The 70,214-nt window shown below is 41.3% G+C and overlaps 2 protein-coding genes across 3 annotated transcripts; one reads left to right on the top strand and one right to left on the bottom strand.

Annotated features, from left to right (window-relative positions):
• The first annotated feature begins 13,699 nt into the window (after positions 1-13,699).
• CNIH1 (cornichon family member 1) lies at positions 13,700-28,618 on the top strand. Its single transcript, XM_082618928.1, has 5 exons — positions 13,700-13,863; positions 18,842-18,910; positions 22,828-22,940; positions 24,020-24,163; positions 27,719-28,618. Exons 1-5 carry the CDS (start codon positions 13,783-13,785, stop codon positions 27,744-27,746), a joined length of 435 nt encoding a protein of 144 aa, XP_082475054.1. The 5' UTR covers positions 13,700-13,782; the 3' UTR covers positions 27,747-28,618.
• Positions 28,619-33,592: 4,974 nt separating this feature from the next.
• On the bottom strand, positions 33,593-48,755 carry CDKN3 (cyclin dependent kinase inhibitor 3). 2 transcript variants are annotated; one of them, XM_082618926.1, is made up of 8 exons: positions 48,677-48,755; positions 46,225-46,307; positions 44,874-44,929; positions 44,334-44,378; positions 41,298-41,520; positions 37,106-37,137; positions 35,308-35,411; positions 33,593-33,828 (listed from the first exon to the last, which is right to left on the bottom strand). In XM_082618926.1, exons 1-8 carry the CDS (start codon positions 48,698-48,700, stop codon positions 33,742-33,744), a joined length of 654 nt encoding a protein of 217 aa, XP_082475052.1. In that variant the 5' UTR covers positions 48,701-48,755; the 3' UTR covers positions 33,593-33,741. The 2 variants fall into 2 exon arrangements, with proteins under 2 accessions (XP_082475052.1, XP_082475053.1); XM_082618927.1 differs by lacking the exon at positions 44,334-44,378.
• Between the last annotated feature and the right edge of the window lie 21,459 nt (positions 48,756-70,214).

Here is a 70,214-nt window from a genome sequence, read left to right as displayed (position 1 = left end):
AGTGAAGTGGTATCAAATTTTTTTTTTCCATATTGGTGGCACATATTCCTTGTTGATGCTGCTGGGTATTCATTTTAATCCATCTCTAGTCATGGGATTAATCGTGAGATTCCTCCCAAGTGCTCCCAGTCAGAAGTACCTGACCCAGGGATGGTTGAAGAGGTGAGTGTCATTGAGACTGGAGTATGGCCCAGGAACTGGAAGCACCTAGCTTGACCTGCAAGACTGAATTTTCTGGTTTTCACGTCAAATGCAGAAGTTTGTTGATCCTCTTCCATAAGGGTAACAAAGCACCTTTCTGCCTGTTGCTGCAGTTCAACTGCCTGACCATGGACTCTATTAGCCTTTTCTCAATCTCACCACTTTGGCTTTTGCTCAAAACCAGTTAGACTTCCCTTTACTCATGGGTCATCTTAGTCCTTCCTGCCTCATAGACACTCTCATTATGAATTCAGATTCAGTTCCTATTACAACCTTTTTGGCCTAGGGGTGGTAGCGGCTCCTGGCTATCTTGGGCTGCAGTGTACTGCACACCCCCTTGTTAGTTTCCTTCAGCCCTGCCCACAGCACTGCAAACAGCCCAGTGCACTGCAATGTGGTGCGTGTCCAGGCTGGCACCTGCCCCAGCCTGGCCTGGCCAGGATGCGGCCCAGCTTCCAAAGGAGAGTCCTTATAACCTTGGATGTGAGAGGTGGAATCTCATTACTGTTCTACTCACCTGGGGCTCTCTCTGAGAAACAAATGGAGCTGGTCCAATAGAACTGGAGGAAAATGAGTTCTTTTAAAGTTGTAAACCTTGGACTTCCCTGGTGGTGCAGTTGTTAAGAATCGCCTGCCAATGCAGGGGACACAGGGTCGAGCCATGGTCTGGTAAGATCCCACATGCTGTGGAGCAACTAAGCCCGTGCGCCACAACTACTGAGCCTGCGAGCCACAACTACTAAAGCCCGCATGCCTAGAGCCTGTGCTCTGCAACAAGAGAAGCCACCATAATGAGAAGACCGCGCACTGCAACAAAGAGCAGCCCCGGCTCGCCGCAACTAGAGAAAGCCTGCGCGCAGCCCGCATGCAGCAACGAAGACCCAACGCAGCCAAAAATAAATTTAAAAAAAAGACATATTTTAAAATAAATAAATAAAGTTATATACTTGTTACTTAAAAAAAAAAATTAAAGGGACTTCCCTGGTGGTCCAGTGGTAAAGATTCCGCCCTCCGGTGCAGGGGACGCAGGGTCGATCCGTGGTTGGGGAACTAAGATCCCACATGCCGCGGGGCAACTAAGCCCGTGTGCCACAACCTCTGAGCTCCCAGGCCTCAACAAGAGAGGGAAAACCTGCACACCACAACTAGAGAGAAGCCCATGCGCAATAACGAATGATCCCGCATGCGTCAATGAAGATCCCAGGTGCTGCAACTAAGACCCGATGCAGCCAAAAAAAAAAAAAAAAAAAGCCAAAAAAAAATTAAAAATGTTTCTAATGACAAAAGTATATAAAGATCTTAAGAGGGTACAGTTTAAAGATTAATCACAAAAGAGCGTAAAATTCAAAGATTAACAAATGATAAAGCAGATACACATGCACTCATTATCCAGCCTAATCACCACGTGTAGAAGCCCTGAGAATGGTGCTCCGCGCTAGCCAAAAAGCACTCGCATGCACCACAACTTGCTGTGTTATATCTGCAAGTTTGCTTTTTTTTTTTTTCCTGTTTTCTGAGCCAGTGGCGTTACTAGACTCCCAACGTCGGGTTCTGTGATGTTTCAGGGTCTAATGAGGTTGGCTTAGGATGACATGAACAATAGATACAACAGCAGCCAAGCAGTGAACATACTGAACTTTTGACTGTTATTGAGTTTGAATAACTTCCCATTCTTGTTTAGGAAGAGAAGCAGGCTCCTGTGGGGAAACCAGCTTCTTTACTTCTGCTTAGACATGGTTTTGATCAACTCATTCTTGTGTTGTTTATGGTTCCAGCTTACCCTGGGATTCCTCTTACTCCTGGGTTCTGTTGACTGCTTTCTCTTTAGTGTCTCTCCACTTGTGGCCTTGCCCCCTGTTGCTGAGTGTCCTTGTATATCTCATATTCAAACTCCCAGAGACACAGGGTCTGTGTGCTACCCTTGGGGATATGGTTCTGGGAGGGCGGAGCAGCTCCCAGGCAGCAGTACCTGGCTCCTCAACTTCTCAGTCTATCCTTAGGATAAACTTCCTTAAACTCATGTCACCTGGGCATGACTCTGTTCCTTGCAACCCCAATGGGCCTGAATAACCACTCACAGATACAATTGGCAGAACATCCAGTAAAGGAATTTTTTTTTTAAGGAATTTTGCCTTAAAATTATTTATTTATTTATTTATTCATTCATTCATTTATTTATGGCTGTGTTGGCTCTTCGTTTCTGTGCGAGGGCTTTCTCTAGTTGTGGCAAGTGGGTGGGGGCCACTCTTCATCGCGGTGCGCAGGCCTCTCACTATCGCGGCCTCTCTTGTTGCGGAGCACGGGCTCCAGACGCGCAGGCTCAGTAATTGTGGCTTACGGGGCTAGTTGCTCCGCGGCATGTGGGATCCTCCCAAACCAGGGTCCGAACCCGCGTCCCCTGCATTGGCAGGCAGAATCTCAACCACTGCGCCAGCAGGGAAGCCCCAGTAAAGGAAATTTGAGAGCAGTATGTCCTATAAGGAGACTGAAACACCGGGGGTGTTCCAGTTACAACCTCAGGAAGTCACACCTAAAGAAGATCAAGCGCTCCCCGGTACTAAAAGGTGGCTACATAATTTCTTGAAATAATTACGGTGTTTTTCTCTCGTATTTCCTTCTCCCCCTACACTGTGAAGGTGGCTAGGCGGTTTAGGCTTCCATGCCTCGGGGATTTTTGCAGACAGGACAGAAAGAAGAAAGCCATTTGAAGCCAACCACTCTCCTTGCCCTTTATGAGAGCCCTAATTGCACTGAAGAGACTCTGCCAGGTGTCCCAGAAGGGGAGGGTGATGTGTGAAGGTTTTGGGGGTCCAGGAGAGAAAGAAGAGAGGATAGCTAATCAGTCTCCTAAAGTAGAAAGGGATGAGAAGGCTGTGGATCTTGCACAGCTGTGGGTAGCTAGCATCTAGGCACTGCTCTGCTCAACCAAGACAACATCCCCAAGTGGACCACACAGACCCTATCTCTCAGGGAGTTTGAATGTGAGATATACAAGGACACTTGGCAACAGATGGCAAGGCCACAAATGGAGAGACACTAGGGAGAAAGTAGTCAACAGAACGTAGGAGTGGAGATCTGTGCCCTGTTCCGTGGGCCCTGGGGAGGTGCTGACATAATAGGAAGGGTGACCCCAGGGTGCCTGTGGGGGGACCAGAGTTTCCAAACTTGGCAATGATTCTAATACCTGCCAGTTCTGCCTCTGTGACCACATACATTTCCAAGACTCTAGTGTGACACTGGGAAGGGGGATCCCCAATAATACCTGGTACACAATCTTTCACGAATTCAGTGGAAGCAGAACTGGAGTTAGAATTAAGTGTTTTAAAAACAATAAAGAACATAGCACCTTCTCTATGACCCAGCAATTTCACTAATATTTACCTAAGAGAAATGAAAATATATGGCCACAAGAAAAGACTTGTACAAGAATGTATATAGCATATTTATCTGTAATAGCTCCAGAATGGAAATAACCCAGATGTCCTTCAATGGATAAACAAATTGTGATGTATTCATATGATGGAATATTACAGAGCAATAAAAAGGAATGAACTACTAATACAGCAACAACATGGATGAATCTCAGAAACATGCTGAAAGAATCCAGACATAAGAATACATACTGTATAATTTTAATGATAAGGTGCTCTAGGTAAGACAAATCTAATCTGTAGACAAGAAAACAGATCAGTGGTGGCCTTGGGCTAGGCATTGGGAAGGGGCACAGTGGAACTTTTTTGGGGTGTTGTAAATGTGGAACGCACTGATTATGGGTGGTTACCTGAGTGTATAATTTTGTCTAAATTCATTGACTGTGCACTTAAAATGGGGATATTTTAGTTTATGTAAATCATACTTTAATAAAGTTGATTTTAAAAATGAATGAGGGACTTCCCTGGCAGTCCAGTGGTTAAGACTCCGGGCTTCCACTGCAGGGGGTGTGGGTTCGATCCCTGGTCGGTGAACTAAGATGTGGAGCAGTCACAAAAAAAATTTTTATGCAGCCGTAACCCAATGATTTAGAAATGTATGTGGTAAACAGAAAATAACACAAACAGCCATCAGCTCTGCCCCATACAGAGCAGCTGGGAGTCAGACATCACTCTGGAGGGCAGGAGCTGCCTTTCCCTAAAACCTTGGGCTGGGGAAGGACTCCTCCTTGAAGCACATGGGATGAGGGTCATGAACCCTTGAACAAACTCTGCCAACAAGAAAGAAGTGGGAGTGGCTTGAGGGGCAACCAATACTTTCTGCTATACCTCCCATTCTTCTCAGCTCCACGGCTATTCTTTCCAAGGCTTACATCTCAGACACGTGTCCAGATCTAGGTGCCACCCACAATCACTGGGGTTTTCCCCCGAATACGCAAACCTGGAACATTGGGCACTGCCGGCCTACCATTTTCTGTGCTCATTACTCAACGTAAGGGCCCAGGTCCTCCCAAAACATCATAGGTTCCTTATGGTATATGTCATCTGGATGACATGTTCCCCTCTTGTTCCATGCCTGTGGGAGACCTTGAGTTGGTTAAGGACAAATTCACAGTAGTGTTGGGACTCTCCCTTTATGTTACCACGGTGTCTTTTTTTTTTTTTTTTTTTGCGGTACACGGGCCTCTCACTGCTGCGGCCTCTCCCCTTGCGGAGCACAGGCTCCGGACGCGCAGGCTCAGCAGCCATGGCTCACGGGCCCAGCCGCTCCGCAGCATGTGGGATCTTCCCGGACCGGGGCACGAACCTGTGTCCCCTGCATCGGCAGGCGGACTCTCAACCACTGCGCCACCACGGAAGCCCTACCGCGGTGTCTTTGAGGAGCCTATTCATTCCCTCTCCACGGAGAGGGTGCGTGGTTTACCAGCCTCCTGGGCCAAAGAAAGAGGAACGTCTCCTCGGCAGGGACTGAATGTGGTGCTGAGCGGGGTGGTGAGCATCACTCCCACTTGGAAGATGGATGTGTGAAGACGACCTGCTGTCGAATGGCAGTTCTCAACAGACACCAACGGAAAGGAAAATTGAGCTCAGCTGCCAGGCGCTCGCTGGAGTTTGGCAAGGTGGTGCTGGTTCCCAGGGAAGCTTGCAGCCTGCTTGAGCTCACGTTCTCCTGACTGCTCAGCATCTCCTCTTCCCACTTCCTCAGCACTGGCTTTCTTCATTTAGTCTAAGGGGCTGGAAAGTTCTCTCAGGTGTGTATCTGAACTTTTGGGATCCAATTCTTAGACTACATGCTTTGTATCTGTGGGCTTTGTTTTCCAGCTCTCTGGTGGCTGACCTCCGCCGGTCTGGGCTGAGGGCATGGGAGTAGAGGCAAATGATGGAAAGACAACTTGAACAAAGGGAATTTGAGTGGGGGAAGAAGAGAAGGGGGGAGAGGGAGTGAGTGAGCGAGCAGAAGATTAATATTTCTTTGCAATATCATCCAGCCCCATCCATAGATGTAAGTAGAAGCAGGAACTTAATTCACCACCTGCTACAAGATGACTCCCATGGGCTAGAAAGGGTTAATGCAACTTCTTAAATATACTGAGAATTGTTTGTGCTTTCTGCTCATAATGGTCCTCCAAAATGTCAAGTAAATCCATTCTTTTCCTCGACGACTGCCTTGTCTATGGTTGGTTCATCTAATTAGCCATTTGCCCTCATTAAAGTCTGTGTATTTTCTAACTGATTATAGTTGTGTAATATTGTCTGAAGCAGTGTTGTCCAACAGAACTTTCGGCGATGATGGAAATAGTCTTTAACTACATTGTCCAATAGGGTAGCCAGAAGCCACATGAGGCTATTGAGCACTTGAAATATGGCTAGTGTAGCTGAGGAGCCAAATTTTAAATTTAATTTAATTTTAATCAATTTAAACAGCCACGCGTGACTAACGGCTCCTGTATTAGACTACACAGGTCTAAAATTTACCTGCGTCCACTGGTAAAATGTAAAGGGGGCTTCACACTGCCCCAGCCTCTGAGCGAACCAGTCAGCATTCTATCTGACGTAGAATAAACCTTGTCGGGACACCTAAAATGCTACACTTGAATGAAGTTCAAAATTTCTCTCGCCCATTTTTTCTACTTTCTCAGGTGAGTCGTCCCTTCTAGAACTGAGGGTGGGTCCTCGGGAGACAGTTCCCCTTTGTGTGATTAAGGTGCTGGACATAGTTACCAGGCAAGGGAAAGATACATTTCAAGTATTGACCTGAAATAGATTGCCAGATGTTTCTCCAGCAAAGATGGGTTTATTCCAGATCAGTAGAGAACTGCAATTCGGGATCTGCATCCACATGCAATTCCCCAAAATGGCAAGGGAGGAAGAAGAACACTTTTATAGAGGGGAAAAGGAAGTTGGGAGGACTATGGCAAACAAAGAGCCCACAGCTTTTAATTGGCTGAGTCCTTGCCAGGAAAGAGGAGGAGTCTTTCATCTTCCTTTTGGGCTCTGCTGTTATCACAGGGCGCGAGAGCTCCCTTGCTGGTCTCCCAACCTATTTAATTCAGGTTTCTGTTTATTAATTTTTTACACAAATGAAGCTGGAGAGGAGCTTGTTGCCAAAAGGTAGGACCTCGAGGTATATCGTGATGAAACATTATTTTCCAAAGTGTAGATGGGATTCATTTATAAGAAGGTGGCTGGATCTCATGGTCTGGCTTGGACAATTCCACGTCAACTCTTGTTTCCCCCGACATCAGGAAACTGCCTCTGCCCTCATTAGATCGTGAGTTCCCCTGGACAAATATTGCCCATTGCTGTAGTTTGCCATGCTTCTGTGGCCTGTAGTACTGTATATGTCTTCTTTGATGCCTTCCTTTCTCTCACCACTGCATACAGTCAACCAAGTCCTACTGAGCTTATCTCCTAAATATTATCAAATATATTCACTCCTTTCTCTCCCAGCTTCCACAGCTTTAGTCAGAGCCACAACAACTTTTGCCTGGATCATTGCTATGGGCTCCTTGCTTCCAGTCTCATGCTTCTCTTATGGGGGTCACTGCGTCCAGCTGAGCAGTTTATATACTGCAAAAGGTGGCTGGCCAAGGAGGTTAGTGGGGCTGAAGCATCGCCTGCATTCTTGTGCACGGGTACAGGAGCTCTGTTTATCTGGAGGGAGTACCTTTGTAATTTGCACAAAGGTGCCACATAATCCTCATGTCTATCCAATGTGGTAGCCACTAGCCACATGTGGCTCTTAAAATTTTTTTTTATTAAATTTATTTATTTTATTTATTTGAATTTTTGGCTGCATTGGGTCTTCGTGCTGTGTGCAGGCTTTCTCTGGTTGTGGTGAGCGGGTCTACTCTTTGTTGCGGTGCACAGGCTTCTCACTGCAGTAGCTTCTCTTGTTGAGGAGCATGGGCTCTAGGCATGCGGGCTTCAGTAGTTGTGGCAAGTGGGCTCAGTAGTTGTGGCATGCAGGCCTTAGAGCACAGGATCAGTAGTTGTGGCGCACGGGCTTAGTTGCTCCGTGGCATGTGGGATCTTCCTGGGCCAAGGCTCGAACCCGTGTCCCCTGCATTAGCAGGCAGATTCTTAATCACTGCGCCACCAGGGAAGCCCTGGCTCTTTAAATTTTAATTAATTAAAATAAGTAGAATTTAAAGTTCAATTTCTCAGTCATACTAGCCACATTGCAAGTGCTCAATAGGCACAAGTGGCTATTGGCTACTATATTGAACAGCGCTGATAAAGAAAATTTCCACCATTGCAGAAAGTTCTGTCAGACAGCACTGGATAGACTGCTTCTAAACCATTCTCTATACAGTTTGCTGGTGTGAGCGATCTTTAGCACAAAGGTAAACATGTCCCTCTCTTGCTTAAAAGCCTTCAGTGATATCCATTTCCATCAGCAGCAATCATTCAGCAGGTGGTGAGCCAATTTTGTGGGTGACAACCAACATTAAAAACAAGACAGCAGGGAAAAGCAACAAATAACATACAAGGGAATCACCATAAGGTTAACAGCTGATCTTTCAGCAGAAACTCTGCAAGCCAGAAGGGAGTGGTAGGACATATTTAAAGTTATGAAAGGGAAAAACCTACAACCAAGATTACTGTACCCAGCAAGGATCTCATTCAGATTTCATGGAGAAATTAAAACCACCAAACCAGCTTTACAACAAATGCTAAAGGAACTTCTTTAGGCAGGAAACACAAGAGAAGGAAAAGACCTACTAAAACAAACACAAAACAATTAAGAAAATGGTAATAGGAACATACACATAGATAACTACCTTAAATGTAAATGGATTAAATGCTCCAACCAAAAGACATAAACTGGCTGAATGGATACAAAAACAAGACTGTATATATGCTGTCTACAAGAGACCACTTCAGACCTAGGGACACATACAAACTGAAAGTGAGGGGATGGAAAAAGAGATTCCTTGCAAATGGAAATCAAAGAAAGCTGGAGTAGCAATTCTCATATCAGACAAAATAGACTTCAAAATAAAGACTATTACAAGAGACAAAGAAGGACAGTACATAATGATCAAAGGATCAATCCAAGAAGATATAACAATTGTAAATATTTATGCACGCAACATAGGAGAACCTCAATACATAAGGCAAATACTAACAGCCATAAGAGGGGACATCGACAGTAACACAATCATAGTAGGGGACTTTAACACCCCACTTTCACCAATGGACAGATCATCCAAAATGAATATAAATAAGGACAAATGCTTTAAATGATACATTAAACAAGATGGAGTTAATTGATATTTATAGCACATTCCATCCAAAAACAACAGAATACACTTTCTTCTCAAGTGCTCATGGAACATTCTCCAGGATAGATCATATCTTGGGTCACAAATCAAGCCTTGGTAAATTTAAGAAAATTGAAATCGTATCAAGCATCTTTTCCGACCACAACGCTATGAGACTAGATATCAATTACAGGAAAGAATCTGTAAAAAATACAGACACGTGGAGGTTAAACAATACACTACTTAATAACCAAGAGATCACTGAAGAAACCAAAGAGGAAATCAAAAAATACCTAGAAACAAATGACAATGAAAACACGATGACCTAAAACCTATGGGATGCAGCAAAAGCAGTTCTAAGAGGGAAGTTTATAGAAATACAATCCTACCTCAAGAAACAAGAAACATCTCAAATAAACAACTTAACCTTACACCTAAAGCAACTAGAGAAAGAAGAACAAAAATCCCCAAAGTTAGCGGAAGGAAAGAAATCATAAAGATCACATCAGAAATAAATGAAAAAGAAATGAAGGAAACAATAGCAAAGATCAATAAAACTAAAAGCTGGTTCTTTGAGAAGATAAACAAAATTGATAAACCATTAGCCAGACTCATCAGGAAAACAAGGGAGAAGACTCAAATCAACAGAGTTAGAAATGAAAAAGGAGAAGTAACAATAGACACTGCAGAAATACAAAGGATCATGAGAGATCACTACAAGCAACTATATGCCAATAAAATGGATAACCTGGAAGAAATTGACAAATTCTTAGAAAAGCACAACTTTCCGAGGCTGAACGAGGAAGAAATAGAAATAAAAAGAGATCAATCACAAGCACTGAAATTGAAACTGTGATTAAAAGTCTTCCAACAGGGCTTCCCTGGTGGCGCAGTGGTTGAGAGTCCGCCTGCCGATGCAGGGGACACGGGTTTGTGCCCCGCTCCGGGAAGATCCCACATGCCGCGGACCGGCTGGGCCCTTGAGCCATGGCCGCTGAGCCTGCGCGTCCGGAGCCTGTGCTCCGCAACGGGAGAGGCCACAACAGTGAGAGGCCCGCGTAACGCAAAAAAAAAAAAAAAGTCTTCCAACAAACAAAAGCCCAGGACCATATGGCTTCACAGGCAAATTCTATCAAACATTTAGAGGAGAGCTAACACCTATCCTTCTCAAAATCTTCCAAAATATAGCAGAGGGAGGAACACTCCCAAACTCATTCTACGAGGCCACAATCACCCTCATACCAAAACCAGACAAAGATGTCACAAAGAAAGAAAACTACAGGCCAATATCACCGATGAACATAGATGCAAAAATCCTGAACAAAATACTAGCAAACAGAATCCAACAGCACATTAAAAGGATCATACACCATGATCAAGTGGGGTTTATCCCAGGAATGCAAGGATTCTTCAATATACACAAATCAATCAATGTGATAAACCACATTAACAAACTGAAGGAGAAAAACCATATGATCATCTCAGTAGATGCAGAAAAAGCTTTTGACAAAATTCAACACGCATTTATGATAAAAACCATCCAGAAAGTAGGCATAGAGGGAATTTACCTCAACATAATAAAGGCCATATATGACAAACCCACAGCCAACATCGTTCTCAATGGTAAAAATGGAAACCATTTCCACTAAGATCAGGAACAAGACAAGGTTGTCCACTCTCACCACTATTATTAAACATAGTTTTGAAAGTTTTAGACACAGCAATCAGAGAAGAAAAGGAAATAAAAAGAATTCAAATCAGAAAAGAAGAAGTAAAACTGTCACTGTTTGCAGATGACATGATACTATACATAGAGAATCCTAAAGATGCTACCAGAAAACTACTAGAGCTAATCAATGAATTTTGTAAAGTAGCAGGATACAAAATTAATGCACAGAAATCTCTTGCATTCCTATACACTAATGATGAAAAATCTGAAAATGAAATTAAGGAAACACTCCCATTTACCACTGCAACAAAAAGAATAAAGTACCTAGGAATAAAGCTACCTAAGGAGACAGAAGGCCTGTATGCAGAAAACTTTAAGACACTAATGAAAGAAATTAAAGATGATACAAATAGATGGAGAGATATACCATGTTCCTGGATTGGAAGAATCAATATTGTGAAAATGACTCTACTACCCAAAGCAATCTACAGATTCAATGCAATCCATATCAAACTACCAATGGCATTTTTCACAGAACTAGAACAAAAAATTTTACAATTTGTATGGAAACACAAAAGACCCCGAATAGCCAAAGCAATCTTGAGAAAGGAAAATGGACTGGAGGAATCAGGTTCCCTGACTTCAGACAATACTGCAAAGCTACAGTAATCAAGAGAGTATGATACTAGCCCCCAAACAGAAATATAGATCAATGGAACAGGATAGAAAGTCCAGAGATAAACCCATGCACATATGGTCACTTTATCTTTGATAAAGGAGGCAAATATACAATGGAGAAAAGACAGCCTCTTCAATAAGTGGTGCTGGGAAAACTGGACAGCTACATGTAAAAGAATGAAATTAGAACACTCCCTATCACCATACACAAAAATAAACTCAAAATGGATTAAAGACCTAAATGTAAGGCCAGGCACTATAAAACTCTTAGAGGAAAACATAGGCAGAACACTCTATGACCTAAATCACAGCAAGATCCTTTTTGACCCACCTCCTAGAGAAATGGAAATAAAAACAAAAATAAACAAATTGCACCGAATGAAACTTAAAAGCCTTTGCACAGCAAAGGAAACCATAAACAAGATGAAAAGACAACCCTCAGAAGGGGAGAAAATATTTGCAAATGAAGCAACTGACAAAGGATTAATCTCCAAAATTGACAAGCAGCTCATGCAGCTCAATATCAAAAAACCAAACAACCCAATCCAAAAATGGGCAGAAGACCTAAATAGACATTTCTCCAAAGAAGATATACAGATTGCCAACAAACACATGAAAGGATGCTCAACATCACTAATCATTAGAGAAATGCAAATCAAAACTACAGTGAGGTATCACCTCACACCAGTCAGAATGGCCATCACCAAAAAATCTACAAACAGTAAATGCTGGAGAGGGTGTGGAGAAAAGGGAACCCTCTTGCACTGTTGGTGGGAATGTAAATTGATACAGCCGCTATGGAGAACAGTATGGAGGTTCCTTAAGAAACTAAAAATAGAACTACCACAAGACCAGCAATCCCACTACTGGGCATATACCCTGAGAAAACCATAATTCAAAAAGAGTCATGTACCACAGTGTTCATTGCAGCTCTGTTTACAATAGCCAGGACATGGAAGCAACCTAAGTGTCCATCGACAGATGAATGGATCAATAAGAAGTGGCACATATATACAATGGACTATTACTCAGCCATAAAAAGAAATGAAATTGAGTTATTTGTATGAGGTGGATGGACCTAGAGTCTGTCATACAGAGTGAAGTAAGTCAGAAAGAGAAAAACAAATACCGTATGCTAACACATATATATAGAATCTAAAAAAAAAAAAAGTTTCTGAAGAACCTAGGGGCAAGACAGGAATAACGACACTGATGTAGAGAATGGATTTTAGGACACCCGGAGCGGGAAGGGTAAGCTGGGACCAAGTGAGAGAGTGGCATGGACATATATACACTACCAAATGTAAAACAGATAGCTAGTGGGAAGCAGCAGCATAGCACAGGGAGATCAGCTTGGTGTCACCTAGAGGGGTGGGATAGGGAGGGTCGGAGAGAGACGCAAGAGGGAGGAGATATGGGGATATATGTATATGTATAGCTGTTTCACTTTGTTATACAGCAGAAACTAACACCCCATTGTAAAGCAATTATACTTCAATAAAGATGTTAAAAAAAAACAAATAAAAACCACCTAAGAATAAAAGAAAAGAAACAAACAAAAAACCCCTCCAAAAACAAGACAGCAAAAAAGAATAGAAGGGCAAGTACTCGTGGATATTTAGTTTTATGAAATTTTTGTTTGTTATATCTGTATTTCTTTGTCTCTGTATCCAGATGTCCATGTCTCTATAATTCCACGTGTGTATGATATTCTGCTGTGTTGCAATGAAAAAGACTAATTGTGTGTGGTGAGCAAAAGAGATTGAAAAACATGGGCTTATGGGATATGAAGTCTGAGCTCCTTAAGCAGGCATATAAGGCCCTCTGTGATCTAAACCCTTGATGACCCCTAACTCTCAGCACTGTCTTGTCCACGAATTTAGAACTGTTTAGGTGGTTTCACCTAAGACACCGAAATTTTTTTCTTTCTTTCATCTCTGTGCCTTTGCTCACGTTGAACCCTCTGCTTGGACGGCTGATCCTACCGTCTCTTTGCCTGGACAACTTCTACTCATGTAAGCCTCAGTTTAAGAAACATCTATTCCAGGAATCCTTCCCTGAACGCTGCAGGGTGGGCTTGGCGCCCTGCTCTGACCTTTCATAACATGCTGCAGATGTCCGTTAACAGGGTAATAATGCTGTAATGATTTATTTAAGTATTCATTTCCGGCACTATACTAACTTCTTTCCGTGCTAGCACTATTTTACTCACCTTTGTATCTCAAAGGAGAAGTACAGTACCTGGAACATACTGGCACTCAGTCAATGAATATTTGTTCAAAGAATAAAGGAGCGAAGTAGGCAAAATAAATTAATCCTCTATGCAGACAATACAAGTGCATGGCGGACTCCGGCCACCGGAGGGCTCCTTGCACCGGGGCTGGTGCGCAGGCGTGCTGGGAGGGTTGGCGCCCCTGCGGCGGCAGCGGCGGCGGTGTGGGTTGTGGTCGCGGGAAGTGAATGGTTTTACCCAGAGGGCCCTGCGCCGCCTTTCTCCGCTGGCGGCGGCGCTGCTCCCTGCTCCTCCTCCCCGGCCATGGCGTTCACGTTCGCGGCCTTCTGCTACATGCTGGCGCTGCTGCTCACCGCCGCACTCATCTTCTTCGCCATTTGGCATGTGAGTAGCCGGGGCCGGGGAAAGAAGGGCGAGGTGGCGGCGCAGCCTCTTTTCGCCCCGGGCCCGTGGTCGGGGCGGCCACGGCCCTCGGAGGTCCGCACGCCCGGGAATGGGGCCAGGCCGGGGCGGTGCCGGCCGCGCGGCCAGGGTCCTGCGCGCCCTCGGTCCGCGAACCGGGGGCTGCAGGTCCAGGAGGAGCCGAGGCGTCCGGCGGCTGGCTGGCTGCGCCCGCTGTGTCCCGACGCAGGCCGCGCCCGCCGCTACTCCTCCCTCGCCGGGTGGGGCGGCCGCGGTCCTAGCGGGCCCTGAGGGACAGCGCTTCGCTGGCCGGCGCCGCATCCCCGCGTTCTCTCGTCCCTCGGGAGGATGTCAAGGGCGCAGAGGGGCGTGCTACGTGCTCAGCCGGAATGAAGTTTGCCGAAATATTATTATTTAATGCAGATTGCCTTTGTTTTCTGGTGTCCACAGGAGTGTGGCCCAAATGAGGTAGTTATAACCCACTTTAGATAAATTTCCAGCTCTACTTTTCACGCACTTGTTGGGTGCTCTTCAAGTAGAATCACCCCCCGGCATTGTCTCCTGGTGAACTTTGATGCCGGTTGAATTGATTACTTTGTTGACCGTTATCTCCGAACTTTCCCCCTAAATCATACTTTGACCGACAGGTTTCTCGAGAGACTTCCTAGCCACCTCTGTGTTCGGAGTAGCTGATTTAGTAGAGGTAGTTTTAATTTGATTTTGAAAATGCTCAGAAACCTTACGCTTCTCTAGGGTAATTTTTTTTTTTCTTTCTCTTTTACTCACATCATGTTGCAGGACAGAAGCACATCCTTACTGGTCCCTGTAAGGAACAAGTTAAGTTCCCTGTGAAATACAAGAGATTTTTAAGGATTCCTGTTTCTCTAACACAAAATTAGAAGCAGCCTTTTGGACATCAGCATTCATTAAAAATGTATCTTATTTTTGCTCTGCCCTCCATATTCTAGTACCTTCTGGGATATTGGTCTTAGTTTGAATGATTGGGCATGTTCACTCTCATGTAAATTTTCAGTCAGGTTTCATCATGCCCATAGCAGGGATTTGTTATGGAACATACAGGGGCAGAGTGATTTACGTGGTGGCAGTGTCTTGTGCAAAAAAAAAAAAAAAAATTCTCAAATCCATTCCCTTTTGCTAAGGAGTGTAATTACATTTGTAATTATTTGAAACCCAACTGCTTGTGTAGTGGGGGAATGCTTATGTAGGCTGCTCCCTCAAAATGCTTTGTCAGTAGGAACCCATAACTTGAAGAGCATTTTGGGCTCTTCTTTGGTGGAATAAAGACAATAAGTAAAGATAATTTGGGATGCAAACTAGCTCTGCCTTAGTAAACCTCTGATGAAACTGAAATGTGTGGTTCCCTGCCGTTTGTAGATGAGGAGTTAATCACTTCCTGCTTGATGGGCACTCTGTTTTCTGAGCTGATGAGGATTCTTAGAAGAGAGCTGTGGATGGCTTACATTCTGAACTAGATTGTGTTTTGCTAAGAAAACCTGAACTGCACTTTAAAGAAAAAAATGGGTAATTTAAATGAATATGTGTTTGGGTAATTTAAATGAATATGTGTTTGGGTGAAGTAGGTGATTTTAAGTCCTGTTACAGAATTAAAAATTTGTTTGTACTCCACAGATTAGTGGAGACCTTATATCCTTAGGGATTTCTAGTAGTTCAGAGGATTGTGCATTCTTTGGGAAAAAATAGAAAATTCTAAATAAAGATATAGTTTTAGTTTTTCTGTTAACTATGTAACCTTCAGTTTCTTTTCTTTTTTTAAAACTTTTTATATTTTTAATTTTTAAATAATTTATTTTTGGCTGCATTGGGTCTTCGTTGCTGCACGCGGGCTTTCTCTAGTTGCAGCGAGCAGGGGCTACTCTCCGTTGCGGTGTGCGGGCTTCTCATTGCGGTGGCTTCTCTTGTTGCAGAGCATGGGTTCTAGGCACGCGGGCTCAGTAGCCATGGAGCACAGGCTTAGTTGCTCCGCAGCATGTGGGATCTTCCCAGACCAGGGCTTGAACCTGTGTCCCCTGCATTAGGCAGGTGGATTCTTAACCACTGCGCCACCAGGGAGGTCCCCAGTTTATTTTCTTAGGTCATTTTAAGTATCTGTCAGAAGACTCATCTGGAAATTTCAAGTATAAATTCAGAAAATCCAGTTTATGTTAATTGTTGTATGGAGGATTTTTTTTTATGCTGATGGTTACATCTCTCAGTTTAGTCCTAATTCATGTGATTCATGCTTTTTGGAGAATAGAGTTGGGAGCATAGATTTGTTTGAAAGCTAAAAATGCAGAAGTCATTCTCCAAAGATGTGCATTGAATTTGAAGGTATCCTGAATTGTGTAGTTTGCTATCTTTAGGGATTGTTTTGTTTTTGCACTCTTTTGGAAAACTTTGTGAACGTCCTTGTCCAGACCCACAGTCACAGAAGATTTGAAAACCACTAGTTTAAGAATCTTTTCAGAAGAGTTTTGACAACTCTAGCTTATAGCACTCAAACAGAAACCCATTCAGCAACATACGCATTAAAAGATCCTTTGAAATCACCTGAAGAAACTGTCCAGTGGGAAAAAAGTTAAAGCACAAGTTTCATACTCTGCTAGTAAGTTGGATCTTGTTATAGGGAAGTAATTGTATTTGCGATCACAGTCAGTCCTTGTCTTAAACGTTATTACTAAAATGCATTGGGAATATATCACAGCTAATGTCAGGTAATTGACTAATTATATCCATAAATAATCAGAAATTAGATTAATAATCAGAAATAAATAATCAGAAATTAGTATCTCCTATTTGTACATTTATATTTTTAACATTTATATGTGTTAGGGGTCATTAGCAAAGGAAAATGCCTTTTGGTGAGTTCTGTACTTTTTTTTAAGCATAGGACTATTTTTTCCTTTTTCCCCCCTTTCATTCAGTAAATATATTTTTTTAATATTTATTTGGCTGCGGCAGGTCTTAGTTGCGGCAGGCGGGATCTTCGTTTCGGCATGCGGGGTCTTTCGTTGAAGCGTGCGGGCTCAGTAGTTGTGGCACATGGGCTCTAGAGCATGCAGGCTGAGTAGTTGAAGCCCGGGGCATGTGGGATCTTAGTTCGCTGACCAGGGATCGAACCCGCATTCCCTGCATTGGAAGGCAGATTACTAGGAAGGCCTAATAAAAATTTTAATGAAAGTAGAAATAGAAGGAAAGTAATTAAACATTAAAATGTAAGTTCTGTGAGAGCAAAGATTTTTGCTGTGTTCACTGCTATGTCGCAGGGCTTAAAATAGTGCCTGGCACCTATATAAGTGTTCAATCAATATTTACTGAATGAGACTACCCCGGTGGTCTAGCGGATTCCAGGAAGGGCAGATTAAATTCTTTGTCCCCTGGGTGACTGGTGGCAGCAACTAAAATAGCTCCCCCATAAACTTGGGGCCTTTGGCTTCTTATTTTCACACAAAGTGATGTGTCACCCCTATTTGATTTTTAGTGCATTTTGACTTTGAAGTTCTGTGTTCAGTGACCTTAAATGTTAAAGCCACATTTCTTCTCAGAGTGCAGACAGAAACATTCTTGATTCTTGCTGTTTTTTTTAACGGTATGATATAAAATTTTTATTTATTTACTTATATTAAAGGATAGTTGATTTACTCTTGCCATGCATTTTATTTGTTTATTATTTATTGGCCACGCCACACGGCATGTGGGATCTTAGTTCCCCGACCAGGGATGGGACCTGTGTCCCCTGCAGTGGAAGCATGGAGTCTTAACCCCTGGACCGCCAGGGAAGTCCTTGCAATGCATTTTAAGTGGATGAGATCTTTCTCCCCTTATCATACTTATAACTGTTTCACTCATCACACCATGAGAAGCTGGCCTTACCTGGGCTTTACCCTTCTTCAGTCTTTAGTTTGGTGACCGAATGAAAGGACCTGCATGTGGTAGGAATACACAGAGGACACGAAAGGAGGTCAGATTGATCATGTTTGCAGTGCCCTTAAACAGGCCTGCTCTTGCCTGTGTGGTGCCTTAAGGTGAATTAGAATAAGATGCCTCTTGAGGCACAGGATTAGAAAAGTCCTCCCTCCTGAATAGCCCCTGTTGCAGAGCCCATGCCAGGGTGCTTGGCAGCAGAAGCGTGCGTGGCATTGTGCCCCCACCTGGCCTTTTGTTCTGTGCAGAAACTGCAGTACTGTCTGTGGTGGTCCTGGCTGTGGAGTTTAATATTCTCTTAGTGTTCCTCTATTCTGAGGCTATTTCTTGAATTTCCAAATCGAAGCAGGACTGTGAAATGTATGTGCTTAGGTACAAATGGGAACAAATTGAAGCATACAAGTCCATTTCTAGTGTCCCGCTGAACACTGTGACAAGGGAGGGACGTGCACAGATGATTAAAAACACTTCACCCTGAGGGGCACACAGTCTAGTGGGGGGACACAAACCTGAACTTAAATCCTCTCCTCCAGTATGAGAAATGCCAGCCTGATAGTGTTATAAAGCCTTGTGCTATGTGGAGATTAGACAGGCGTGCAATTATTTCTGCCCAAGGGAGTTAGGGAGACCTACAGGGAGGAGTTGACATAGGAAGAATGTTTGTTTAGGATAAAGAGGAGCTTCCATAAATAGTCATGGCTGGGGGAGAGACTATTTCAAGCAGAGAAAATAACTTTAGTGGAGGCATTGAAAAAACTGAAAATTGAAGGTATTTATCACAGTGATATCAGATCATTTTAATGATAACAATATACAAGTGTTTTCAATTCTTTGAATGTGATTCTAGTTATTTATTAATTACCATATATTGAGCTTACTGTAAACTGGTACATATAAAGTTGCTACACTTCTGCTTTTGTCCTATTAACTTACTTTATTCAGTTATTGTTTGATGGGGCAGGTTTATTGCTGCTTTTTATTAAAGTGAGAGATCTTAACTATTTTGTTTTTATTTTAGATTATAGCATTTGATGAGCTGAAGACTGATTACAAGAATCCTATAGACCAGTGTAATACCCTGAATCCTGTAAGTTATAATATAGGCTATTTCTTTAGATTTTTAAACGGTTTTTGCTTTTAACTTGATATAATTTGAAAATGGCCAATATTCTCAGTAGCATGATAAATTTGTACTTTTTGAAGTAGGCAGAATTTAAAAAAATATTCTTTTTCCTATCCTGCTTGACTATTCTATTATTAATCTGCTGGTGATCTTGTCAGCTGTCATACTAACATTCTTCCAATCTGCTTTTTACATTGTCGGCCAAAGACAGTTGAAAAGGTCAAAAAGATTAAAAGAGTCAAAATTGCATTAAAGGTGTGTACTGCTTTTCAGTTTAATGTTTTAATGCTACGTCCATTTCATGGGGAGGGTTAGGGCGTTTGTATTTGTAAACTGTTCTGTTCAGTGTGCTTGTTCATATGCCTGTTGAGGTTTATGATTTCATGAAATTTCATATTTTATGCAAATGTTTGCTTGCTGGCCCAGTCAAGTAGGGAAAGCTGTTAAATGCTCGTGCATTTAAAAAAATGTTATAGCCATAGGCACTTCGATATTAAATTATTAGGTGCAGTGTTTGAAAGTTGGTTAACATGAAATGACTTTAATAGGTGAGGTTGTTCTTTTGTGGTAACTTACTCCGAGGTAGTCTGTAGGTGGAGTCTTTAGTACCGTATCTATTTTTATCTTTGGTTTTGTCTACTCTGGAATTTATTTATTCTTTCAGCAGCTGTTTATTCAGAGCCTTTTAGGTGGATAGCTCTGTTCTTAGGCTCTGGAATCTTGCAGTAAGGCTTACCTTTGGATTCATGCTGTCAGAATTTTGTGGATAACAATTTGTATACAAATGTCTACATAGTTATTTCTAGTATCTATCCACTCTAAGTTTCTAAAGCAGACCTGTCTTCCACTAAGTTCTGAGCTCTTCTGGATTTAGTTGTAATGTGGCCCCATTGTGCTTAGGGGTTTTATATGTATATTTGACTTCATTTAATTTACAGGAAGATTCTCCTTTAGCCTGTAGGTTTGATTTTTGCCTAACTGGTCAGAAACTGAAAGGATTTTTGTCGAAAAGCAGTGAGTGTGTCTTCAAGAAATAGAATGTAATAATTCATCTTTAAACATTACTTAATGAAGATGAAAACATGTATAGACTTTAGCTGTGTAAAACTGTAAAGCACTAGCATGCTAGAGGGATTTTATCTGGAAAGGGTCTATAAAGTTGGTTTGCTACTTTTATCATTGTTTCCTAGATAAATAGCCATGATGGAATAGATTCCTGGTTTGTCTTTAAAGAACTGCTACAGTAAGACTTGATGTAGGTACAATTAAAAGTATTAACTTGCTGTTTCTCTACTCTTATGAAGCAAAATATGAGATGAATCTGCTTTTTCACTGGAAAGTAATGATGTTCATTGTAAAACATCTTAACTTACTGTTTAAACTAATTGTTACCAAGAAATTAACAAACTGAAATTTCTCCTTTTGATGGCTGTTTATTAATAGTATTCTATCTTCTTTGGCTTTTCATTACTTCAAATAACCAAATGATGATGAAGATGATAATAGCTGAAATCAGATGAGGGCTTTACCTGGGTTTTTTCATTCAGTTTTCATGACAATCCTAAGAGGTGAGTATATTATACTCATCAATAGGAGAGTAAACTGAGGCTTAGTGATGTTCAGGCACTTTGCCCAGGGTCACACAGCTAACGTAGAGTCAGAATTCAAACCCAGACTGCCTGATTTTTTAGGTTTAGATTCTTGTATTTTCCTAATTTACTATAACTTAAGAGGGACTAATTTCATTTTAAAATATAGAGTGTGATTTTTGGCTTTTTTTTAATGCAAAGAAATTGTCACTTTGTGCTTGGCACATCCTAACGCTACAGTGGATTGGAAGGAAGTTTCTACACCAGCACAAGTTGTGTTTTGGATAGGGTGCCGATAATTGGCTTAATAGCAGTGCATCTGACAGTTTTCCCTATTGAAAAGTTGTTTTGACAATTCTGCCAAAGTATGGGGGAAGACAAATACCACTGTATTTAAAAATGTGAACCTTAACTACAGAATATTATGATTTGCATGTTTAAGTACTATCATTTCAGCCATATTTGCATGCGGTGTTTATGGATACTAGTTTTTGTGTAAATGTGGGTTCCTAAATGGAATCATTTTGTGCCACTAATGGGGAAATTTCGTCATTAAAGAATGATTGAAGAGGACTGGTCTTCATGAGAGATGCATAGTAAAAGTATCTGGACTGTTTTGAGGAGAAGGGAGGGAGTGTGGCATTTGTTTCATATTAAAACTGGTAGAGTTGCAGATTATCTTTATTATCACTCTTATTAAAGAATATTGTTTAAGAGCAGTAGGGATCATGCTTTCAAAATCATTTTCTCCCCATACCCTAGTCTGGAAAACTTGGATGATGATTTGTATTGTTAGATCACTTGGTTTTAGAGGGCCAAAATAGGCTCATTATATTTTAAAGAAAAATCTTTAATTTAAACTAGTATTATAAACAGTAGCTTTAGTGGAACTCCTAATGAAATGTATTATATATTTTTCTTGGTTTGTCCTGGTTGTAGTCTTTGTGTTCCAAAGATTTTCCTATGGATATTTTCTTGCAGATGTTTAACTTTGATCTTAATTAAATGCTGGCTTAATGGTCCATGTTATTTACATGTTTATATACATGTGCAGAGTTTATCTTGTTATTATATTACTTAAATTTGTAGAAAATATCTGGTTAGTGGTATAGATTAATTGGTTTTACTGGAATTTTATTTAAAATAGTATTAATTAAAAACTTTGCTTTACAGCTTTGAATGGGAAAAGTAATTTGGGAGTGCTAGAAAATGGACTTGAATAAGTAATATATTATTTCTACAGCTATAGTTTCCCCTCAGGAAAGATCTGATGGGACAGTGCAGCACATTTGAGAAACTGGCTTTGAAGCTGTGACTTGTAGGAAGCTCTTTGGCTGAAACTTGAAATGAAAGGTTTTGGTATTTATATTTAACAGAGTCATTAGGCTGAAATCTGTAGGATGAGAAAGATAATTTAAAGTAAAGCATGAACTCTTGGTCATTTTACAAAAAGCATTTTGCTTGAACTAATTTTTCCTCACTTAATACTACCTGCTATCAAAAGATGCATTTTGTTTTTGAGTTCTGAGCTCCTACTGGTCTGCTGTGTTTGTAGCCCTTCATTGGAGAAAGCAGGCTGAAAGAAATAGGAAGGCCTTGTAGGAATGGGAGCTCAGGAACCGGGAGAATTCCAATTTCATGGTTCAGATCTTAGTCTTTTCCCTCCTGCATTGCAGAAAGCACATCGTTTGCATCTGTGCATATTAATGTTCTTTCCCCCCGACTGTGCTGAGATTATTGGCTGTTGGCTTTCCATTGAAAAATTACTTTTGTGGTAATGTGATGTGGTTTGCTAAATATTGTATATGTAACATCCCTGGTTTCTGTTTAAAGGCTTAAAAACAGTAATGTGTAAACTTCTAAAGGGGAGTTTTGTTTTTGTGGATTTTTTTATATCATGTTGCATGTGATCAGATATTTCATTTTTGTATTTTCATCATTTTTGAATGGTGGAAAGAAAAAATATTCTGAGTGATTAGCAAATAACTGTGTTTGAACAATCTGGGTGGTAACTTTGTATAATTTAACCTGTTGCTCTAAGAGTTTGGGTTTTAAATTTTAAGTTATATCTTATTCTTTTAGTGCAAGCTATATCCTCTGGTCAGTTGGCATATAATCCTGCTTTTGTTCAAAAGCTTAATATGGAAATAAAACTCAGTAGCATCTTTCATTTCTGATTCTAGGAAAACAGTGATTTTTCATTAGTGAAACTTAGTTGCCACCTGCTTTCCAAATTAGCAGTTGATTTAATGCCAAGGCATTTTTGATAACTGGCTTGTGTTTTTCTTCCAGCTTGTCCTTCCAGAGTACCTCATCCATGCTTTCTTCTGTGTCATGTTTCTTTGTGCAGCAGAGTGGCTTACACTGGGTCTCAATATGCCCCTCTTGGCATATCATATTTGGAGGTAATATTTAGATACACTTCTAATACTTTTCCTAATTAAATTTTAATTATACTGTGGTTGATATGGTTATCTTACATGCTGGTCACCTAAACGAAATTAGTTGGCATTTATTTTTAAAACCACATGGATGCACAAATAACTGTGTTAATACCTCTTATGGAGCTTATGTTATTATTCTTTAAAGGGTTTTTTTTAAAGTGAGGTATAACTTACATACGATAATGTGTGAACGTCTAACGTGTACAGCTCAATGGATTTTTACATATGGATACACTTGTGAAACTACCGCCCAGATCAAGATATACAGCACTTCCAGCCCTCAGAAGAGTCCCTTGTGTCCCATTCCAATCAGTTAGCCCTGTACTTTCATAGGAGAACCAGTGATCTCTTGCAGCTTAGATTAGTTTTGTCCATCTTTGAACTTCATATAAATCAAATTGTACAGTGTGTCTAACTTCTTTCTCCATGTTTACTTTATGACTTTAAATTGGTTATTTATAAAAGATTCATATTTCATAACTTCTAAATGTTATATCTGATCTGTATAGCATTAGAGTGTTTTGATTTAGATAGGCATGTCAAAATCTCATTGCCCTTGATTTTAGGAAATACATACAGAAGAAGTATTTAAGAGTAAAGTGGTTTCACATCTGTAACTGGCTCTAAAATGGCTCAGAAAAAAATGTGCGTGTATTTAGAGAGAGAACAGAAAAGAGAAGGACAAAGCTGTGTGGTAAATGTGAACATTTGGAATATCTTGGTGAAGTGTTCTTTATGTTAAAATAAAAAGTTGAAAGAAAAAATTGTATTTCCTTTTTACAGTTATTCTTAATTTTCTTGGATTTCTCAAAGTGTAGAGGAGACCAGATATGACTTGTTTAACCACCTTGTTCTCTGTAGGGGCTCCAGTTTTAAAATTAAGATGATAAAAGGAAAGAACTCCACCTAGAACTAAAAGTATGCTTCCCAATGTGGACCACCTCTCATTGTAACAAATATTATTTGAGAAGAAGAATGCTCCCTTCCATCCTGAAGGTTAGCTTCCATTCCGAGTGGCTAATCAACTGTGTTTATTACAGGTATATGAGTAGACCAGTGATGAGTGGACCAGGACTCTATGACCCTACAACCATCATGAATGCAGATATTCTAGCATATTGTCAGAAAGAAGGATGGTGCAAATTAGCTTTTTATCTTCTAGCATTTTTTTACTACCTATATGGGTAAGTTTAAAAAACAAAACGAAAATATGATTTCCCTTTGCTGCCAGAAACATTTGCAGGCATTATGGTATGAACACCTTAAAATCCACTTGAAGAATAACTCACGTCTTGAACGGTGGTACTGATAACAGCGCAGTGCACACCAGCAAATTCACACACATTGAATAAACTGGTACTTGTCAAGGCAGCCAGCTGATGTGCAGTCAGGGGCAGAAGGTTGGGTCAGGGGTGCTGCTTCCAAAGTCTCAGACAGGCAGTGAAGGACAGTCCTCATTCTCCATGGCAGAGCAAGAGGACATGGCTGTGTGTGTTTGCAAAAAAGTTTCTGCTTGGCTTCAGTGTCTGTCTCAAGATTATGTTTAATTTTTTCTTTATCATTCTTCATAAACTGTACACTCTACCCTTTATTTTCTGGTTTGCATGATCCGAATGGGATGAAGGAAAGAAAAGTTCTATCATATAGGATGCTGCAGTTATTTATTTATTTTATTATTTATTTATTTTTTTGGCTGCATCGGGTCTTAGTTGTGGCACACAGAATCTTCGTTACGGCACGTGGGCTTCTCTCTAGCTGTGGCGTGCGGGCTCCAAAGTGCAAGGGCTCTGTAGTTTGTGGCAAGCGGGCTCTCTATTTGAGGCACGCAGGCTTAGTAGTTGCGGCGCGTTGGGCTTAGGTGCCCCAAGGCATGTGGGATCTTAGTTCCCCTACCAGGGATTGAACCCGCATCCCCTGCATTGGAAGGCAGATTCTTAACCACTGGACCACCAGGGAAGTCCTGATGCTGCAGTTATTGATTTTCCTCCCTTTATACTGTGATGGACTCATATCATCATTCCTCTAGGTCAGGGTTTCTTGATCTTGGTACTGTGATATTTTGAGCAGGATAAATCTTTGTTGTGAGGAGCTGTCCTGTGCATTGTAGGATGTTTAGCAGCATCCCTGGCCTCTGCCCGCTAGATGCCAGTAACTTCCCCCTGCCCCAGTCATAATAACCAGAAATGTCTCTAGACGTTTGCCAGATGCCCTCTGTGGGGCAAAATCAGCCCTGGTTGAGAGGCACTGTTCTAGGTGTACTGTAGGTGGAGGAAAACGGCTGCTTATTAAAACTAGAAATGGACACGGGCGAGTGTGGAGTTACAATTTTTCTTTAAGCTTTATAAATACACTTTTCCCATTTTTTATTGATAAATACTCAACTGGAGAGGAATTTCTACCTGATTGTCAAAATATGAAGAAAATTAGTTGTATTAGATGTAATTTTGGCAGTAATTAAGTTTCTCTTCCCTCTCCTTTTTGTTACTTGAAAACTTGCTTATTTTTTGTTTACATCATACTGGTTTCCATTATGGAAAAGGGTGAAGTGCTAGACTTGAATTTATGGAAAATGTATTTTTATAATTTTAGACGTTATATTTGTGAAAAATGAGTGTCCGTTAGTACACCTAGAGACGTTCATACATGAAACAAAGATAGTGAAAAAGTTCTGAAAAGTGAAATTCCATGTGTCCTTTTAATTTCTGTTCATTTTCAGTTTTTAGTTTCTATAATAAGTGTCTGGAACAGTGCCGGCATATAGTAGGCACTTAAAACATATTTGTTGAAAGAAGGAAAATAAATGAATGCTTGAATAAATGATAAAATTGGAGATGTAGAGTTGTGGGAAAATATTCACCAGGAGATGGTGGCACTACATCATTCATTTGTTTTAAATTGTCCATCAACACACATGCACACACACACACGAGTCCAGGCGGGAGGCCCAGCCAACACAGTGCCTTGATTGAGGAGAAAGAGAAGGGCAGACACCCAGTCTGGGGGTCATATCAGCCACGAGCCCCCATAAGAGCAGCAAACTAAGTTCCAGGCCTGTCGATGGAGTAGGGTATCACCCCCACCTGAAAGGCCTTTCTGAGAAGAGCCGGGGACAGCCAGCTGTCTGCCCGAGGAGAATGGAAACAATCGCCCAGATCACGAGAGCCCACAAGTCCACTCTGTCTCCATCATCTGTCCTCAGGCCAAGCACCAAGACCATTGACCCATTGGGCCCCCTCCCAGGCTGTCTGTGAACTTCTGTGAGCCCAGCCCTTACAATGAAGCCCATTGTCTTTCTTTAAAAAGCAATAGTAGGGACTTCCCTGGCAGTCCAGTGGTTAAGCCTGCGCTTCCACTGCAGGGAGCACAGGTTTGATCCCTGGTCGGGGAACTAAGATCCCGCATGCCAGGCAACAGCACCAGAAAAAAAAAAAGCAATAGTAATGGATAAACATCATATTTAATCTGTGGTCCATCCAGACAATGGAATATTATTCAGAGATTAAAAGAAATGATCTATCGAGTCATGAAAATACATGGAGGAAACTTAAATGCATGTTGCTAAGTGAAAGAAGCCAGTCTGAAAAAGCTACAGACTGTCTGATTCCAAATATATGATATTCTGGAAAAGGCAACACTATGGAGACAGTAAAAATATCAGTGGTCACCAGGGATTAGCAGGGAGGGAGGGATGAATAGACAGAGCACAGATAATTTTTAGGGCAGTGAAACTATTCTGTATGATACTGTAAGGGTGGGTACGTTTGCCAAGCAAATATACATTTGTCACAACCTGTAGAATATACAACAGCCAGTGAACCTTAATGTAAACACTGGACTCTAGTTAATAATGATGTGTCAGTATTGGTTCAGTTGTAACAAGCATACCACACTAATGTAAGATGCCAGTAAAACGGGAAACTGTGTGTGTGTGTGTGTGTGTGTGTGTGTGTGTGTCTGTGTATCTGTGTCTGTATGTCTGTCTGTGTGCTGGGAGCGGGAGGTCCATGAGAGGTCTCTTTACTTGCAGCTCAATTTTTCTGTAAAGCTAACACTGCTCTTTTAAAAAGTCTATTAATTAAATAATGATAACAAAAAATAAATAGTCTGTCAAGTGTGCTCACCTCCTTGCTTTGTATTTCCATTTAGACACACATGCTTTTGAACCATGCCTCTCCCACCTTGCCCTTCATGTAGGATCAAATGGTTATTGCTTTTTATTTTGCTTGTTGGTCCCCTTTTCTTTTTTAAACTTTCTGCTATTGCCTAGAGCCTTTCTCTAATGGGAAAGTTCCTTGATTGATCATTCCTGTCTGTAAAATGGGGATAATGGTACCTACCCTACCTCCTAGGACCTAACAGAAGGCCTGGCATGAAGTGAGCCCTTGGAGATGCTCACTCCTATTCTTAGACATAGCTCTGGAGCAGTGTGCTGTTTGGATTGCTTCTCTAAGCTCTGATCCCCATTAAGCTTTCAGCTGTGCTGTTCTATTTGCTAAAATTGGAAAGGAAATAGGGGACAACTACAGCACATGCACTGAGCCAATCCTACCTTAGGCAAAAGTCCATAAATGCAGATTAAAATCATACTGTGAACTTGTCATTCATTGGTCTTTCCATTTTCTGTGATGGTGTGATATCATGAACTAGTTTGCTATATAAAGCAGACTCAACTTTTTGGTGCGCTTAGTTTTTATAATTAGGAATGTTTGAGTTAATAATAGCCTTTTTCTTCTTTTCAGCATGATCTATGTTTTGGTGAGCTCTTAGAACAACACTCAGAAGAACTGGTCCAGTTAAGTGCATGCAAAAAGCCACCAAACGAAGGGATTCTATCCAGCAAGATCCTGTTTCCAAGAGTAGCCTATGGAATCTGATCAGTTACTTTAAAAAATGACTCCTTATTTTTTAAATGTTTCCACATTTTTTGCTTGTGGAAAGACTGTTTTCATATGTTATACTCGGATAAAGAATTTAAATGGAATTACGTATAAATTAATATAAAATGATACCTCTGGTGTTGACAGGTTTGAACTTGCACTCCTTAAGGAACAGCCATAATCCCTTAAATGACTGCATTAATTATTGACTATCCTTAGTCCATTGGAAGCTTTTGTTTATAGAAGTTGTAGGGCTCATTTTGGTTTTATTGAAATGCCATTTAATTATAAATTAGCTGTAGATATCAGGTGCTTCTGAGGAATTGAAAATATATATCTGACCTGTGAAAACTTCATGGGTTTCCTCATCTATCATGTAGGTGATTATATATGGATGCATTAAAAAAATGAGTGGGATTTTTTTTCCCTTTGACTTGAAATATTATCCCTGTATATTGCATGAATGAGAGATTTCCCATATTTCCACCAGAGTAATATACTTGCTTTAATTCTTAAGCATAAGTGAACATGATACAAAAATATATGCTGACTTACTTGTGAAGAATGCATTTAAAGCTATTTTAAATGTGTTTTAATTTGTGAGACATTACTTATTAAGAAATTGGTTATTAGTGTTCTAATCTGGTGGTAAAGATGTTAAGAGTTTGCAAGTACTTTAGATTTTCAAAACTGAATGAGAGAGAACATTGTATAACCGTCCTGCTGTTCCTTTAGTGCAATACAATAAAACTCTGAAATTAAGACTTATTTTCAGTGCATTGTTTTAAAGATTACAATAGCTATTCTTAAACTTGCTTATTCCAAATAAAGACATATCACTGTCAATTTTTTAAAAAGATAGTAGAGTATTACATTTTTTTTAATACCATGCTTGGATCTAAAGAGGAAGATTTTTAAATGGTTAAGCACATTACCTTCTTTTGTCACTTGACAAGATTCATAAATACTGATGGCACAGCATCATCATTTTTCTTACCAATTAAAAAAAATTATTGTGAAACTTAAAATGTTTAAAATATTTTTTTTCCTTTTTGAAACAGCATGTTTTAAGGTAAAATGACTTATAAGTTTGGTTTTTTTGCTGCTGCTTGTAAGGCAGGTAAATTATAATTATGGCTTGCATGTTTCCGTAAGCATTCTTGTGCTTTATTTGGGATGAGGAAGTTAAGGCAATTGAAAATAGTTTTAAGTGGTTCAAAGTTTCTTCAAGGATCAAAGAAAGAAAACCATAGGCAGAAATTCCACATAATGATCAAGGGAGTTTATGGATGTGTTTGTGGAAGTCTTACTCTAAGTACCCCTTGAATTAGATGCTGTACTGTTGTATTCTCTACTAGTGAAAAAAATGCCTCTCCACCTTTGGGAGAGTGGCTGTTACTGTTTTGAGATTGGGTAATGGGGGTGAATATGTTGAAGAAGAGGATGTAGAACCAGAAGAGTGAGGAGAGTCCAACCATTTCATAATGAGAGACCCTTTAAAGACCTTGTCTTTTGTAGTCTGGAACACGCTTCGAGGGATTATCAGTTCATGCAGTAAATTGTTTACTGAGCCCTTGCCAGGCACTGAAGACTCATGATCTGAGTATAAGCAATAATTCAGTTTCTAATCCACCCAGTTGTACCAGCTTGCACTCATTTTTCTTTCTTGTTCACAAGAACATTTGATCATGAGAGACTTGGCCAAGTCTTCTGTACTTCACATAGGTTTCCTGGGGCAGTTACTTTTGTATTCCTGTCAAAGCATTTTCATGAGCCCTTGCTGTCTCTTAGCAAACACCACTTTCCTTTATAAGTTAATATTACTTTTAATAATGTATTCCACAATACTTCCCAGGATTAATGCAAGGTTTACTGGTTGTAATTTGTGGAAGCCACCTTCTCATGCTTCAAAAATTAGATATGTAGTCCTTAGCCGATTCCTCAGATGATTGACAATTGAGGTTCACCCATTTCAGTGGTAGATTGTTAGTTCCTAGGCATGTGATTGGGTAGCTGGATGCTCTCATAATATCTACTCATCTTTACCTTTTCCAGTGTTTTGTGCAATTAAGTCACTTACCAAGAGAAAGCAGAAACATAATATTTGCATTTGACAGTATCCCACTTGTTCTTTCCCTTGCTCTGAGTTTGCTTTGTTCCCCCCATTAATCTGGTTTGGGTGGCCCTAGCCATATTTCTATTTTTCCTGCATGCCCAGCTGAAACGTAGTTAGCCTGGGTTTATAATCCTTTCCAGCTTTAGTCAGACTGCACTCTGTGTAGCCACAGCTGTTTATTTAGGAATTCTTTTTTCCCTGGTTACAATTACTTTTGCTATTGTGTGTTTTATCTTTAAGAGCGTTCCAACTCTCTGAAACCATTAGTGTAACACACTGTGGTTTTTATCTGTATCAGCAGCTCCTTGCTGTTGGTACAGATTCTCCTGCATTAAAAATCTTATATAACAAATGTAGTCTATTTAGCAGTTATTCTACTTAGTAACAATACTATATCATGCCAACATGTCCTATTAGTGTTAAGGAGGTATGGGGTAGAAACTTACTTGAATGCCTGAATCTGAATTTTATTAATAATGTTTGATGATTTTCACAATACTTAACTGATAGTACCCACTCCCTATCCCAGGATGGAGGAGAGTTGGGTCACAGGCTGTACATAAACTGCTAATTTGTTTGAAGTTTGAATTACTTTTCATGGGAAGGGGGTAGTGATAGGAAGTGACCAGATGATCCACTTTTGAGACATACCAGGTATTACTGAAGCATTTGAGAAGCCTCATGGATTACACCATGAATTGCCAGACCTACCAGTCAAGTTTAGATACCCAGGTAATGGTCTTACACAAAGCAACAGAGTGCATGGCAGTTTGTAGTATGTGTCTTTTAAAGCCTGTTCAGTATTTTCCAGCTTGAGGACCACTTCTGTTAGTAGCTCTCATCTTCTCTGCAGATCAACAACATATTTTGAAAATATTTCAGATAATTGCATAGAAAGGAAATAAGATATAGATACACTTTGAAACTAGCAAATTATTTTCCTTGATACAACACTTCTCTTTTCCTCCAATTATATATATTTATGAACAGTGTTCATGGAATATTTTTGCCATAGTACAAAGAATGACTTCTGTGGATTTCTTCTTACACCCTGGAGGAGGGTGGGCTTTCATTTCAGGTATGGCTATAGCATAGCAGCATCAAGCCCATTAAAATAATCTATTTAAAAGTTTTCATCTAAGTTACTTATTTAAAGTGTGCATCTCTCAGTAATCAGTTGTACAGTATAATTGGAAATCAGAAGTTTTGACAGCCGAAATATTTTAAAACAACACTCTTTTCAAAGGGGAAAGATAGTAATGTCGAATAATTTAAGCTCTTTTGTTCAAACCAGTCACTGATCTGTGGTCAGACCAGCAGCTAATGAGTCTCTGGCACTAGTATTATAGCTTAGCAGATGGTTCTGAACTAATACTCTGGGGCGATGCTAAGAGAGAAGAAAATGGGGTTCTGTTTCTGGATATGTTGAATAGCTTTCTTAGAACAGTTTTACTTTGATTAAAATTAATGGTTTTAAAGCTAAATGTCTGAAAGGAGTAAACAACTCTGCTGCTTGTTCTCCTTGTTTTTGGAAAATAGTATTAACCACCTAAGGTGATCTGGGGGATTGGAGTGAAGGTTTTACCCTGCTTTAGTTTCATTAATGCACATTGTGGAAGATGTAGAGAACATCTTGACATGGAAAAGAGTAAGTTAACGTTCATTGTACAGTGGTTTCCTAAATTTCTTTGGTTATCATGTTCTTATATTCTGGAGAAGAAAAATTTCTCAAATAATAAATTGATGACTAGGTAGATCTTAAAACTACTAAGGGAAACACAGAATATAGTTAGCCATCTGTGCTCATGGTTTGTTAGATTTAAAATCTAAGTTAACCTTAATGGTGCTGTACACCATCCAAAGACCTGTACACCATGTACAGCCCTTATGTCGTCCTGCCTTCTTAGAGCTTGCTTGCTTTATTTTGCTTTTGTATATTTAATAAAAACTCTCAAATGTTTCCTTGTGTAGTTTGTGGATAACAGTTGAGTTTGTGTTGATTCTATTTCAGCAACTAACCGGCTTGTGTATGACGAGGATTCTAGCTGGTCTGTCTCCCCTCCCCCATTGTTTTGAGCGCTGTCCTGCAGATTAACCAGAGAAAATGCTTTTCCAAGAATGTTGGAATTACATGTTATTAAACTTAATTGTATAATTATATTTGAGTAGTGACATCCATGTTTGTTATGGAATAATTGATGTTTTTCCTTATACCTAGTATTAAAATAGTTTAGTCAAGCATTTTAAATGCGGAACGCTTAACAAGCACTTGCAGTGGAAATTAAGAGATGCATGCACTTTGAAAATTCAGTTGATTATTAAAGGATTTGATTAGTCCATGCCAATACTTATCTTCGTTTTCTTAAGTATTCAAGAATAAGCTATATGTTTATATTGGGAGAAAGCTAATATAAGATTTGGTAATGTCAATTTCAATGACTGTTTAAAGTTTAATGGAATATTGTGATTTTTAAACTGTATTTGGTTATAACACCAAAATCATGAGGAAGGTCAGTCTATTATTGCAGCCTGTACTTTAAAACGTAAATAAATAACTTTCTAGCTATAACTTTTGGCATTTATTACCTTGGGTAAGAAATCCCTAGGGATATGCAATTCTCCCACCTTCCTTAATAGTCTTATAAAACCTTAAGTTCTAGAAGCACTGTGTATATAAAAGTATTAAAACATTGATTTTATATTATGGTACATGCTGGCTCTCTGGTCTGAAGTTCCCAAACAGCACTAGTAATTGTTTTATTCTCTAATGAAATTAAAGTAGTCCATCAGAGCAAGAAGAGTGACAGACAGAGTAAGACTTTGGGTAATTATATGATTATTTAAAATTAAGGGTTGATGTAGTGAGATTTGCTTTGTCTTGTGTGGAAGTGCCTCTGACTGTTGGTCACCTTTGTGACTATCAGTAGCCAAGAGAGCCGTGGCACTCTGTAGCAGTGAAACCACTGAGATCTCTTAACTTTGACTCACTGTATGATCCTTGTCTACAAATGACTACTTTCAGTAGCTCAACATGGAATTTAAAGACAAAAAGACATGTTCAGTAGCATAGAGTGAAGTGAAGGAGTGAGAGAACTGGAGACTTAGTCTGTAGGTAAGTGCTTTTATAAAATAAACGTGGAGGAGGGATTAAATTCATTCTGTGTAGTTCCTAGGGTGAAAAAATGAATGCTGTAAAAACAGAGCAGCTGTCTGAACCAATTGGAAAATTCCAGCAAATGCTGGATAAACACCTGTTGGGATGATCTGGTATTGGGAGGGAGGTGACGAGATGATTCATAGGATCCCTCACAATTCTGTATGTCTATGAAGTAGAGGAAACAGTGGGAGAAATTTTCAGAGGAATAGAGGGTAAGAGTTATTTAAATAATTTTAGCATAGCTACTCATACCAATTTTCATATGTATTACTATGTCACATGCTACCCAGTAGTTACCGATAATATGAGGTAAGAGTGTGGTAAAAAATAATATATTTTTCCATATGCTTTTTTCAGCATTGCCTCCAGGTAAAATACATCAGAGCAGCTAGTGCATTTTTAAAAGGAAAATTGTATACCAGTTTTTCTATCTCCTATAAGAGATGAAAGAGACACAATGAAATTTGTCAATAAAAGCTTTAAGAATATCTGCACATATACATGTACATTCATTACATTCAGTTTGATAACAATAGTAGTTTCATTTCAATACAGATGTTGGAGAACTCAGATTTCTGCCATGGTCATACATATATGCTATTTGAAATTCTTTTATCTAGATACAGATCTTGAGAGTGAACCTCTTGATGATAGGTGTGCAGCTAGTTTGTCCCGGAACTCATGAAGATAATTGTATTGCTGAAAAAAGTAAAGATATATTGAAATACATTGTAGAAAGCTGATTACCAGAGTAGTCATACTAGTCGGAATTGGGAATCAAAAAAATACTTGATAAAAACAGTTCTACATCCTTTTGCGTAAGGAGGTATTTCTATCTTGAGGAAGTTTTATCTTTCAATAAAGCTACATATAGTGTGAAAAACTTGTTTTAAAAATCTCTAAAAATTAGGAGGTAGCATGAAATAACAGTGTTTTATAAATCTTTAAAATCCTTTCTCCCTTTACTGGCAGGAGGAAATAAGATTAAAAACACACGAAGATACTCTTTTTGCTAATGCATTTTCCCCTGGGGAGTAAGTACAGGGGAGAGGGCACTTTCTGCAGCAATTAACAGCAGCGTATTCAAGAAAATCTATTTCTTAATTTACAGAGCCTTAGTTTTCTGCTTTTGGTGATGATAAAATCCATTTGGAACAATTTACATAGTAGATAATATTAAAATAAAATCACTAATCTTAACAGATAAGGAAAATAAAATCTTCAAATAATTCATTTGGAGTTTTAATAGCTGCTCAGAGGATATTCTTCTCTGCCAATAATCTCATTTTGTATTACTGTTCAGAAATTGAAATTGCATACTGCTAACTTACATCAGCACAGAGATGGAAAAAGCACGTTTGCCCCAGAATGCTGAGGTGATAAATTGACAGCCCATATTAATGTGGGCTTCATTCTCTCTACAATTAAAGATGTAAAACATACATATACATATGTTTGACACCATGTATTTTGTTTTGTGTCCAAGAGACACTTGGGAACATGTTGAATATGAAGCATCATTTGTTAAAAACAGGTAATAAAGGGAGCTGCTTCTGTTTTCAGAACCCGCTCCTCAGACTTCGTCCTAAAGTTGAGACTGGGTAATTGGGAAAGGAAGGCAAGTTAGCTTTACAGATCTACAAATCAATAATATCCTTGGGGCTTTGCTACTGCAGTGTTTTGGTGTTAAATAGAAAGTAAATGTGAAAGATGTCACTTAGGTTATCCACAGCAAAGGGTAATTAGCATGGTTTTACATTTTTTTCTATTATAGTCATTCGTCTATCTTTGTTAAATGTTTTGGTGATACAGTAATAGGATCTTCATGAGATCTTTTTGGTCAAAAATATACCCAGGAAACTACCAAGTTTATATTAACTGCCTCATTTTTCCAGGTGAGAGGATCCATTCCCAGAACAGAATGGGCAAAAACTGAACAGTAGTGGATCCTGAAAGAGTAAACTGGAAAGTTCAAATTTTTCATTATTTTGTTTGAAAAACTGAACTGTTTCAGACGTCCAGGTTATATTTAAATGTAAATTTTTAAAAAGTCAAAATATAAATAGGTGATACATGAATAATAGAATGCTTTGGATTTTCATTACCCTTTTGATGAGGTGTTACACTGTGACGGTCTGCCCCTGACCACAGCCTCACGAGAACGGTCACCCTCCTTACCCTTATGGTCTGTATTGCTCCAGACCCTCTCAGGTCCCTCAGGCTGTCGATGGCTTGCTGCGGTGATACTGTGTCAGACAGGTATAGGAGGAGACAAGCGGCTACTAAATAGAACATGAGACAAAAATTGTACACTACGTGTAATATATATTCTTATATTATAAATTAATGATATGCTTATACTTAATTCAGACTTCTGTTTGTGCAGAAGACTGAGTTTGGGAAATGAATTAAAAGACTGAGGCCTTTTAGTATGTGTTTTTGACAAATTATGATTTTAAATGACTGTGGTTGAATTAAAATTTAACATTGGCTTCATTCTTTTTTTTTAAACAGCTTTACTGAGTTATTATAATTCATATCCCATACAATTCATTCAAAGTGCACAATTTAGTGGATTTTAGTGTATTCACAGTTAAATGCAGCCATCACCACAGTCAGTTTTAGAACATTTTCATCACCTCAGAAAGAAACCCTGTACACTTTTGTTATCATCCCTCTATCACCCATCACCCCTCCCCTAAGCAACCACTAGTTTACTTTGTCTTTGTGGATTTGCCTGTTCTAGACATTTCATATATATGGAATCATACGTGATCTTTTGCGACCAGCTTCTTTCACTTAGCATAATGTGTTCAAGGTTCGTACATATTGTGGCACATGTCAGTACTTCATTCCTTTTTATGGGTGAATAATATTCCATTGTATGGCTATACATTTTGTCTATCCATTTGTCAGCTGATGGACATTTAGGTTGTTTCCATTTTCTGGCTATTATGAATAATGTGGCTATAAGTGTTAGTGCACAGGTTTTGTCTGGACCTGTTTTCATTTCTTTGGGGTATATGCCTAGAAGTGAAATTGCTGGGTCGTAGGGTCACTCTGTGTAACTGTTCGAGGAAGTACTGCCTGGCTGTTTTCCAAAGCAGCTGCACCTTTTTCACTCCCACCAGCAGTGTATTTAGGTTCCAGTTTCTCTACATCCTCTCCAAAGCTTGTTCTCCATTTTTTGGATAACAGCCATCCTAATGGGTGTTAGGTGGTATCTCACTGTGGTTTTGATTTGCATTTCCCTGAGGACTAAGATGTTGAGCATTTTTCCATGCGCTTATTGGTCATTTGTATATTTTGTTTGGAGAAATGTCTGTTCATATCCTTTGCCCATTTTTAAATTTTTTAATTGTCTTTTTACTATTGAGTTGTAAGAGTTCTTTATATAGTCTGGGTAAGTCCTTTATCAGATATATGGTTTTGCAAATTTTTTTTTCCCATTCTGTGGGTTGTCTTTTCATTTTGATAATGTCTTTGAAACACAAAACTTTGTAGTTTTGATATTGTCCAACACTAAAAGGAATAACTGTTACTCCCACTGTGGTATTTCATTAGCTGTTCCCCCCGACCCCAATACATTTTTTAAAAGTTTAAAGTTAACATATATAACTTTGTTTTTATGCTTAAGTTACCCATGGATATTATTTAGAAGTTACTGTCAATATCTTAACACCTGCAAAGGGAGAACATTAGAAAACAAAACAAAACACAAGAATGCAGGTGCTAAGACCTGTAAATTATGTTTTGTAGAATCCTCCAAAACAATGCTGAAAATACCTCTGACTCCCACCCAGGCTTTCTAGGGAACACCAAATTTAGGGCCTTAAATAATCCTTTGGGTCTTAGCAGATATTTATTGTGTTTCGTCTCATTTTCATACAAAGTGAGCATATGGCCCAGAAACACGAGTTTTCATACTTTGAGGTTAAAAAAAACAACAACTGAATAATAGAAATAGATTTCTTACCAAGACAGGATCTTCCAAGTCCTCCATAACAGCTGAAAGGGAAGTACAGTTTTGAAGTTTGTACATTTTCATTCCATCCCAACAATTACAACCAGAGACTTGCTCTTTCTGCCTTCTATTTCCACTCTAATGCCTAGCACAGTGCCTTGTACCCAGAGATTAATAAGTATTTTTGAATAAGTCAGTCAAGAGCAAAGTGTGCTTATTTGTTTGTTGGGAGGTATTCCGTACACCTATAAGGGACAAAGAAGGCAGGGCCTTTTTATTGACCTCTTTAAACATCTGAGGAGTGGAACATGTTACTAAACTGATAGAAATCAGACTACTTTTACCAACTGCCACTTAATTTTTCTCTAAACAAAACCTTAGTGGTTATGGGACAGGTCCGTATGATAATTCTTCATTCATCTAGAAAGAGTAAAGAGGCAGTGTATCCTAGAGGTTTAAAGCCTGGGCTCTGGAGCCCCACTGCCTGGGGTTGAATCCTGAATCTGTCACTTATTAGATGTGTGAACCTAAGTTATTTAACCTCTCTGGGCCTCAGCCTTTTCACCTATAAGATGGGGCCAGCAACAGTACCTATGTCACAGTGAGGACTGAATGAGATAAAGCTCACAACAGCTTGGCACAGAGTAAGAGGTAAATGAGCGTTAGCTGCTATTATGTAGCATTGTGAAGAAATGAGCAGTTCTGTATAACTGGATTTGCTAGAAAAACAAGGACTGATTCTTAAGCAATAAAACCATTCACTTTAATCAGTTTCAAAGATCCTAAAAAAGTGCATTCCATACTTCCTAACTTTCTCAGAGGGTGTACTGATCCTAATTCAGTGCTGACAACTCATCATGAGCATCAGTTACTGTGGTGTATTTGTAGATGGATCTGTAGATACATGTCTTGTGATAGGATGTGAAACAGAGGACCAAACAGGTACTGACCCCTGTATAACTGATGAACTTGCTTTCTACAAAGTGTCCCAGCTGTAGGCCTGTTTCAGAGACGAGGCTCTACTGTATAAAGGCAGAGAGAGGTAGAACATTTTAGTGGCTTTCTGCAAGATTAAGATGTACCACTTTTGGGACTTCCCTGGTGGCGCAGTGGTTGAGAATTCACCTGCCAATGCAGGGGACACAGTTTTGATCCCTGGTCCGGGAAGATCCCACATGCCGTGGAGCAACTAAGCCCGTGCGCCACAACTACTGAGCCTGCCCTCTAGAGCCCGCGTGCCTAGAGCCCGTGCTCCGCAACAAGAGAAGCCATCGCAATGAGAAGCCCACGCACCACAACAAAGAGTAGCCCCCGCTCACCACAACTAGAGAAAGCCCGCGCGCAGCAACGAAGACCCAACGCAGCCAAAAAAAAACAAAAAAAATTACTTTGTATCTTGCTAGCTTTATCTTTACTCCCATTTGATTGATTCCTACTCATCCTTCAAAACCTAGCTCAAATTTCAACTTCTGAAATGCCTCTGTGCCCCCCCACAGAAACCACTGCCATCCTGTGTACTGCCTCGTATACACCTGTTTTGAGTATTATTACACTTACATGATAGTGTCATTGGCTGTGGGTTCCTTGCCGGTGGGGACTGTGTCTAGAGTGTGTGTTTTATATTCACAATGTTTCATACACGGTAGGTGCTATGGGTTGAACTGTGCACCCCCCCCGCAAAAGATATGTTGTACCTAATCGCTGGTACTGCGCACGTGACCTTATTTGAAAATAGGGTCTTTGCAGATATAATCAAGTTAAGATGAGGTCATTAGGGTGGGTCCTAATCCAATATGACTGGCGTCCTTATAATAGGAAACACTGTATGAAAACAGACACACAGGGAGAATCATGTGATGACAGAGGCGGAGGGGAGTGATGTAGCCATAAGCCAAAGAAGGCCAAGGATTGCCGGCCACCACCAGAAGCTAGGAAGGAGTGAGGAAGGACTCTATCCACGGTTTCTGACTGAAGATAGCCCTGTTGACACCTTGATTTTGGACTTCTAGCCACTAGAACTGGGTGGGAATAAACTTCTGTTTTTTAAGCGACCCGGTTTGTGGTCCTTTGTTACAACAGCTGCAGGAAATGATGTAACAAAATAGGCGAGCTGTGTTCACTGACTTTATAAAGGAACAAAAGTGTCCAGGGAGGACAGACAACAGAACAGGGAAATAGACCCTGTTTCTGAGGGATGAACTCTAGAGCTGTTTAGCAGTGTGCGCACCCAAGACAGTAGAAAGGATAGAAAAGCATCTTTGTCCAAACAAACATTAGTCACTGTAGGGACACCTTTGAAAGCTCTAGGACAATGAAAATTTCCAGTCATCAGATGCTTTACTTTATGGGAGCCTGAAGCATTTGACATACGCAAGATTGCCCATCCACCTTTCCATTCTGTTTGTATTCAAACACCAGAGCATTTGGTTTGCTAGAACTTGCTAGAGTAGATTTCGTTAAGCTTTTCTAAACTGAGCTAGTTTGATCTCTAGTAATCTTTCAGCAGAGGCTGCTTTCAAAGATTCGTTTGAAAAAAAATCTCAGAATTGGTTTGAAAATGGGTTCAAAAATTGTAAAATATCTTTCACTGGCTCCATCTAACCACCTAATGCTATTTTACTTAGATTTATCAGAAAATTTAGCACAGGCAACTGTATTTATTCTAAAGTTTTGCTTCTACAATTAGTACTAGATGAGAGGTGATTTGTTTCTATAAAGTTTGGAAACTGTAGGATGTAGGACGGCTTCTAGTTCTTTTTCCCCTACTTTGCAGGTGATAGTTCTCTATATCAGAGTTTAGTTTGGTCACAAACAGATATGTGTCCCCAGAGACCCTTGTACTGGTTGGTTTGCTTTCAGAACATGAGCTACTGGTATGAAGCCCTGAGGCTCTTGGTCTAAGGAGAGAGAAGCTGGCTGGGCTTGCCCTTTTCCTAGGTGCCTGAGGCTACTCAGTTATTTGGTATAGTCTGTATACTTTCTAGCTCAAAGCAATGACCTTAGAGCTTTTGAAGTATTGCACTACTTAATGCTCTATCTTGCTTCAGAAAGGATTAAGAAGATTAGGATGCAAAAAACAAACAGAAAAATCCCCAAAACAAAAAAAACCAAAAAAAACCCAATAAGCACAAAGACCTATGTTTAGTAAATGATAAGTTCTCTTTGCTCTTCACAAATACCTCCTCACATATTAGAATAAGTCTATAGTTTTCTCCTTGTGGCTGGCTCCCCTCTGCTCTGTGGGTCTCACTTCTGGTATAACTAATGTTCCTTTCCATGGCGCCACTTAGAGTCTTTCCAATGCTACTGTCTACTGCTGATTGTCACTTTCTTCTTCCTTTCTCCAAGCTACTTTTTTCTTTTCTTCTCATTTTTTCCCCTTAATCCATTTTCTTTTGTTTTATACTTTCATACCAGCAGCTTATTTACAGCCACTGACAAACAATGAGAGTCCCTCTTTCATTCAGGTAGCAAATTCATATCATCAAATATAATTTTCAAGTCCTGTTTTTAGGATTGCTCATTGCTTAGGGATAATTCCTTTGCTAATTTTTTAAAAATGGACTTTCTTGCTGTTGGAAGAAACTAAACAACTGAAAGGCCGACCAGTAGGTATGGTGTTACATAACAAGAATGATGCCCTCACCTTTTTGGGAAGGAGAGGGTCCCAAAATCATGAGTAAAGGTCTAAGACAAAAGGAAAGAAAGCAAAAAAAAAAAAAAAAAAAAAAAAAAAAAAAAGCCTGTTACCCTGTCCTAAAATTTCCTAATCTACTCATTTATTGTCCTTACTCTTCAAAAGTAATAATGGTACATAGCACAGGGAGATCAGCTCGGTGCTTTGTGACCACCTAGAGGAGTGGGATAGGGAGGGGGGGAGGGAGGGAGACGCAAGACGGAAGAGATATGGGAACATATGTATATGTATAACTGATTCACTTTGTTATAGAGCAGAAACTAACACACCATTGTAAAGCAATTATACTCCAATAAAGATGTAAAAAAAAAAAAAAAGTAATAATGGCAAATATCTGAGTGCTTGCTCTGTGCCAGGCATGGTGCTAGTACTTTTCATGTATTATCTCCTTTTGATCCTTGCAACAAACTATAAGGTAGGTAATAACTGCATAAGGATGCAATAATTTGAGAAATCATTTTGACTGGGACATTTTTCATGTAGTATATGGAGAAAAGGAAAACATACTGTATTAAGGTTTTTCGGTTATTTTTAAGGCAGATTTCAAGCTCCTCCATTATGTCACAGCAGCTGGCTATGTCAGGAGTGCCTCCATCTGGAATCGGATGATGATGAGTGATAATTCCATACTGATGGTAGAGGTCCACAAGGTTTGGAACTCTGTATTTGAACAGTTCCCCTCTGGTGCAGAAAACAAATATGTCTTGTATACCATAGCTCTTTAGTTCTTCTGCCAATAGACCAAGATACACAAGGACACACATGGACAAAACATTACAAATTTAAATACAGTCAGGAGGGAAAATATGGAGTTAAGTTCCTTAAGCCAAACAAACTAAGTAAATAACAAATGATAACCTTTGAAGTGCTCATTGATAATCTAAAACAATACTGATCTGTCTTCAAACTAGGGTAAAAACCAAGTCACTAAGCACAAAATAGTAATTAGAAACATCTGAACCAAAAGGTTATTAAAATGAAACCTGACTTTATAAGTCTAAATTTTTTTTACTGGATTGTAAGACATCCATTATATTGCTGTTTTGAAAAAAAAATTTTTTTTACAATAAATACTGCTTTAAAATAAATTGTAAAACACCTAATATTTCAAAATAAGAAGGAATGATAGCACATTTTTTCCCATTTTCTTCTCACCAAATCAATGGTGTTTGCTGTGTACAAGTCTCTGTTATTTTGTTTTACCCTAAGCACTGTATATAAAATCTCCAGCATAACCATGATGCCAGAGCTCTTGTATTCTCACCTATTGTACCACACCATCATGTATTTAATTTTATGGACTAGGTTTCTAGGAAATAAAGCATTAGCTGTATGAAAATTATGAGACTTAGTGAATTTCAGTAAAATGATATGAACCAAGCGAGAGTAGCAGGCCATTCTGTTCACTGGAGCTTCCTTAGGGCAATATTCACTACAGAGCATTTGGTTCATAATGAATAATTCTGACTCATCTGATTCCCCTTTTTCTCTCCCCACCCACTAAATCCTAGGACATTTAGCTATTTAAGTACAAAGTACTCTTTAATCATGAAACTCTAAACCTGTACTTGAAATATGGCTAGTCCAAATTGAGATGTATTGTAAATGTAAAATACGTATCTGATTTCAAAGACCAAGTACCAAAAAACTCCTATCTCAATAATTTTATACTTAAAACCCATTGAAACGATACTATTTAGCCTATATAAGGTTAAATCAAGTATGTTACTAAAATTAATTTTACCTGTTTTTACTTTTTTAATGTGGCCCCTAGAAAATGTCAAAAGTACATATATGGCTTCTATTTGTGGCTCCCAATATGTTTCTGTTGGACAGTGCTGCTCTAGATAATACTATTATGCTTTTGTACTTGTAAAAGGGTTTAACTTGTAGTTGACATCCGTAACCATTTTTAAGAGAGTAGGTAAATTTCCTATTTTCCTCTTGCACGCATTGAATAATTTCTATTATATAGTAGATTTCAACTTTCTCAGAAAGGACTCTGAGGACAGACAAAGGAAGTGCTGCCAGGAGAGTCTAGGTATCCCCCTTCAGACACTGTCATCTGTTTCGTATATTGGATTCCATTTAAGATTTCATTGGAAGAAAAAAAGGTTTGGTAAAAAATCGGAAACTCCTTTTACAGAAGAGACTAAATGAATAGGGTTTTCCAAAATGTGCAAGATTGGTTCTGGAACCAATGATTTAAATGATATTTTGCTCATAACTGAATGTTCTCCAAATGGAAATTTCCTACCATGGTGGGTATCTCTAGAGCAGAAAATCTCTACAAATACTGCAAGGGTCAACTAATCTATTAGTCTTTTCTGGTAGGTAAATTAAAGAAAGTATATTAGCAAATTGATATTCTAGGATAACTAGGACAGAATTTTAAGATTTATAAAATCTATAGTGGTCAAAATCAAACAATATATACATTTTTGTATTGGTTTATTATAAGGACATTGGTAGGACTATCAGGCTTGAGATATTCCAGGCCAACCAGAATAAAATATTTTGGAAGTCTAAATTTGTTAGTATCATACAATATATAAATTCCAAATTGGGACAGATTATCGGGATATTTGTAGGATTATTAGACTTGAGGCTAAGAACATCCTTGGGCATGTAGAGATCAGACCCTATTCCATCTTTTCCACCTAGACACTTGTTCTGTAAATTTTCTATGTGGGATGGACAATTTCAATACTACCTCTGAGTTCCCAGCTCAGGCTTAATTTCCAGTATCACAGTCAAGTCTGCAAAGAACAGTATGTTCAAAGATCTGGGCAGGGCTTCCCTGGCGGCACAGTGGTTGAGAGTCCGCCTGCCAATGCAGGGGACATGGGTTCGTGCCCCGCTCCGGGAAGATCCCACATGCTGCGGAGCAGCTAGGCCCGTGAGCCATGGCCGCTGAGCCTGCGCGTCCGGAGCCTGTGCTCTGCAATGGGAGAGGGCACAACATTGAGAGGCCTGTGTACTGCAAAAAAAAAAAAAAAAGATCTGGGCAGTGCAATGTCAGCTTTCTATTTACATACTTTTCCCCCTCCAACTTATATATTATAACTCAAATGCAGTTTTTATGTATAGAACTACAACAATCAGTGAAAAGCAACACTATGTTTAGTAAATGATGAGTCTTCTTTGCCCTTCACAAATACCTCTTCACATATTAGAATAAGTCTATAGTTTGAAACTTTATGAAATACCAAACATTTTTTTTGGAAAATTCAGAAGAGACTATAGTTTGTTCTTTTTTTTTTTTTTTTTCCTGTACGCCAGCCTCTCACTGTTGTGGCCTCTCCTGTTGCGGAGCACAGGCTCCGGACGCGCAGGCTCAGTGGCCATGGCTCACGGGCCCGGCCGCTCCGTGGCATGTGGGATCTTCCCGGACCGGGGCACAAACCCGTGTCCCCTGCATCGGCAGGCGGACTCTCAACCACTGTGCCACCAGGGAAGCCCCAGTTTGTTCTTTTTGACAAGGAGATTTTTAGTATTATTTTTTAAGACCCTATTAAGATGGTCCTGTCATATTACACCTACCTGTATCTTTTTGGATATTTCTTCTAACATCTCTAAATTTACAACCTGTAAGTAGTAACAAGGCAAGTGCAAGAGTCAGTTTCTGGTCATAAATAACAAGTATATTAAACACATATATAGCTACTGTAGAAAGTCATTACACATGATCACTTATATGCTTCAATTCCATTCTGAATGGGAATTTAAATTTCTTATATTCTTAGGAATATAATTCCAGGGATTCATAGATCCCAGCTGAAGGAACTCTTAATCCAAGGATTCTTTATTCTGTGTCCTTTCTGTAACAAGTACCTGGCTGTAGTCCTTAGCCTCACATTGTACCCCTGTGTTACATTTTATAAGATAGGTAAATCAGAAATGTAGAACTGTGAATGTGGATGTGGAAGGGTTGAAGAGTGGGTCTATGTTCCTTTATCTGTAGCCCACCAAGAGGGTTTCCAGAACGGAGTTCCTATGATGATAGTCTGTGAAATTCTCTTACTGCTCAGTACAGAGAATTATATAAAAAATAATTTCTAATATATCGATAGTGTCACCTACCTGGAAGAGCACATAAACCAAGAAATTGAGAACAGTTCACTCGTGACAGGGATAGCCTGAAAGGAATAAAACTTTATCAACTTTAGTTCAATTTAAAGTTATAGATGGACATTTATACAAACGTGTGTGCCTGCCACTAAATGAAGGTGTTTTAAAGTTTTACAGCAGTCACAAAACAAAAATTCATAGTTAAATATCAATGTATTGGTCACAAAAAGGCTTAGAAAGACTAGGAGTTTTAAAATAGGAACTTATCATTTGCTTTGTTGCAATTTAAGTCTGAAAAGTGGCAAGCTAATTTAAACTAACTTAAAGATAGTAATGCCTAGGTTGCTTACAGCTAGTATAAAGTGTACTTAAGTTGTCCTGTGGTTTGTTACCTGAGATATTTTGTGTTAGTAACCTTAGGAAATAAGCTGGAAAATGACCATCTGACAATTTCATCTCCAGCATTCATTCAAAATTACTATTTTAAGATTTCTTTATAGGACTTCCTTAAACAGATACAATTTCACAGAATAAAAACCACAGGCTACCTATTCTTTGTTGTAATGGATTTTGGTTAAAATGAAATAATTTCAAGAAATCCTATTCCCAGTTTGCAGTGTCTGGGGACAAAGCGGGCAGAGGCTCACCTTGTCTGCAAAACAGAAGGTGAATTTAGAGGAAAATATGGGGCATTGTATAAATATCACCTGACTTTGAAAATTAGATGAATTTTTGAGTTCAAAGGCGGCTTAGAAGGGGAAATGAAAGTTAATTGCTATTTGATGGCAGAACAAAAGAACTATAGGGACAACACGTTTTTTCTCTTTCTACAGCAGGGTCAGTGCTTAAAGAGAGAGATTATTACACTTACAGGGATTGTAGAGAGTCTACTGTAACTGTAAGTCACTGCCAAAATTCAGAAGTTGATTTTATATAAAAACATTTGTTTTTGTTATTGTATCTATGGTGATGTGGCTTTTATCTTAAACAGGGTCTGCTGATAGATGCATTATTGTGGCAAGTAGTTCTAGGACTGGAATAAATGATAACATAGGATATCTCATCCTATGTTTGGTACACTATTCTTTTGTCATAAACGAATAAGAAGGTTTTGGTACTAAATGGGAGCTCGTTCAAATCTTAACTCCTTGTTTCTATTATGGTTTTCTCAATGTATAAGGAAGGAACTCCCACCACTCCCCTTACCCCCCCAAAAAAGCTTTATTCTACCATAGATAAGAAAGATAAGAATTATAGAATCAGTAGAAGAGAATCATTTTCAATATGTAGACTAAATTCTACAAAGATTATTATGTACATATCAAATATTTTAGCTCATCATTGATCAGAAAGGTTAACATACCATGATATGTCAATTGGAGTCTGTTCGTCTTCAATAGGCTCTTCGTCTGATGAGTCAAATTCACTTGTTTGCACTGAACTAGGCTTCAAAAGAAATCAGTTATGTTAAATAACTGTAAAGAATATTTACATATAGTTTTAGTATAGCTGATCCTTGCTTAAAGACAAACTGATGCATATTTGCAATTTACTCAACCTGGAATATCAGAGAGATCAGCAATATCAATAATAAACTATTGCTGTTTACTGTCTTATTAATAATTACAGCCCCATGTAGTGGAAAGAGTGTTGGACTGGGAACCAAGAAACCTGTCTTCTGGTCTTGGCTCTGCCACTTACTGTATAAACTTGGACAAGCGATGTCAGTTTCTACTGGATCTCAGTTTTCCAAAACTATAAAGTGAGATTTATTCATTCATTCATTCACAAACATTTCTTGGACACCTTCATTTGCCAAGCTCTGGAGATGCAAAGATCCATAAAATAAATAGCCTGCCTTCAGTATAATTGGAGAGACAATGTGTAAATAGATTCAAAAAAGTTAGAAGTGCTAAAATGGCACTATGCCCTTCAGAGCAGACAAGGGAGTGACTGCTTAGGGAGCTGGAGAAAGCTTCACAGAGGAGAGATCCATTAGTTGGGTTTTGACGGATGAGCAGGAGGTTTTTAAGCAGATAGAGAAGTTAAGGCAATTAAGGCAAAAAGAGAAAGGGCTTTGTACAGTATATTTCCTTGGTGTCTGCAGGGGGTGGGGGGGATTGGTTGGTTCCGGGACCTCCCCCCCCACACATACCGTGGGTTCCCAACTCCCCAGATGCTCAAGTCCCTTACATAAAACGGACCAACATGGGACAGTTGGTCCTCCGCATCCACGGACACCGAGAGCTGACTGTATCCAGGAACTGTGACATCAGAGCAGAGAAGAGGAAGCTAAAGGAGTTTTCTCTACCCCATTTCTCAATAAATAACCCCCAAACAGCCTAGCAATTTGGTTGGTGGGTGAGTGGGAGTACAGGTGGAATACCATGTCCCTAACTTTGTGAATCACTGGCCTAGAGAGACTGAGATGAACTTTGTGTGCTGATCTAAGGAGTTGAGAATCATGTGGGAAGCATTTCTACATGGAAGATGTGTTATAGGACCAATAAAAAACACAACTTTCTTCTACTTCCTAGTTGGAACCAGCTGAGGGATGAGACCCTGGAGAGGCAAACGGAGATCAGTATATCAGTTTTATTACTGAGTGTCAGATGCAGGATGGAGGATGTGGCTTTAAAGCTGAGGTCAAGTGGGCTTGTCAATTCTTCACTCCAGAATTGGACTTATCCACCCAGGCACAGGCAGTGGTGGACAACCCATGGCTCCCCTGTGGCAGAGAGCACCCCAGATAGTACTCTCTGCAAAGAGAAGGGAAGGAAGGGTTGAACTACTTGTGTTCAGTTCCTCCCAAACTCAGGGATCAGATCACTCACTCTTCCCCTTCTGGGGACAAGTGTAGAAAGAGGCCAGGAGTGAAGGACAGCTGATGTCCCTCCACATGGAAATAGGGGGATTAGCAAGTGTAACCGCCTAATGTCTTTTCTAGCTCTGAAGCTATATTCTATCCTATAATGGTCTTATTTGTAACTGCCAGATCACTTTACAGAGCCAATTTAGGCCATGGATTTGAGTTGCTTTGGGTCTATCCGTATTATTATTATCAACTCAACTCAAATGGAGCCCTTTCAACAGGTTGTCAGCTCTGGTGGTAGGTGATGTGAGTCAGGTGGGGCTTCAGCCCCTTAAGCCTGTTTTTTCTTTCTTTAAGGCAGTTTTGATGATTCAAGAGTTTCAGTTTGCGTGGCCCATTCACTCAGGCTCTCCCAGCCAGCTTTACAAATCCTAACAGAGTTGGATGTTTCTGCTACCCCAAGCCCAGAGATTCTTAACTCCAGGGAAAGGGACGCAGTGCCAGGTGGCCCCGTGGAATGGTGGCCGTGGTGACACACCCACAAGCTGGGGGTGTTAATCATCTTTCAGGAAGTTTTCCCCGTCCGCGGAGAGGACTGCTCCCCAGGGGGCCCAGGGCATCCCAGAATATGCTTTGGGGCTGGGGTATCAGGCTGAATGATGCACGGAGACACTTAAGCTCTCTATGCCTCAGTTCCTTCGTAAAATGGGGCTCAGCCCTCTCTGGCAGGGCTGTCGTGAGTCTTAGGAGACCCCGCATGCGACAGCTCACAGCCCACAACAGGCGCACAGCGAATGTCTGTCTTCCCCTCGCCCGCCTCCGACCCTATTCCTTCGCTGCCATCCTTCTCGCAGGTCCCGGGAGGCGCCACCTCCCTTTCCCTGGACGGTTACTGCGCGAGTCGTGTCGCAACCAGGCTGGGGCTGTCCCCGGGCTCAATAAATGGCGTCGGGGCCGCTCCCATCCCTCCGGCTCGGTTCCTCCAATCCCCGGCCCCACTCACCGGCTTCATAACTGGCCGCGACATACAGACCGACCTCCTCCTCCCTCGGGCAGCACCAGCGTCTCAGCCTCCGCCCCGCGCCGTCTGCCCCTCCGCTCAGCTCATTGGTACATCCTTCTGTGAGGTGGGGCGAGGCTTCTTCTTGGAACCAATCGGACACTCTCCCTGTTTCTTACTCCGCCCCCGGTGCCCAGGCTCGGCCTCTAACCGCTCATTGGTTCCTACGGGGCCTTTGAAACACGCGCCGGAGGAGGGCCCTGCTGAGTGTTGATTGGCTGGGAGGGCGCCCTCCTCCCCCAAGTTGGGAGCCGGGTGGGGCGGGGAGAGGGGCGGAGCGATATCTTCTAAAGGCCGCCCCAGCTCTGTGGGGACGCTGGAAAGCGGTACTTTCTCGAGGCAGGATCCGAAGCGGTACCAGGGTAGGGAGTTTTGTTTGTTTTTTAAAATTATTTTTTACTTTTTAAGGGCATGATGGGAAGCATTGACCTGGAGCATCTTGTGAAAACACACCACATCCTGTAGACTTTATAATTGTGGTCATAACTAGTCATATAAATACTATGGGAACCGCCAAAAATCCAGAATATAAACATACCTAGTATGTTTGATATTTTATGTTCCTTACCATTCCAGGATATATACAGGTTAGGATGTAGATCAACCTTCCTGTTAACAAAATATCAATGAAATAGTATGTTATGAAGAGGAGATAAAGTCTCCAGATGGTTTTAAGTGCTAGTTTCTAAGTAATTGGCTATTATGTTTAAAAAATATGTTTGATTATTCTCTCCCCCATTCTCCAGTCCCCATTTAGTTGGCCATGGGGAAGAAGGTCACCTGGAGCAATATTACCTGCTGATGTGACAAAAATATGCAGAGCTTTCAGCTCCTTGACTCATGTTGTGGAAACCAGTGGGTAGAGAGCTAATGGGAAGAATTCTTTAGCAAAGAAGATAGCACAGTTTGACTTAGAGACTATATTAGTCAGGGTTCTCCAGAGAAAATAACCAGTAGGATATGTACATGAAGAGATTTATTTTAAGCTTGGCAAGTCAAAAGCTGATAGGGGAGACTAGGGGGGGCTGGAGACTCAGGAAAAAGTTGTAGTTGGAGTTCAAAGGCAATCTGCTGTAGAACAAGGACTACCTGATATTGCAGGTGAAGTCCAAAGGCCATCTGCTCCAAAATGCTTGCTTGCCTTTTTGTTCAGGCCTTCAATTGAGTCAATCAGGACCACCCACATTATAGAGGGGAGTCTGCTTTCCTCAAAGTCCACCAACTGAAATGTTAATCTCATCCGAAAACACCCTCATAGAAACATCTAGAACACATTTTGAGCAAATATCTGGGCACCATAGCCCAGCTAAGTTTGCACATAAAATTAGCCATCAGACATGTCCAGTCATCACTGAACTTGATTCATTAATTTATTCAGAAAATATTTATTGAGCATCATCTGTGTCCTAGGTACTATTCAAGGTGCAAGGAATATCTGAGTGAACTAAACAAAGTCCCTGCCTTTATGGGGCTCACATGGTGCTGGGGGAGACTGTCAGGTAGTGATATGTGCTGTGAAGAAAAAACAAGTGGAGTCTGATGAGGATGCTATTCTAGATAGAAAAGTCAGGGAAGGCATCTTTGAGCTGTCACTTGAGAAGCATCCAAATGAAGAGATAGAGTGAACCATTTGAATATTTAGAGGAAGAGTTTTCAGTCTGCCTGAAGAGTAAGGAGGTACAAAGTCCCTGGGGTGGGAATGTGCTAGGTGTGTTCAAGGAACAGCAGGGAGGCCAGTATGGGAGAAGCTGATTGAGTGAGGCTGAGAGAGGTAGGCAATGAAGCAGGGCCTTGTGGGAGGCTTAAGAGCCTCTTTTCTGAAGCATTGAGCGAGGGTCCAAGGAAAGACTGGGATCTGCGCTCCAGGTACGTACTTTCTGGGTGGGCTTCAGGATGTTTGATACTCCCTCATTCCCTAACTCCCTCCTTCTTTCCCCTTCTCCCAGTGTTGTCTCCACAAATCTCTTTAATCTTCAATATCAGACATCCCTTCCATTTCCTCAGAACATACCTTCCCCCTTTGGAATTAATGAAATCCCAGCCCCTTCGAGTATGGTACAAATTCTGCCACCTCTGGCCTCAGCTGGATGTGAACATAGTCTCAATCTGTTCTAGCTCCTGCTGATTCTGCAGAGAGGGGAGGATGAGCTCCAGTCCCATGGTAGGAAGAGGGTAGAAGGTGGAGGGCTGGAGTAAGCTGGGAGCATTACAATTTCTGTTTGTTCTCTCCACCAGCAGGGCCGGTCTAGGCTTTCTCTCTACCCAGAGACAAATACATCTCACCTCTGTGATATAGGGTTTTCTTTTTTTTCTTTTTTGTCTAGTCCAGGGTTTGGCAAGCTATGGCTCATGGATCAAATCTCACAGGCCTGTTTTTATAAATAAAGTTTTATTAGAAGACAGCCATACTCATTGTTTAAGTATTTTTTTAATTAATTAATTAATTAATTTTTGGCTGCATTGGGTCTTCGTTGCTGTGCACGGGCTTCTCACTGCGGTGGCTTCTCTTGTTGCGGAGCACAGGCTCTAGGCGCGCGGGCTTCTGTAGTTGTGGCAGGAGGGCTCAGTAGTTGTGGCTCGCGGGCTCTAGAATGTAGGCTCAGTAGTTGGGGTGCAGGGGTTTAGTTGCTCCGCGGCATGTGGGATCTCCCGGACCAGGGCTTGAACCCATGTCCCCTGCATTGGCAAGAGGATTCTTAACCACTGTGCCACCAGGGAAGTCCCCTGGTTGTTTAAGTATTATCTGTGGCTACTTTTGCATTACAGTGGTAGAGCTGAGTAGCTGCAGCAGGGACTGTATGGACTGCAAAACCTAAAATATTTACTCTCTGGTCCTTTACAGAAAAAGTTTGCCCACCCCTGTGATATAGTCTATGAGAGAAATGTTTATTTCTTTTAGTAACATGATTTTAACTCTGTTTCTTGCAAAGGAAGAATCCTGGCCTTATTATGCTAAAACATTCTCCTCTGCTCAGCTTGGTCCCTTCATTATGGGGGTCCCACATAAACTGACATGGGCTATGGCTGAACTATCTGGTTAAATGGCATCACAGTAACCTAGTTTCTCTCTAATCCCCAAGATTCTCCCTGGAGAGGAGTGGGGGCTGACGTTCAGCCTGCCACACCTGTAGTCTTCAGTTAATTTTTTGTTGTGTGACTCACGGCTGTTAACAGAAATGTGTGTGGTCAAAACAATGTGGAGGATTTATCCAAACCATCAGAGGGAAAAGTGTTAACATATGTTCACAGACAGATGAGTATCTTTAGAGATGCTCAAAGAGAAATGAAACATGATTGCCGTCAGAGGTTGTACTTGGATGTATGTTTTACAAATAGATCCATATTTTTAAAGTATTTTAATATTAATGCTAATGGATTTGACATGTGTGTTAGGGAGAGAACACTGGAATCTTAGAGTTGACTGCAACTTGGAGAGATCATACCTCCCCATTCGTGACATGCCAAGTTTAAAAATTTCTCTTGTGCTGACCATCAGTTACAGTATATGACATCTGCAGTAGGCATATGTTGTTTTCCAATTGCTTCTTCCTTTGGTGAGTTGTTCCTGTCTCATTTCATGCAGTCTTGTTGGGCATGTGACTGGGACTGATCCATAAATGTACCCTATTCCTCTGGTCACAGTTAATGGTCCAGGGAATGCATGTGACCCCAACTGGAGCATCCTTCCTTGTCTTGTGTGCTTTGGTTGCTGGTATTCTTATTTTCTTCTTTACCTTCCTAAGGTCTCTGTTTTACCCCAGCATGATGATGAGTTCTAATTTGCACTGGACAACTGGAGTAGATTGTAAAATATATTTAAAATATTATTTAAATTTTAAAATGCTATTGTACTTTATAGTGGGAATGGATGTAACAACTTCGCTCATTCCACAGACTCTTCTGTCCTGTGACTTTGCCATGTTCTGTCACGAGGTGGAGTATAATACTCCTCTTAAATATGGGCTGGCCTTAGTGACTAGTTTGGTAGAATATACCAAAGTGATCAATGATAAGCTTGATAAAATTGCATCCTCATGTATCCAGCACCCAGATCAAGTAATGGAACATTACCAGCCCCCAGAAGTCTCCTTCGTCCACTAGCCACCCCGAAGGTTAGCTCTGGTTTGATTTCTGAAACCATTGCTTAATTTTGCTTGCTTACAAGTTGTATATAAATGGTATCTTTTGTGTCTGACTTCTGCTGCCCAGCTTTGTGTTTGTGAGATTCATTCATGCTGTTGTGTGGGGTTGTACTTGTTCATTCTCATGGCAGTATTCTGTTGTATGAATGCTGTAATTTATTCATCTCATCTACTGTTGATAGGCACTGGGTAGTTTCCAGGGCTGGGCAATTATGAATAGTGCTGCTAAAAATATCCTTGTCCATGTCTTTTGGTAAACATATGTACATAATGTATATGTACATATACATGTATATGTATATAGTAGGAGTGGAAGTGCATATGTTCATCCTTCGTCAGTAGGGCCAGTTTTCCAGAGAGGATGTACCAATTCACGCTCCCACGGGCTGTGTTAGAATTCTAGGTTAACATTTTGGCCAACATTTAGTATTGCCTGTCTTTTTCATTTTAGCCATTCAGTGGGTGCTAATTTCAAATTGTCAAGAGACTAACACTAATCAGTTGGATATCAGAGAGAATCAGTAGATGCCATTCTTTAAGAGGTAGCAAAAGTTCCATAATTTTTAGGAATTTTTGGAAAATGTTTTTGTACTATGTTATCATGTGTAAATATTTTATGCATTATTTTATAAATGTCCATATCATTGCAGCGTCTATATTTTGAGGGTACATACCTACTTTAGACCGTGAAACTACTGATATGAACAGAGTGACCCTCAGTTTAGGAAGCTTCCCAAATTTAGGCCTCATCAGTGAGCACCTCGCACTGTGATGAGAGAAATATTATTTAAGTTTCCCAGGCATCTCCAGGTTGGGGCTAAAATTAAAGTCACAATAACCATCCTTTTTTTTTTTTTTTTTTCCTGGTATGCGGGCCTCTCACTGTTGTGCCCTCTCCCGCCGCGGAGCACAGGCTCCGGACGCGCAGCCCCAGCGGCCATGGCTCACGGGCCCAGCCCCTCCGCGGCATGTGGGATCCTCCTGGACCGGGGCACGAACCTGTGTCCCCTGCATCAGCAGGTGGACTCTCAACCACTGCGCCACCAGGGAAGCCCACCATCCTTTATGAAATAATATTTCTCTGGTTGCTGGTCTATCTACTCTATGAAATTGCAGCCCCTGTTTATTCCTCACGCTAGTTCAGTGCATACTCACGGATGACATCTCATATGCTTGGAAAGTCAAGAGCAAGGCACCCGCTGTCTTTGGCTCTCCTGCTGTCCCTTGCTTGTGAGGTCACTGCCCAAACCTGGAGCAGCAACCACGCTGACACCCGCCGAAGGTGCTGGGACCACCGCTGACCACTGACGTCCCACCCATCTGCAGTGCCAACTGCACCTTCTCTGTCGCTGCTGAAATTGCTGGCACAGGATTTTGCTAACACTTGCATCTTCAATGTCCCCTGGAGATTTTAATGAAATAGCTCTTTTTAGTTTCACTGGCTGTTTACAGCCATGGAACTTGGGTCACAGGATGTTGAGGGTGGCCAACACTGAGCAGTACTGAGAATTGTCCCTCCCCTCTGGCTCTGTCTTGATGTTATGGAACCCAATTTGTGTACTTTGACTTTCTCTTCCTTTAGGGTGACTTTCTTCCCAGGAGTCCTCTGGCCTCGCTGGGAAACAATCCTGACAAGATTATCTCACCCTCTGCCAGCTGTGCTCAGGTATGTCTGAGTCCCGAGTGCTTAGTCTCAAGCTGGGGTGACCTCATGTCCGGTTTAAACCTTAGCCCTGGTTTATGACTGTTGGTTGCCCTGGCGTAATTATTAACAGCTCTCTCTTTTACTTTCAAAAGTGTCCAGGGTGGGGTAGTAAAATATATGGACCTTCTCTCTCCAGCCATCTTTAGGAAAGTTTTCCAGAGGTAAAACAGAATCAACAGCACATTTTAGAACAGTCAAGAAATAGAATATATAGGAAAGGGTTTTGAACGCCAAAGGCTGGGTGTGGCATTGCAGCTATGGCCTCGTTTGCTGCCCCTGCTTTTCCTCCCAGCCCCACGGCTGGCAGCCACTTGGCTCCACCTACAGCCTGGTTTCTGCTCTGGTTTTAGATGGTTTCTTCTTTTCACAGGGAGATAGAAGGAGAAGGAGTAAAAGGCTCTGAAACTCAGTTGGAGGTTAATGCTTGCGGTGGGGGGGGCCTACCTGGCGTGGCCTGGGCCCAATTTTGCTAATCTGGCTTTTGCTGTCTTCCTGAGACAGTTTCTATTTCGTTCATATCTTAGTTCTGAATGGAGCCCTGATGATCTCTTGCCATTTCCCCTGTCCCTGGCCTGCCCTGGACCTGAATTCTGGCTCCTGACCCTCAGTCACATGGGTTCTGCTGTCCATGGCCAGCTTTCTCAACACGGCCTGTCCTACCCTGTTGCCTGCTTGCACCCCAACAGTGTCCCCTGCTCTTTGGAAGCCGTTTTGTAACCTCTGGTTGCCCTTGCATGCTGGGTTCCCACCAGGAAGGCGGGGTGCTCTAGCAGGAAGGGAGAGGACCTTGAAGTCAGAAGACCTGGCTTCAAGTCCTAGTTCTGCAATGAGCTGTGGGACCTTGGACTAATCACCTAATCAGCTGACCTGAATTGCAATCTCCTCATCTGTAGCATGTGGAATGGAATCGCTACTTGAAAATGAATGAATTGACTTCTGAGCTCAGAGAGTTTCCTAGTGAGTTTGTTTGGTTATGAATCAGTTATCTGGGGCTGGAATAATCCTTGGGAGGTCAGATTTCTGAACTTGAGGAATCAAGCCTCTACAAAAAAGAAGCTGGGGAAGAGAGCCTGGAACAGTTGGCTGGATTTTCCATTGTTGTCTTAGGAGAAAGTTTGACCAGCTCCTGAAGCTGGGCTATTCACCTGTCCCAGTTGCTTTCAGCCCAGAGAGGCCTTGAATCAGACAGCTTCTCACAGGGGAGTGTCACTAGCACCTTTCCCCCATCTTCTCTCATTGGTTTTGGGAAACCAGTTTGAGAAATTTGCCAGGAATGGAGAAGAGTCTTAAATTTCTGTCTTTCAGTAATACTTAGTTCATTTTCAATAGAATCTAAAATAGGGACTTCCCTGGTGGCCCAGCGGTCAGGAATCCGCCTGCCAATGCAGGGGACACAGGTTCGGTCCCTGGTCTGGGAAGATCCCACATGCCACGGAGCTACTAAGTCCGTGCGCCACAACTACTGAGCCTGCGCTCTAGACCCCGCGAGCCACAACTACTGAGCCCGTGCGCTACAACTACTGAAGCCTGCACATCTAGAGCCCGTGCTCCGCATCAAGAGAAGCCACCGCAATGAGAAGCCCGTGCACCGCTGCTCGCCTCAACCAGAGAAAGCCCGCGTGCAGCAACAAAGACCCAACACAGCCAAAAATAGATAAATTTAAAAAGAAAAAGAAAAAAGGGTCCAAAAAAATAGAATCTAAAATAAGGAGAAAGAGCATTATTTTCATCACATCGAAGTGAATTCAAAATGAGTTGGAAACAGGTATGTTATAAGCATCCATATTAATGATCTAAAATATAAAACAGAAATTGGCAAGGCCAACCTGATTATAGTTCTGTTCTTCCTGGAATGGGAGATAGCAGGCGAGAAAAGTAGGATTTCAGAAAACATCTTCCTCCCATGCAGAAATCCCCAGTGTGGGACTCAGATCTGATTAAATGAGTCAGGCTTACATTCATTACGGTATATTACAAACATTTTTCAGCATTCAGAAGTGACTGGTGTCTCTGTGGATTTGGCCAGTTCCTGGCAATTATGCACTTGGATGCTAGTGTAAACCAGTGTGCCAAGCGCCTGGAATGACGATCCATGTCTGAACAACTTTCAGTCTGGGAAGGATGTTATTCAAACACCATGCTCCTTCCCAAGATGGCCAAATCCTGGTTACAGTTCTATCCTTTAAATCTATTTATCCTGAAACCTGACCGGAAAGGATATGGCCACATCCCTTGCCCCTTTCAGCTTCTGCAGCAAACACCTGGGGGACCTTGCATGTGCTTTACAGCGTCTGTCTTCAGATTTATCAAGAAGTAGTTCCGTGCCTAGCGCCTTAATCGGAAAATCACATTCTGAACATAACGTGTCAGATGGATTATTAGAAAATGCTAATTTGTTCAGAGGCTGTTAAATCTGGAGTCCTGGCCAAATCCTGAACTGAGTCATGGCGTTCTTTTTCTGAAATGTCCTTCCACTTTAATTTGTATGAGTATTAACCAACCTGTCCTCCACTGTAGCTGATTCACACTTGTTCTTTGTGCTGCAGCCCTTTATTAGGAAGAGAGGCTGTCACGTGGCATGTTCTGTATAGCAGTGGAAGCTGGTGCAAAAACTTAACACTTTTTAGGAATTTGATCTAGGACTACCTTGGCATATCTGGAGAGGACGAGAATGTGTGCTCTCTGAGGCAGGAATTTTTGTCTCTCAATGACTGTGAACAGCATCTAGACCAACATCTGGCTTGAAAGAGCCGCCGGTAAATATTTGTTGAATGAATAAATAAGTGAATAAATAATTATAAGCCCACCCTCTTCTTTTTTTAAAATTAATTAATTTATTTTTGGCTGTGTTGGGTCTTCGTTGCTGCGCTCAGGCTTTCTCTAGTTGCGGCGAGTGGGGGCTACTCTTAGTTGCGGTGCGCAGGCTTCTTATTGTGGTGGCTTCTCTTGTTGAGGAGCACGGGCTCTAGGTGCGCGGGCTCAGTAGTTGTGGCTCGTGGGCTCTAGAGCGCAGGCTCAGTAGTTGTGGTGCATGGGCTGAGCTCCTCCACGGCATGTGGGATCTTCCCGGACCAGGGCTCGAACCTGTGTCCCTTGCATTGGCAGACGGATTCTTAACCACTGTGCCACCAGGGAAGTCCACCCACCCTCTTCTTAATTGCGCAGTAAATATCATCTTGTCCATTCCTTACTCTCTTTTGTTTTCTCACTCTGTTTTTATTCAGTTTACACAGAAGGCATTTAAAAGCATTTCTCTACCAAATGGGGCAAGTTGAAAGCAAATACGGCCACCTTGATGGGGGCCTTGTGGGCACTTGTCAATCTTTTCACTCATCCCTCTTGCCTCCCTTCCTCGCCCAGCCTTCATGCCTCTCCTCTAGAAGTAGCCCTGCTTCCCGGCTCGGCACATGGCCTGGCCTTCCTTTGTCTGCACCTGTAACATTATGTGGCCACGGCAATGCTCGCCTCTTTCCCCCTGGTTTGAATCCCTTCTATGTAAAACAGACTCCTTCCCTTCTGTGGAATCTTGTAGCACCAGTTATTTCCTCTCTTCCGCCAGCTCCTCACTATTGACTTCCGCAGAGCCCATAGGAGAGCTCAAGTCTTTCCAGTGTTAAAACACACACAAGGGCTTCCCTGGTGGCGCAGTGGTTGAGAGTCCGCCTGCTGATGCAGGGGACACGGGTTCATGCCCTGGTCCGGGAAGATACCACATGACGCGGAACGGCTGGACCCGTGAACCGTGGCCGCTGAGCCTGCGTGTCCAGAGCTTGTGCTCCGCAACAGGAGAGGCCACAACGGTGAGAGGCCTGCGTACCGCTAAAAAACAACAACACACACACACACACACACACACCCATACCCCAAAACAAATACCCCTCCCCAGCCCCTCCAAACTTGCTCCATATCACTTTTACCCTTAGAGCCTAGTTTTTCAATAGAAAGGTCCATATTCAGAGATTCTACCTTCTCACTTCTTTTAAATCTATTATTCTTTGCAAAATTCAGTAAGAAAAAAATGTTCTTTCAGAAGGCAAATACAAAATCAGAAAATATGTCTCTCCTTTAAGAATGGAACCAGACATTTTTCTTCCTTGCTAGGTAGATTTCTTAGGATAAGAGCATGAATCCCAAGTCACGTTGCATTTTGTCATCACAGAACTTTCCATTGGCAAAATCCCTTGACGACAAAAGAGAAAAACACGAGAACAATCTTTTATTGTAAAACTTGTTTATAACCCAAGAGGAAATACACATCTGGAGCCCTTGTACTGGAGTTTGTTTTCAGGTTGAGGGACTGATGAGGTGAAAAGAAATGATGGTTCTTCAGCTGAACCAGTTGATGAAGAATACAGTGAACCAGCAGGATGTTTGCTAATCTTTCTTTACGAGCATTATTGAAAAAGGTATAGAAAGACCATGTAAACGCCTCCTGGTTAAAGGGAAGAATTCTAAATGCTCTCTTCCTCCCATGACAGAGTCCTTATAAAGGAATTTCTGTTTTTTCCCCCTGAATCCTAAACACAACACAGTATCTCGTTCAAGAATTACCTTCCCGGGCTTCCCTGGTGGCGCAGTGGTTGAGAGTCTGCCTGCCGATGCAGGGGACACGGGTTCGTGCCCTGGTCCGGGAAGATCCCACATGCCGCGGAGCGGCTGGGCCCGTGAGCCATGGCTGCTGAGCCTGTGCATCCGGAGCCTGTGCTCCACAACAGGAGAGGCCACAACGGTGAGAGGCCTGCATACCACAAAAAAAAAAAAAAAAAAAAAAAGAATTACCTTCCCGTCAGCCACACTCAGAATGCCAGCCTGTACCTCTTGAGTTCTTCTCATGTGCTCTGCGCAGGTTCCATCCTGATGACATCCTCCTGTCACATGCAGTGGACATTGCAGGTGACTTGTCTGTGGTCTTTGATTATGATGACCCATCCCTTTGTGAAAGTCCCTCTTCCGTCAGTTCTGCAGCTGTCGGTTCTCCTAGCTCCTCTTTTCCAATTCCTCCTCCTCTGTCCTGGAAACTCGGCCTTCCTCAGGGTCCTTTCCTTGGCTTGCTTCTAACTCCCCATACTCACCGTTGGCTGCCTTAGTGGTCCTTTCACTGCCAATAAGCCCATGAATTCCTAATGTCCACCTCTGGCCCTTACCTCTTCTGAGTTCGGACTCATGTGCACAGTTGCCTTCCACCTTGATGGCCCTCAGGCAGTAAAGCTGAAGAGGTACAGGGCTGGAATTATGATCTCTTCCTCAAACTTGCTTTTCCTCCATCTCACTGTAGCCACACACCTGAGGGTCATTCTAGCTCTCCCTGTCTCACCCCATATTTAATTGGTGGCCAAGTGTTGCCTTTTCAACTCCTTACTACCTTTCGTTTTGGCCCCCTTCTCTCCATCCCCACTGCCACTGCCCCGGATCCGACCTTGTCACTTCTCACCTGTAACATGGACATTTTCCCACCTGCCTTCCTCCTCTTGCTCATGCACTTCACCAGTGCATTCTCCACCTGGATCTTTTGGTGATACCAGAGGGATCATTTTAAGATGCAAATGTGATCATGTCACTTCCCTACTGAATACCCTTTACTATTCCCCACTCGTGAGGGTGTCAACTAAGGAAAGTCCCTTGCCATCCAGCTCAAGAAAGATTAGGTCATTAGCCACTGCAGCTGCTGACCTCCAACACACCCTGAATGGAGTTCAGGGTGGAGATCAGGAATGAGGCACTCGGTGCTTTGGGAGAAACTGGCAGAACAGGCCTTCAGATAGTTAGATATTTTCAGGAGAAAATTTTATGAACCAAGTTCTTGCATCTTCTCATATCTAGAAAAGCACTAAAATCATTAACAGGGACATCTGCTCCCTCATGACTAGCAACAAACTTCTGCTGAAATGTGTGCTTGATGGCACGTATCCCCCCTTCACCAAAATCATATGTATACTGACCTCCCCCAAACCTTTTCAGAGCAGTTCCTCAGACCCATCTGAGAGGCTGTCTCCCATGCTATAGTCCTCAGTGAGCCCCAAATAAAACAGAACTCACAGCTCCTACGTTGTGCGTTTTTCCACCCTTGAGCACAGCATAAAAGATTGTTAATTGGCTCCCTTGCCTAAACTATGCATCTTAACTTTCTTGGGGGAATCTCAGACCCAGAGGCCTACAGTGGAGGGGACAGTGGGGACCAGGTGGGGATGTTGTGAATTAGAGAGTTCGAATCCCATTTTGAGGGGACACTCTTTAGCTCCAGCCAGTTGTTGCCAGGTGGGAATTTGGGCACAGTACAGCCAAATCAAATCAACTTTTTGTGTGTGTGTGTGTCTTCAGCTTTCTGTTTATTAAATGTTAGAAACTAATTTTAAAAATTAAAAAAAACATCGTGTGGTAGTTCACTATGAAAGTGAAAAAGAAATACAATCTGTGGACCAAAGTAAACACACCTGTATAAGATGGTGCATGATTGATGCCTGTGTCTGTAAGCTCCCCCTGCATCCTGTATCTCAGCTGCATGCAACTGCTTCCAGTGCCCTAAAAGTGTCTTATACCTCCTCGCCTTTGTTTCTGCTGGCTTGCTCCATTGGGAATGCCCTCTTTCTTCCCTACACTCTTCCCATCCCACCCACACTCTTCTCCCAAAGAAATGCTAAGGAATTTGGGATTTTTCCTTATTTGTCAAGACTCCCCTATAGGTCCTTTCTCTCTGATCCATTTCCTGACATTCCTTCACCCCATTTTAGGGAGAACCAACTCTCTTTCTTTTGCACTCCGATAGGTTTTATGGAATTTTGTTTTTATTTTTTTATTTGTTTTCATGAAACAATCTCTAGACTTTAAGCTCCAAAGGGATAGGTTCCATGTCTAATTTATCCATATACCCTCAAGACTTGCACAGTGATTGGCACAGAGTAGCCACTTAATAAAAAGTTGTTGAGTGAATAAACTAGACAGTAGTTAGTTGCCAAGATGTATACTTTCTAAAATTGACATTCACTTTAATTCTTATCAAAAAGTGCCAAAAAGTTATTTTATAGTTGAAAACTTAATATCATTCCAAAATCCTCATAAATACTGATGCCTCTTCTGCAAGTCAGTCTCCACAGATGTCCACCAATGAACATGCCTCCCAGTATTCATGCCCTTGTGTGGTTCCACCCCCCACCCCCCGCTTGAACCTGGGTTGGCCCTTTGACTTGCTTTCTGATCAGTAGAATGAGGTGGAAAGGACACTGTATGACTTCCAAGCCTGGGTCAGAAGAGGTCTTACTGCTTCTGCCTGAGTTTCTTGGAATTCTTGCTCTTTTTTACTCTCTCTGGGAACCCAGCTGCTGTGCTGTGTGGAGCTCAAGTCACATGAAGAGGCCATGTATAGACCCCTGCTGGGCTCCCAGCCAACAGGTAGCATCAACCACCAGCATAGGAGTGGGGCATATTGGACATCTAGCCCAATAGAGCCTGCAAGTGGAAGCCATAGCCAACTTTGCAGTGCAACCGTGCAGACATCCCAAGTGAGAACTGCCCAGCTGAGCCCATTCAACACACAATCTGTGTGAGATACAATTAGGTTATAAGCCAATTAAGTTTTGCCATGGTTGTACAACGATGACTAGCCAGAGCATCTTAGAAGTGAATAAAATCTTCTGCTTGAAATAATTATGTTAAGGATAGTTTAACCCAACTTGCTACAACTGACCTTGGAGTTCTGTGCTACATTATTTCACAGAGAACCTACTAGACCTCATGCTTCAATGAGAGTTTTTAAATGTGCAGTGTCCTTCATTTGGAGAGTTATATACTCCTGATACATTTACATATTTATAAAAAAATCTTAGTAAAGTTTTCTGACAGGCTCATACACATCAAATTCTTACACAGCGAATAACGTGCTGATGAAAAAATGCCAGTATAAATTCCATCCTGTAGTAGCCAGTGCATTTTTCATTTCATTAGAATGAAATTGTAGAAAAGATTTTCTATGGTCCTTTCTATAGAGGAGTCATTCTTTAGCAAAATAATATATGGCAGATTTCAGTAAACAATATTTATTTAGCTTTTATATGTTAGATAGTTCTCTTGCCCCATTAAAAAAAATTAAGCTATAATTTATAGACAGTAAAATGCACCATTTTTAGTATACAGTTGTGCAAGTTTTGACAAATGTAGGCAGCTGTGCAACCACCATAGCACTCAATACAGAACAGTTCCATAGCCCCCCTGCCCCCCCCCAAATTTCCCTGGGCTCCTTGGTAGTCAAGCCTCCCCCTTGATCACTGATCTTTTTTTAAAAACAATTTATTGTGATATACGTATAACATAAAATTAACTATTTTAAAGTGAACAATGTAGTGACATTTAGTATATTCATAATACTGTACAACCACCATCTCTGTTTAGTTCCAAAAATATTTCCATTATTCCAAAGCAAAACTCTTTGCAGTGTTCTCTCCCATTCGCTCCTTCCCCCATCCCCTGGCAACTACCAGTCTGTATTCTGTTTCTATGGATTTATCTCTTCTGGATATTTCATATAAATGGAATCAGACAGTATGTGACCTTTTGTGTCTGGCTGCTTTCACTTAACCTAATGTTTTGGAGGTTGATGCCCTTTGTAGCATGCACCAGTACTCCATTCCTTTTTATGGCTGAATAATGTTCCATTGTATGGATATGATGCATTTCTTTGTCCTTATAATTTTGCCTTTACAAGAATGTCATGTAAATGAAATCATATAGTCTGTAGCCTTTTTTTTTTTTTCAGTACACGGGCCTCTCACTGTTGTGGCCTCTCCCGTTGCGGAGCACAGGCTCCGGACGCGCAGGCTCAGCGGCCATGGCTCACGGGCCCAGCTGCTCTGCGGCATGTGGGATCTTCCCAGACCGGGGCACAAACCCGTGTCCCCTGAATCGGCAGGCGGACTCTCAACCACTGTGCCACCAGGGAAGCCCTGTAGCCTTTTGATTTCAATGAGATGTTTTGATCTTTGCTTTTAGAGTGTATGGGTACCTTCAGTAGTCCCTATCACTTGTGAAACTGTTTTCCTAGTGGTTCTTTGGGGGTATGATATTTTGGGGTCCTAACTTGTGTGTACCCGTCTCCCTCTGCTTCACTGAACTTCCTCAGTTTTACACTGAGGCCCTGCCCAGAGCCTGGGCACACAACAAATTAGTTGCTATTGATTTAGGGAAAGGTTGTTGGTGTGAAATCAGAGGACACACGTGTCTGATCCTTCACTTTATATTCAAAAGCCATTTTATGGGTATAAGTAAGATTTGCAAAGCATATATAAGGAGTCAGGTTTTCTCCCCTATGAGCTGATAGTTAGGGGCAGAAATGAGAGGATCAGATGCCACTGTGTTCCCAGAGAAAGGAGCAGCGGCTGCCTCCCACTCGCTTTATGTGCTGGGGGAGAGTCAGCTATACTAGGACATTCAGATGTGTAAGGGGATATGAGGAAGGAGGGAACTTGTGACTATGTACAGGGTTGGCTCTGAGAAAGCAAGTCTTTCCTACTGCACCGGTGAGATGTCCCTGAGGATATGTAGATAAGGCAACAGAATGTGTCAACACAGAGAGGGCCTCCACAGCCTGCCTGCCTGGCTTCCTGGCTGAGCATGCCTTAGGAGAGCAGACACGGTTTCACATCTCTCTAGAAGGGCTTGGGAGATCGCCAAGAAGCAGAGCGAGAGCAGGTGGGCCTGAAGGGGTCTCTTGGTCAGGAGACCAGCCGTGGTAAGAGTATGTGCTGTGTGGCTGGGGACCAGACGGGATTTCAGCCCCCTCAGCAAACGCTGGGCTGCAGGGTCATCCATCTGAGCTGAGGACCAGACGGGGGCTGAACATCTCAGCAGAAGCCGTTGTACGGCAGATAATGGCAACAAGGGACGGGATGCCTTCTCCAGGTGTCATGATGCTGCACGAGCCCCAGGAGCTTGAAAACCACCCAGGGAAAAGGAAGGGGAGGAGAAACTCCAGACTGATTTTAGACTTGAAATAGCTAAATGTCCTTGGGAGCCAGGAGTGTAATTTCTGCCAGCAGGTGGAATTGGAACTTGAGATAGAGAATATGAGGGGTAGACTTATTAGTCTCTCTGGAGCTCAGTCTTTTCATCTGGCAAAGACAGGGGTCATTCAGAGTCCCTCCTTTATACGGTTATTGAGAGTGTTAAATGAATTGATTTGTGCCCAGCATTTAGGATGGTGCCTGGCACACAGCGAACAATAAATGTTAGCTCTCATTATCTGCAAAATGCATACATATGTACATATGAATACATACCTCAAGCAAACAAGCTGAAAAACAGAAAATGATGGGAAAATAAAGACAGTGCTTGAAAACCTCATCTATTGTAGTTCTGTGCTACCATACAAGTGAACCAGGAAATCAGAGTTCCTGCCCTTTGGAGCTTTCAATTTAAGAAACAATGAGGGCCTCCCTGGTGGCGCAGTGGTTGAGAGTCTGCCTGCCGATGCAGGGGATGCGGGTTCGTGCCCCGGTCTGGGAGGATCCCATATGCCGCGGAGCGGCTGGGCCCGTGAGCCATGGCCGCTGAGCCTGCGCGTCCGGAGCCTGTGCTCCGCAACGGGAGAGGCCACAACAGTGAGAGGCCCGCATACCGCAAAAAGAAAAAAAAAAAAAAAAAAAGAAACAATGAAACTTCTGACAGTTTCTATTGTTGTTGCTAAAGCTGAATTATCAGTACATATTGACTGCCTGCTGAGTGAATTAAGACAATGGCAACCACAAGGCTGGCTGGTATTTCAGGCGTGGCTTATGGGTCTTTGCACATGGAGGGTCGCTTGGATCTCCCACTCAACTTTGTGCCTTTATGGGCTTAACTTTATCAACTTACCCACAGTGGGTAGTCTTCCTGTGACCCCCCTCTCTCACTTTTTCTCTGTTTCTCTCTCTCTATATATTACACATAAAAGTATTTCCTATTCAGTCACCTTTCCTGTTCAGTAAACCTTTTTAGTAGTTTCAAAGATTTATTGGTCAATTTGATAATACTGTATCACTGTAAGTGTTATTGCTAGTAATTAGTAGCCAAAATATTATATGTGATATAGTTTTCCTTGTGGCTTCCTTATTCATTCTTATTTTGCCCATTCTAACATTTTTAGGATTGTTAACCATATTATTTTTTTTACCCTTCACAATTCTGTAGTTATGGTTAGTGTCTATCAATGTTTACTATAATCCTGTACTATTGGCTTTCAGCCAGTTAATTATTGTTGGAGTGATTTTTAGAGAATTGGCCGCCTTCCTGAGTACTGGCTTCAGCCCTTCTCTCTTTTTTTTTTTTATTCAAACAGAAAGTCACAAAAAGTATAATCCTCACCAGTTCACTCAGTCCCACGTAATTAATTCTTTTTATCTTGATCTTTTCTTAGCACTTTTATGAATTCATCAGTTTTCCATTAGAGTTCTGAAAATGCTTATTCATTCAGTTCAGCAGTATAGTCAGTTACCAGAAACCTGTACTTGTCAGAGTCTTTTCCATGAATTCCTTGAAGATGAAACCCTTTTATAGGAACATTTTTGCAAAAGCATCAGAGTACACCCAGAACTGTCTGTAAATGACAAAAGACTTGAAAATGACCATGGTTAAAGATTTGATGAAAGTTCATAATAATGCAATTGACAAGGAAATTTAGTTATTTCTGAGTTACACATTTTAAAGTTATAACTAGAATGATGACTTATAACATTATACCAGAACATATAAGATTTTTAGGAATTTCATGTAATGTCTGAAACATTTATATTAACATATTTCCATATAAATTACCCAAAGAAAGTTTAGTATTAGTTTTTTAAAAATTTTTTAAATTTTATTTTATTTACTTTTTTATACAGCAGGTTCTTATTAGTCATCCATTGTATACACATCAGTGTATACATATCAATCCAGTCGCCCAATTCATCACACCACCCCCCCCCGCTGCTTTCCCCCCTTGATGTCCATACGTTTGTTCTCTACATCTGTGTCTCAACTTCTGCCCTGCAAACCAGTTCATCTGTACCATTTTTCTAGGTCCCACATACATGTGTTAATATACGATATTTGTTTTTGTCTTTCTGACTTACTTCACTCTGTGTGACAGTCTCTAGCTCCATCTGCATCTCAACAAATGACTCAATTTAGTTCCTTTTTATGGCTGAGTAATATTCCATTGTATATATGTGCCACATCTTCTTTATCCATTCATCCGATGATGGACACTTAGGTTGCTTCCATCTCCGGGCTATTGTAAATAGAGCTGCAGTGAACATTGGTGCAGCCCTTCTCTTGATCATCCTACTTTCCTGTTCTTCAGGATTTTCAGGCAGTCATGGTTCTCTTATTGCATTCATTATGCAAAAGCTCAAAACTTAGCCCTGTGAAAAGAGCAGAGTCCCTGGTCTGTTTTCCAGCACCCAAACCAAATAAACCATAAACAAAAAGTCCATTTTAAAAAAATCCACATTACATTGGGAAAAAGCTTCTTTTATGATACTAAGTCTTCTTCAGGAAATCACCAGACCTGAGGCCCCTGCCGAGCTTGATTTAGACCCTTATTTGTTCAAATGGTATTACGTTGATTTTGGATAGTGTATTACAGAGCTCAGATGCTGCTTCTTTCTGTTTTAATGTGGGGTCGGGGGAGGATCGCCTTTTCTTCCAAAATACTCACGTTTTTCTCACATGTCAAAATTCATTTGTGACTAAATCACTATAGTGAAGCACTTGGAAACCTTTTTATTCTGGAGAGTTCTGGGTACAAACACATCCTCCAATGGCGATGAATATCAGGCTCCTGCATCCTCCAAGGGAGAAGGATGTTCTGGGTGATAAACCAAAAGGTGGCACTCCAGCAGGCTCTTTTAGCTCAAACAGAAGCAAACGCAAGGACAGGAAAGAAGCACTCCAAAGGCCATGGCACGTTGCTCTCAGGAAAAGAGAATCAGTCATTTATTTTTAAGCCATCTATCAACCAGCCTCTACATGATCTTCACTTTTTCTTTTTTCCCCCAGCTTTATTGAGATATGATTGTATATATTTTTAAAAGCTGCTTCTGACCCCCTCCCCACTGGGGCAATGGAACTGTAAGCTACAGACAGTCCAGCTTCCTAAGAAATTGTGAGAGCCGATAAGGAGAAATTGATGTCCTTTTTAAGCTCTTTCCTCACTCCGCTTCCCAAATTGCTTTCACTTCGTCAGGAGAGCGCACTGCAGCAAGGTCCCTCCCGCGGCTTGCTGGCCGGGGAGCCGAGCGCCACTGGAATGTGGGGCTGTGAAAACCCGGGATGGGAAGCCCCGAACAGCTTGCTGAATTATTACTCCATTCTCTGCCAAAGCAGCGGGAGGCAAGATGATGAGTGAGGGAAAGAGCCCGTGGACTCCAGTGTGGGCTGAGGGAACCAAAACAAACACGGAGAAGACAGGCCAATATTTAAATCTGCTTAAAGGATGGAGCGCGCAGGAATGTTTGACTCTATTTTGTCTAGGGAACAGATTTCATTTTTTAAAGACCGTGCTGGTCAGCGGAAAGCAGCGCTGGGAAGGGGTCTGTTTTTCTGCCCCCTTGCCCACGTCTCTACCGGCTCCTAGGGACATCTCCCCCTTTCTTTATTGGTACTTACCGTGTCCTGGAAGCTTTATAAACTGAGCTGGGTTCTGAACTCGCATGCCCTGTTTAGATGCCCAGTACATCTCCCTGTTCTTTCTCCTTCCCGAATAAACTTTGCCTAGGAATATTGGGGGAGAGGAGTAGACCGTGGAGGGAGCAATCAAAGCATTTCACAAATTCTGATTTCCCACTTTCCATGTTGCTCAGCCCCGGTTGAACAGCGTTAATCTGGACAGAGAGAGCCTCTCCTCACGCCCTCTCCAGCTGTTGCATGGTCCCTCTCTCTGGGTGTTTTTTTTTTTTTTTTTAAATCCCTTCCTTGCATATTCTTATTTTTAAAAAATTCCAAAAAATTTTTATATGTATTTTTTATGGCCGCACGGCTTGTGGGATCTTAGTTCCCCGACCAGGGATCGAACCTGGCAGTGAAAGCGCCGAGTCCTAACCACTGGACCACCAGGGAATTCCCTGGGTATTATTTTTACCACCTTACACAGATCTTCGTTCTCCACTCATCTCTCCACTTTCCCACTCAAGGCCACCCTCTCAGACTTCCATTGCATTTTCAAACATGTCCATACCATGTTCAAGTGGTGGTTGCCAGCTCTCCCCTTGGCCTCCTGCCACTGTCACTGGCCAGGGGAAGTCAGTCCCTTACCTCCTTGATCTGTGGTTTCATGGCAGGTACTTTTCATTGACTTGCTACCAAGTATTTTGATGAACACGAGACGATCATTCAAACACATGTTCTGTCCTTGCAATTACATAATGAGATGGAATGTTGGCAGTGAGAACATATGTGTATATGTGTACACACACACACACACACACACACACACAAACCCTCCTTTTGGTCTGTCGAGGGAGCTTATTACCCCAAAGGGCAGAGAGTCAAATCTCTGTTTACACTATGACTGTCCAAGAAAGCTGCCAATTTCACTTCCTTTTTCTATTTTTCACTTTCAGGAAAGTGTTGGAGGAGCTAGCTTATCATGGGTGGTATGGGCTTTGGGGATGGTAATCTTTCAGTCACACTATTAATAAAAGTAGACATTTTTCCAAGCTTAGTCCGTTCAATAGTAAAAAGCAATCTAGGCTCATAACTGTAGAGGGCGCTCATGTCTTAATAATAGCCCTGCCATTGCTGCTAGAAGCAGCAGTGAGGTGGTGGGAAGAGAGTAACCTTTTATTACTAGATTATTTTATGGGAAAGGATATAAGGTGCATTTAATTTTCATATCACCTCTCTAACTTCTTTCTTCTTATGAATAAACTCGTCTAATCTGTATCCTTTGGTTACAGTTTTGTTAAAAGTGCACCAGCCCTGCCCAGTGAGAATTCTTCTCTTTAATATATTATACCTTGTACTGGTCCTGCCCCTGGATAACTGATACTGTGTGTTCAGGGAGCTATAGGTGATCTTCCAAAAATGGCAACTGGAGCAGGACACTCTTTGCATAAAAACCTTTAGTGGTTTTTGATCTCATTTGGAGTGAACCCCCCGACCCCCTTCTTACTGTGCTGACCAAGGCCTTATAGGATATAGCCTCTTTCGACTTGTCAACCTTCTCTCTCTCTCTCTCTCTCTCTCTCTCTCTCTCTTCCTTCCCTGATGTCCAGGCTGAATCTGGGACAGTTTATGTACCATACTCAGTGGTCCACACTCAATGTCCTCCTCAATTGCTGCTGTATCTGCTCATTGAGCCCATCCACCTGTCTTCCCATGGCTGGCTTCTTTCCACTTCTCAGTCACTTGCTTCATATAAATTCCTCAGAGAGGTTTTCTTCTTTGTCTGCCCTACCTAAAATAGGCCCTTCTGCACCCAGCTTTTTTTTTTATTAGAAAAATTTGAATTGCATTATGATTCACATAACAGTTTACATAGTGTAGAATTCACCATTTAAAGTGTACAATCCAGTAGGTTTTAGTCTATTCGCAAGATTGTACAATTGTCATAACTACCTAACTTCAGAACGTTTCCATAATCTACCTACTGTCCCTATGGATTTGCCTACTCTGGACATTTCACACC

The sequence above is a fragment of the Mesoplodon mirus genome (assembly GCF_964341445.2).
Source record: "Mesoplodon mirus genome assembly, chromosome: 4".
Taxonomy (NCBI): Eukaryota; Metazoa; Chordata; class Mammalia; order Artiodactyla; family Ziphiidae; genus Mesoplodon; species Mesoplodon mirus.
This window is presented reverse-complemented; position numbering and strand designations above follow the sequence as displayed.

Bases quoted from the DNA above. Each gene is read 5' to 3' on its own strand.
- CNIH1 (XM_082618928.1), top strand. From the start codon at position 13,783: ATGGCGTTCACGTTCGCGGCCTTCTGCTACATGCTGGCGCTGCTGCTC. The intron at 13,864-18,841 runs GTGAGTAGCCGG...TTTTTATTTTAG, and splicing joins TCTTCTTCGCCATTTGGCAT to ATTATAGCATTTGATGAGCT. The intron at 22,941-24,019 runs GTAATATTTAGA...TGTTTATTACAG, and splicing joins TTGGCATATCATATTTGGAG to GTATATGAGTAGACCAGTGA.
- CDKN3 (XM_082618926.1), bottom strand. From the start codon at position 48,700: ATGTCGCGGCCAGTTATGAAGCCG. The intron at 44,930-46,224 runs GTATGTTAACCT...TATTCCTTTCAG, and splicing joins ACTCCAATTGACATATCATG to GCTATCCCTGTCACGAGTGA. The intron at 35,412-37,105 runs GTAAGAAATCTA...TGTTCTATTTAG, and splicing joins ACTTGGAAGATCCTGTCTTG to TAGCCGCTTGTCTCCTCCTA.